Genomic DNA, 72,089 nt, shown 5'->3' with positions numbered 1-72,089 from the left:
TATAATCTAGAAGAAAATACTCTTAATCCTTGAGATTATATCATCTTCTGTGCAATTACTCTCGATCTAATCTCTTGTTGAGTTTTTTCTAAACGTCTTAAGGCATATCGGTGTCAAAACTAGAGATCTGTTCAACACTTAAATGTGCAAATTTTTGTGTTGAAAATCGGATTGAGAGTTCATTGTATCCTGAAGACAATTTGCAGATTTCCTTCGTTTGCACTTGCTGAAATTTTCAGAAAATGGGCAGCAAATTTGTCTTGAGAAATTGACTATTCAAGTTGAGCCTTAAACCTGATAGATCTGATCGTTTCGTTATCGTTTTCTTCTATCCTCCGTTGTGTACAAGAATCTCTTACATTTCTAACATTCAAGACAAATTTTTTATCTTTTCACAATAGAGGCAAATCATTCCATTCAAGTTATGAACCAAGACTTTGTACGACTGGATCGTTTTGACGGTCAATTCTTCTCAAGATGGCAGCAGAAGATGCTTTTCTTTCTGACTACTCTCAAGTTATTATACATTATAGATGATGAACTGTCTTCTTTACCTGAGCTAAAAGAAAACGACTCAGATCAAGTGAAGGAAGAACAGAAGAAAAGGAAGGAGGATGATTTTCTATGCAAAGGTCATATCCTAAATGCCCTCTCTAATTCTATCTATAATTCGTACCGTAACGTATCCTCTGCTAAAGATCTGTGGACAAAATTGGATCAAAAATATAAAACTGAAGAGATCAGTACTCAGAAATTTCTGATCGACAATTATGTCCACTTCAAGTTTAAAAATGATCGGTCAATTCTCTCCTAAGTAACCGAACTATAGAACTTAGTTGATGAATTGAAGATTTGTGGGATAGATCTTCCTGACGAATTCCTGGTCGATGTAGTAATTGCAAAATTACTCTCATCATGGTTTGATTATAAAAAAAAACTGAAACATGATGAAAGAAAGTACACTCTTGAAGGGCTTCAACGACATTTTCGTATAGAAGAAGAGTCCAGAAACCGAGACAAGAAAGAAAGTGCTTCGGAAAATCATTTCAAAGCAAATATTGTAGAAGATAACAAGCCAAAACCTCAGAACTCTAAATCTTTTCTCCTAAAGAAAGATACAGAGTTTAAGAAAAAGAGCAAGTGTCACTTCTGCAATAAGCCTGGACACTACATAAAGGAATGTCGACACAGGAAAAAATAACTGAAAGCTAAGGCTAACATGGTAGAAGACCAACTTGTAGCAATGGTTACTGAAGCTAACACAGTAACATCCGTTGGTGGATGGTGGCTAGATACTGGTGCAACCATTCATATATCGAAGGATCGAAACATCTTCAAGACCTATGAAAGTATAACAACTGGACAAGAAGTGAAGATGGGTAATAACGTTCGTGCGAACGTTGTTGGAAAAGGAACAGTAGAGCTTCAGTTTACATCAGGCAAAAGATTAATACTAACAAATATATTGCATATACTTGCCATGTCTAAAAATCTAGTGTCAGGTGATCTTCTCAATAAGAGAGGATTCAAAATAATGATTGAGTTTGATAAGTTGATTATCACCAAGAATGGTATGTTTGTAGGCAAATGATATTCATATAATTGTATGATTAAACTGAATATTAATAATAATAATGATGTTTCCGTTTATATAGTGGATTCTATATCTTTATGGCATGCTAGGCTAGGTCATGTTAACTATCATTCAATGAAAAGAATGATGATCCTAAGTCTTATTCCAAAATATGAAATTCAACAAGAACGGAAATGTGATGTGTGTGCCCATTCTAAAATAACCAAAAAACCATTTGAGACCGGCATGAGAAAATCACAACCCTTGGAGTTAATTCATTCCGATATCTATGATTTAAATAATACCTTAACTCGTAAAGGAAAAATGTATTTTATCACATTTATCGATGACTTCACTAGATTTTCTTATGTATACTTGATAAAATATAAAGATAAAGCCTTTAAAAAGTTTAAGCTTTATAAGGCCAAAGTGGAAAATCAGTTGAATATAAATATTAAAGCCCTCAGAAGTGATAAAGGGGGTGAGTACTCTTCTAATGAATTAAACGACTTCTGTGAATCAAATAGTATAATCCATGAATTTACGGCGCCTTTCACACCTCAGCAAAATGGTCTAGCGGAACGCAAAAATTGGACATTAGTTGAGATGATCAACTGTATGGTATTAAATTCTGGATTACCATTGAATTTGTGGGGGGAAGCATTGTTAACAGCAAACTATATTCTAAATGTTATCCCACACAAAAAATTGGATATCTCCCCATATGAATTATGAAAAAAGAAGAAATTATATCTTCATTACTTCAAAGTATGGGGAAGTATAACAGAAGTCAGGATTATTGATTTTAAGAGAGTAAAGTTAGATCCTAGAGGAATCAGGTGTGCTTTTGTGGGTTATGCGATTCATAGTCCCGTATATAGATTCCTGGTTCTAGAACAAACTTCTTTTGCTGACAAAAACATGATTATAGAGTGTAGGGATGCTATATTTTTTGAAAATACAGTATACAAAGACTATATAAATAATCATACAAAAAGGCAAATTGAGGAAAATATAATAGAACCAATGAATGAAGAACCTAACAACTTTCATGATAAATCTAACACTCATCCAGAAGGAAATGAACCAAGAAGATCGAAAAGGGTAAGAAAAGAAACATCGTTTGACCCAGATTTCTATATGTTCCTTATAAAATGCGATAGAAATGAAATACAAAAGGAGATTACTCTACCACTAAGTATTGAAAGTGATTCATTAACACTTAGTGAAGCTCTCTCATCTCCTGATGCACAGTTTTGAAAATACAATATACAAAAACTATATAAATAATCATATAAAAAGGCAAGTTGATGAAAATATAATAGAATCAATGAATGAAGAACCTAACAACTTTCATGATAAATCTAACACTCATCTAGGAGAAAATGAACCAAGAAGATCGAAAAGGGCAAGAAAAAAAATATCGTTTGGCCCAGATTTGTATATATTCCTTATAGAAGGCGATAGAAATGAAATACGAAAGGAGATTACTCTACCACTAAGTATTGAAAGTGATCTATTAACACTTAGTGAAACTCTCTCGTCTCCTAATGCACAGTTTTGGAGAGAAGCCATAAACGATGAAATGGATTCCATAGTTTTAAATAACACTTGGTGTTTGACCGATCTTCCACCAGGTTCAAAGCTTATAGGATGTAAGTGAATTTTTAAAAGAAAGTTCAATCCTGATGGAATCATAAATAAGTTTAAAACTCGATTGGTAGCCAAAGGATTTAGACAAAAGGAAGGTATCGATTTTTTCGATACATATGCTCCTGTTGCTCGTATATCTACTATTAGGACTTTAATTGCTCTTGCAGCAATTCATCATCTAGTAATCCATCAAATGAATGTCAAAATGGCATTTTTAAATGGTGATCTAGATGAAGAAGTTTATATGAAACAACCTGAAGGGTTTGTTCAACCCGGGCAAAAGAAGAAAGTGTGTAAACTGGTCAAATGTCTTTATGGGCTCAAGCAAACTCCTAAGTTATGACATGAGAAGTTTGATCAAGTAACACAATTTAATGGTTTTAGAGTAAACCAAGCAGATAAGTGCATATATATCAAAGGTCAAATTATTATCTGCCTATACGTAAATAATATGCTAATATTTGGATAAAATGAGGACCGTGTGAAAGAAACTAAAAAGTTTCTAAGTACCAACTTCGACATGAAGGATATGGGTAAAGCCAATGTAATATTAGGTATTAAGATTTATAATCTTAATGATGGAGTAGCGTTAACACAATCTCATTACCTAGAGAAAGTGTTAAAGAAATTTAATCATTATGATGGTAAACCGGTTTCAACCCCATTTGATCCAAGTATTAAATTGGTTAAAAATACTGGTAAATTTAAAACACAATAAGAATATGCGAGTGTTATTGGGAGTTTAATGTATGCAATGAATTGTACTAGACCTGATATAGCGTTCATAGTAGGAATGCTATGCAGGTATACCAGTAATCCATGATAAGTACACTGGAATGCGATTTCGAGAGTTTTAAAGTATCTAAGAGGAATCATAGACTATGGACTGCATTATAAATCATATCCCGTTATATTTGAAGGGTACAGCGATGCAAGCTGGAATGCAGATAGCATAAAATTTAAATCTACAAGTGGCTGAATATTCACTTTTGGAGGAGGAGTAATATCATGGGCATCTAAGAAACAAACGTGAATATCTTACTCTACAATGGAAAATGAGTTTATTGCACTTGGTGCTGCTTGTAAAGAAGGTGAATGGCTAAGATACTTACTGTTAAAAATCCCGTATTTGCCAAAACCTACTCCTGCCATATCTATCTTTTGTGATAGTCAGGTTACTCTTTGGCGTACTATGAGTAAGATTTATAATGGTAAGTGTAGAAATGTAGGTCTAAGGCATAACTTTGTTAAAGGATTGTTCAGACATGGAGTAATCACAGTGGAATATGTTAAATTCATCATGAACTTAGCAGATCCTTTGACAAAAGGTTTATCAAGAGATCAAATAAGAAGAACCACTAAAGCAATGTGACTAAGATCCATAAAGATTTAACTTTCACTATTTATGGCAACCCTATCTATGTTTTGAAATATAAACTAGGTTCAAAGGGACAAACAAGTCAAGTATATGACTGAAACATACGCTAGAAAAAGAAATTTTGAGTCTCATTCCTAAATGTCTAGTGTTTGGTTTCTGCATTTTATAAGAGGCTGAGTACTAACTCTTAATAGATTTATAAGCTGACTTTGCTGAGATGAAGTAGATTTATCTTTAATAGATCTACCTATATAAGTAGAGAAGTGAGACCGCTTTTGAAGAGATTAGAATCGTCTCTAGAATACTCATGAAATAAGGATATGCACAAGGCCAGAAATGTGCGAACTTTAAGATCTTCAGTTATATATGAATAGATGTGTGTTATGTGTCCAGTGAGTCATATAAGGTCCTTAGTTCAAGACCAATGGGTCACTAAGTACTTGGCATAACTTTGATACGTATACACTAAAGTAGAAGTTCAAATCTAAAAGATACTTTTACTTATGCACCTGTTTATACCGATATGTCATTCGTTCCAGAATCTGATTTTATTTTTAAAATTGTGGGGGATTGTTTTGTTTTTTTTATAAATTTTAAAAATAAAAGTTATTTTTATAAAGTAAATAAATATATTAATTATTTAAACTTTTCATAAATAATGTGTATAGCCAGTTGGTAAGATAATGGGTTTTTGCTTATGCAATAAGGGTTCAAATCTCTTCGCACCGTACGGGTATGCGCGCAGCGTGGGCTATAGGGCTGCTTGGGCGCTTTTTGGCACTTTATTAGGCGCACTTAGCACTTAGCATATGCGCATCGTCGCAAGGAGCTAAGAGAGCCTTAGTCTTTTTGTCACCCGGTTCATATTTTTTGGATCATGGTACCATAATGTTTTATTACCTTTTTTGTTGATTGAGAGTAATTGTGACATGATTGTACATGTGGCCACCTATGCCATGTGTCGCTTATGTGGATACAATTTTTCCTGTTGAATAACTGCTCCTGTCTGAATGGGTACAGATATAACTGTTATAGGACAAAGAGTCATGTCTTTTCATGAAAAGACAATTATTTGCTGTGAATGAGTATGAATTTTTTGAAAAGGCGCTTTAGCACCTCTTTAGAAAGAAATCCATAACATTTCAATTGATATAAATCCTTGATATTATAATATAGAAGAAAATACTCTTAATTCTTGAGATTATATTATCTTCTGTGCAATTACTCTCGATCTAATCTCTTGCTGAGTTTTTTTTGAACGTCATAAGACATATCGGTATCAAAACTAGAGATCTATTCAACAATTAAATGTGTAAATTTTCGTGTTAAAAATTGGATTGAGAGTTCGTTGTATCCTAAAAACAATTTGTAGATTTTCTTCATTTGCACTTGCTGGAATTTTAAGAAAAAGGTCAGTAAATTTATCTTGAGAAATTAATTAGTAAGTCGAGCTTTGAACCTAATAGACCTAATTGTTTCGTTATCATTTTCTTCGATCCTCCAAGAATCTCTTAGATTTCTAACACCCCGAAGTAAGCTGACAAAACGGATGTACGGCGTGACCGTACTCGGTGCCACCCCGGCCTTACCGAATCCGCTCCTGTGTTTGATGGACTAGCAAATCTCGAGTATTATCTTTGCGACCACTGACCAGACATCTCCACGTGAGACACGGATCAGGTCGTGTGGTCATGTGTTGAGCGCTGCAGGGCCCACCATGATGCATATGTTTTATATCCAAGCCGTCCATCCGTTTTTCCAGCTCATGGTATGAAATAGCCTTAAAATAAAGTAGATCCGAATCAGAGGAAACAGTGGTGGTTGACCGCCCACCATTGGAGACTTCTTGGGACCACGAAAGTTTCGGATCAAGCTGATATTTTTGTTCTCCTTTCATCCAGGTCCCTTTGACCCTATTAACAGGTTGGATGAAAAATGAACATTACGGTGGGCCCTGGAAGGTTTCAACGGTGGGTGTCATTATCCCTACTGTTTCCTGTGGTGTGATCCACTTGAGCTTTGGGTCTGCTTCAATTTTGAATGTAGGCCTAAAATGAGCTTTCAAAACGGATGGACGGAGTGGATATAACATAAATACATCAATGCGGGCCCCACAGTGCCCAACACACCAACCCCTAGCGGTGGTGTGGGCATTGATCACCTCCAGGCTCCAGCCAGCTGCATGCCAACTTGCCTTTTTCTCCAGCGACCCAATGAAAATCTGATCCATTCAAATGGTTGGATCTACCATGAAGATTGCCTATTCGGAAAACAAGCCAGATCTGCTCATAGGTACGCCACATCCATCCACTGAGTCATACATATCGTTGGAAGTCCGTGGATTTTGATAGTGGCATACTCGATAATCAGAACGGCTTGGATTTTGTGAAAGGTCATATCCATGATGGGCCCAACGTTTTTCACCGTCCAGATTTCCTTAAAAACCAACACGTTGACAGAGAAATAGGGCTGCATTCTAACTTACTATACATCTGACTGTATAGAAGCCAAACGCATTTTGTCCATCCAAAAATCCGTAGGACGTCATTTTGTCAACTACTGCGAGCTCTCACATTCACACATAAATAATCATACAAACCAATCCCAAATGACCATAATACCCTCGGCTCATCAACAATTCCACAACTATGCCAATCAGGGCATTTTGGTAATTTACATCAATACCGGCAACTTCCATGAACGTGCCTGAAACAACCACAACCAAAATACATACCTAAGAAAAGACGGCCAAAACCCGCCGGAAACCATCTACTCGCCGGAATCATCGTCCCCGGATCCGAAAAGCGATACCCGACTGTAGAGTAGAAAGAGCAAGACGAGGAGGAAGAGCGCGACGCCGACCGGGAACCCACCGACGCGGTGTATAGAATCGGGCTCGCCCGTGTAGAAAATCTGTGAAAGGGCGGTGCCACGACCGGACGAGAGGAACTGAATAAAGAGGAGGAGAGCTACTGGGAGGAGAAGAAGGCCGGCGGGGCCCAGAAGACCCGAGACAGCCTCTGATATGATCTCAGCTGGGTCACTCAGTAGGATGGGGCCCGCAACCATCAGGCCCACCACCACTGCTAGTAAGACGCCGTACGGTGCGTCCTGCGCTTGTGCTACCATGATTTTTGTTTTTTCTTCTGGTTTTCTTTTCTGGGCCTTTTCTTTATAGAAAACAAGCCATGTGATGAGATTCAGGGGTAGTTTGGTAATTTTGGTGGACGCGGGTTTCACGGGACGGGAAGCTAGGTGGGGCCTACCATGATGTTTGTGAGAAATCCACTCCGTCCATCTATTTTTTTAGATCATGTTAGGATATGATCCCAAAAACGACGAAAATCCAAAGCTCACGTGGGCCGCACGACATAGGATTGAACTTCCACCGTTGAAACATTCGTGGGGTCACATAAGTTTTGGATCAAGCTAAATTTTTGTGTTTTAAGTTTATCCCAGTAGGAATGACCTTATGAACGGTATATAAAAATCAGTGGACCCAAGAAGGTTTCAATGGTAGGCATTTACCTACCCACGTTTTCCTGTCGTACAAAACACTCGAGTTTTGGATTTACATCAAATTTCAGATCATGACCTGAAATTATCTGGAAAAACGAATGGACGGTGTGGATTGCCAGAAAAAAAAAAAATAACGGTTGGCCCCACATAGCTTTCAGTTTCAGGAAGTTTCTGCGGAAGTCTGCGATTTCGTGCGACCCTCGACGAAGCTAGGTGGGGCCCAGTCTGGAGCCAGGACTTAAGTGAGAAACAGGACATGAGATAATGAGGATTGAATGCCCATCGTTGAAATATTTGTGGGGCCGTAGGAGGCTTTTGTCTGGCTAATGTTTTTGTGGTTTCAGTTTAGCCCAGTGGGAATGACTTATGAACGGTTTGGATGAGACGTAAACATCAACGTGGATCTAGGATCGTTTCAACGGTAGGTATTTCCTTTCTTACCTTTTCGTTTCGTGTGGACCACTTTATTATTGGATCCACCTCATTTTTGGGTTCGTGTCCTATTTTGAGCAGGAAAAACGGATGGACGGTGTGGATTTTCATAAACCTCACTGTGGGCCTCACATAGCTTCCGACCTCAGCAACTTCATGGGTTCGGGGGTCCAAGCGCGCCTGGTGGTCAAGATCTAAGTTCGAGATGATTTTTTTTTTATTTTTTTTAAAATTTTCCTGGAACGTGCATGCATGTAAAAATTAATGTATTTTGCAGACCACTACAACGGCTACTCGCCAGCCGGGCAAGTGTGCGAGATCTGGGATGTTCATCAAGTGGGCCCCGCTAGGTATGTTTTGTGGCATTAAAGTGAGGCCGGTCCGGTTAACACGTGGATGAATGAGCCTTGGATCTATCTATTCTTTTGGCTTCTATTCTAAAATGATATGGTAAAAATGGATGGACGGTGCGGATCAAACACAAATCACACTGGCCTCTCGGAGCCCCTGTATGTTCCTAGCTGGCGGGGTAGTATCCAATCCGTGTACACCATGTGGGAGTGAATACACTGAATCTACACGCAAAATCATTTTACCTCATGCGAATACTTTTCCATTGGGCCTTTGGCTGCCTCATGAGAGTACCTTTTGTTTTTTTACATGCACACGTACCACCACACACTCACACCGTTGTGGGATTTCAACGGACGCGATTTCTTGCAGCAAAGCCTTTTGGCAGGGAGTTTCTGCGATGGGATGCTAGGTGCGGCACACCGTAATGTTTGTGAGAAATCCACACCGTCCATCTATTTTTTTAAGATTATTTTAAGACATGGGACCAAAAATCAGATGGATCCAAAACTAAAGTACAGCAAACAGATGGATCCAAAACTAAAGTCGGCTACACGAGAGAGAGAAATTTGGGGAAAGAGATGTCTACCGTTGAAATCTTCCTGGGATCCACGTTGATATTTATATGACATCCAAACCGTTTATAAGGCTATTCCTGAGAAACACCAAAACTTAGCCGGATATAAAACTTTATGGCCGTACGAATGTTTCAAACGGTGGTCATTGAATCCCAACTGTTTCCTCTCGTGCGAACCACTTAAGTTTTGGATGCACCTCATTTTTGGTCGCATGACCTAAAATGATATCTTAAAACGGATTGACGGTTTGGATTTCTCAATAACATCACCACATATGGTTGTACGTTGACCTTATAAGAGTTATTTGGTAGTCTGGAAGAGTGGCACGCCTGATATGCAGGCACTAAAAAATTGAGACGTGGAAAACATAGACTCCATTAAAGTTGATCAATCGTACGAACACTTGTTCGTTGAAATAGGACCATTGGATAGCTTTCATTTTCAACCCTCCAATATATGTCCACCAATCCATATTCACGTCATCAAATCAAGAAATTATTTATTCATGATGCACGGGTCCATGAATTGGAAACTTAATTCGAGTTACTTACATGCCACGTACGCAGTTTGTAATTAATTTCTAAGTGCCTGTGTATCAATCAACACAATCCGTCAGAGTATCAGAGGCTTTCTCTTTGACATTCGACGTTTCGGTTGCGCGTCACGTGACTCCGACGGCAAGAAAACAACGCACATGGGAGGGAGAGCGGATTAGCTGCGACCCTGGCCGCACCCAAGACGGTGCGGCACTTACCGTGGGCCCAACCTTGATGTATGTATTACGTATCCACACCGTCCATCCGTTTTTACAGATCATTTTACGATGTTATTACCAAAAAAAAAAAATCCAATTATCAGGTGGACTATACTATAAGAAACGGTGATGATTGACCATTAATGGGCCACAAAAGCTTTGGATCAAGTTGATATGTTTTACCCCTTAATCCAGGCTTATTTTACCTTATCAACAGTTTGGATGGTAAATAAATACTATGGAAACATTAAGGTACGCCTAAGTAGTGTTTAATGGTAGGACGGTCAATCACCACTGTTTCTTACGGTATGGTCCACCGGACATAAAGTGATCTGTAAAAACTGATGGACGGCATAGATACATAATACATACATCGAGGTGAGTCACACGGTAAGGACCACACGGTCTTGGTTGAGGCGTGGGTCTCACCGAATCCGCTCTCGCAACATGCCCCAGGACGCGGATTTGAAGTTCTATGCAAGGTGGGCCATCATGATGTTTCTGAAAAATCCAACCCGTCCATGTGTTTTTCAGGTCATTTTAGGATAGGAGATTAAAAATCAGGTGGATCCAAAAAACAAGTGGGCCGCACGAGAGGAAACAGTGTAGATTCAATGACTACTGTTTAACATTCTTATGGTCAGAAAAGTCTCGTATCAGTATATTTTATTTTTATTTTTATTTTTTTCCTTCATCCAATTGGGAATAACCTTATAAGTAATTTGGATGGCATATAAACATCAAGGTAGAGCCCATGGAAGTTTCAACGGTAGGAAACTCACTTGATGTATGTACTATGTATATACACCGCCATCAGTAGAGGTGTACACGAGTTGAGCGGAGCCAAGCTTTGCCTAGCTCGTGTTCAACTCGAACTACTCGAGTCTTAGCTTGTGCTCAGCTCGACTCGGCCTTCGAGCTCGAAACAACAACTTGTGCTCGGCTCCGCCGAATTCGAGCTGAGTTCGAGCCAGGCAACAATGGCAGACTTAGAGTTTAGGGAAATGGTCGGACGGCGTCCGTGCGGGTAAGGGAGGAGGGAAAGATTAGAGAGATCGGATGGCGGCTATGCGACGGTGTGGCTAAGGGAAAAGGAGGGAGAGAGACAAGTAGAGAGGGCCGTGTAGGTAAGGGAGGATGGAGAGAGTAGGGAGATTGGACGGCCATGCGCCGGTGCGGCCATGCAGGTAAGGGAGAATGAGAGAGAGAGAGAGAGAGAGAAAGAGAGAGAAGTTAACTTAGTCAACTGAGGGAGAGGGAGGAAGAGAGGGTTAGGGAGGAGAGTCTAGGATTCGGGCGGGCTGGGATGGTTTTTAAAAATGGGTAGAGTTTTTTTTTTTTTTTTAAGGGTATATATACCCTGTACCAAGTTGAACCGAGTCAAGCCAAGTTCGAACAGTATTCAAGTTGAGTTTGAGCAAGATCGGACTCGACTCAAACTCGTTTCGAGCTCCAAAAATCAACTCGACTCGGTTCGAACTCCGAGTCGAGTCAAGCTTTTTCAAGTCGAGTCGAGCAAGCTATCGAGGTAACTCTGCTCATGCACAACCCTATCCATCAGCTTTCCCCTTAATCCAAGCTTATTTGACCTTATTAACAGTTTGAATGATAAATAAACACTGGGAAACATAAGGTACGCCTGCTTAGGATGAGGATTTCTTGAGAAAGGCCTCCGCGGTAAGTTTTTGCGCTGGAAACCTATATGGAGCCATTATGATGGTTTCGCATGTCCCTCCACTTTTTGAGATCATTTTAGGATGAAAGATTAAAAATACGTTGGATCCAAGACCCAAGTGGGTTGAAAAGGTGAGAATTGAAAGTCCAGAGTTGAATTATTCGTGGGCCATAGAAGTTTTGAATCAGGCTTATATTTGTGTTTTCAATTCCTTCAAGCAGGAATGACGTTAAGAACTGTATAGATGTCATTTAAGCATCCCTGTCGACCCAGGGAGGTTTCAACGGTAGGAATTTCCCAACAAACTTTTTCCTTTACCGAGGCCCACTTGAGTCTTGGATCCGGCTTATTTTTGCCCTCCAGTATTAAAATGCGCTCAAAATACGGATGCACGTGGTAGATATATCAAAAACGTAACGGTGGCACACACAGGTTCCCAGCGCAGGAAACTCCCGCGGAAGCCTTTGGCAGGAAATCCGCGTCCGCCTGCGTAAGCCTTTCGCACTAACTTCCTGGTGACGGAAGCTGGGTGGGCCATCGTGATGTCGGTGGGAAATTCACTCCGCCCATCAGTTTTTCTAGAAGTTAGGACATCAGCTAAAAAATTATATAAATCCAAAATAATGGCGGGCGGCACACCTGAAAAATGCAGGAAAGTAAATGCTTACTATTCAAACCTCTATGAGTTGGAAGCGGTTTGCGTTCTGAGTATCTAGTACGCTAAGCGTACTGAGTAAACTCCGTGGGGCCCACTGTAATTCATGAATTGTATCAGCTCCGTCCATCCGTTTTATCATATAATTTTAATGATTTAAACCAAAAATTAATCATATCCAAAGATTAAGTGGATCACACCACCTGAAACAGTGTGAATTGAAGTCTACCGTTGAAAAGTTATTGGGGGCCTACAGAAGTTTTAGATCAAGATGATATTTGTGTTTTCCCTTCATCCATGTCTTTTTGATCTTATGAACGGTTTGAATGACAAATAAATATCACTGGGGGCGTTTAGAAACGTTTCAACGACTTCCACTGTTTCCTTTGGTACCGTCTACTTAGCTTTTGATATACTATAATTTTGGGCTCAACCCCTAAAATGATACGAAGAAATGGATGAACGGCGTGGATAAACCACATGAATTCACAATGGGCCGACAGAGTTTACTAAGTACAATGAGAGTGTACTGAGTAACTAAGTACGCAATCCTGATTCCCATGAGTTACACTAATATGTTAGTATGCCATTCATACCGTTTATAAGATCATTCCTACTTCGATGAATTGGAAACACGAAAATTAGACTGATTTAAAACTTATGTGGTCCAGTGAATGTTTCAATAATGGACGTTCGATCTTCTGCTGTGTGGCCCAGTTGAGTTTCGGATTTGTGCATAACTTTTGGACACGTGTTCTAACATAATCTGAAAAAATGAATGGAGAGGTGTATTTCTCACTAACATCACGGTTGGCCTCACTTACCTTTCCACACCGGGAAGTTACTGCCAGAGGCTTTTGCAGGTAATCCCTATTGGAGATATCGTCACTCAATTAAGTTGAAAGTTATTCGGTAGAGTGGAGGTAGTTGAGCGTGGCCCCACGGCTACTGAAATCTCTACGCGCTTGAAAGTACTGTGCTCGATGGCTACCTCTGCAGCCGACACGGTTATTTTTATTAATGATAGTAATAATAATAAAATATTTGAAAATTCAAAAATAAAATTTTAATTTTAATTTTCTTCTAAATTAAAAACAATTAAAAAAAAAACTTTGTTCTAATGCTCAGTAGAGCACTGGAATGCTTGTGCTGGGCGTAGCGGTGTGTTTTAGTAGATTTAGAGGTGTTAGTGGCATACTTTACATTTCTCACGTGCTCACGTCGTGTCCTAAGACCAGCTTATATAGTTTATGTCAACCGACAGACAAGGGACTAGAAACAGACGGTTGTTAATGCCAACGGTCCAAAAATGGCTAGCCATTTAGTGATCCAAATGGTCATATTAATAATCCAACGAATCCAAATGTTAAGATCATTGATCTAACGACATATGGATTAATGAGAAAACGGTCACAAACGTATTTTGCAACGTTATAGCCATTGATGGCCTCAGATCAACAGTCCACTCACCCCCTCTATATAAACAAGAGCTCTCTGGTTCAAGAGAATCAGAAAATCAGCAAACCATTCCTAGATTTATTTCTCTTCTTTTGACAAATTATTAAACAAGTTGAGTTTTAGAACAATTGAGTTACTGAATCCTAGAACTCACCGAGTCTACCAGAGACAGCTAATTGCATTAGCCGAGTTCCTATGATGGTCCCTTCATGATTGTTGCATGCAAGATCAATAGAAGACTTATCATATCATGCAAGCAATTTGCCAATAACTCGTCAACAATCTCTAATCTGGGAGGAGAGGGAGCAAATCACGTTTTAAGGACAACGTATATAATACGTGCTTCAGCTTGATTCAATTAATTTTTCTAATTTTATTTTCAGTATCCGAATTATGATTTCAAAATTTCTAACAATCTTAAAGCGTGATGTAGAACATAAATACTAAATCCGTTACATCAATCAAGCTAATGAACGATGGCCTAATACGACTCGACCGGTTTGATGGCACCAACTTCACTAGATGGTAAGACAAGTTGAAATTCATCATCATTGCCCTAAAGATATTTTACATCTTGGATCTGAATCTGACCATCACATTTAAAAACGTCCGACAAAGATTCCGTAGAACAGATCGCTACCATAAACAAGTGACTAGAAGACAAGTTGTTTTGTCGCAATCACTTCCATAATGCCCTGTGCGACTGCCTCTGTAACCTGTACATATGAACATCTTCGACCAAAGAAATCTGGAATGAGCTAGAAATCAAGTACAATGCTAAAGAAGAGGGAAAACAAAAATTCCTAATTGTCGGGTACTTTGATTTCATGATGGCAGATAATAAGCCTCTTCTGCATAGGTGCAAGAGTTGTAATTAATCGTAAGTAAGATAAAACTTTAAAAATTGACCAGTTCGAATCCTTCCAAGTTGGGATTATATGAACCAAATTCCATCTAAGTTTTAAAGCCTAGAGGAAGAAATTGTTGCACTATTCACCACCCCAAGTATAGGGTTGCGATGTAGTAATAATCTCGGTAAGACCGAGGTTGAATCCACAGGGACTGAACCTTGTACTTAATCTGAAAGTAACTAGAACTAGAACTACCAGAAGATGTAATCTAAACTAGGAAAATTAAGAGAATAATTATGAACTAATTAACTAAAACTTGTAAAATTTAAAGGTGGGAAACTAGGGTGCCAAGGATCCACTTGTAGCAATTGAGAAGTTACCTTGCATGATGTAATAACACAACTGGAATCAGAGTCCTATCCCATCCAATTGGTAAGAAGATTTGTCAGATCTCTGAACTTTTCATCGATCTAATCATTAATAGATAAGAATGGTGAAGATTTGGAAGTGATTCCGTCACCTAACCATACCCAGGAGACAAGGCAAACAACAACAATTTACCAAACTCACAACCAATCATAAGAGAATTGAGAAGATTAGGAGGGTTCCATCACCCAACCATGCCCATGAGACAATGGTGAACAACGGGATTGCCTAATTTCACAATCTTAATACATAAAAAGAAGATATTCAAAGCAATCGCAGATTCATTGTAATTTGAGTCACAACAAACCATTAAATACTAAAAACAACCATTCATAATCAAACTAGAATCCAAGAGAGTTCAATAAACATGAATCAAAGTAAATAAAACATCTCAATCATGCTACAAGCTTCACCTCTTAGCCCTAGCTAAGAGGCTTAGTCAATCATAAACATGGTCAAGCTAAGAACATTAAAACAAGAAGAAAATAAAGAAGAAAATGAGAAGGGAAACTCCTCTCGTGCCGGCCACTCCACATCTCTCTTTCTCTCTCTCTCTCCATGTCTCAAGATTAAAGAATGCTTTAAACTCTCTCACTTCTCTTCTTTTATAAGCAAGGTAGGGTGGTGGAGAAGCTGGAGTCGGTGCTGGAACGTAGCCTTTATGCAACAACGTGCGTGCGAAGCCGGAACACACAAAGATGGTTGCATTTGGGTGAAATTTTCAGCCAAAAGACGTCCACGAAACATGTTTTGACTCCATAGTTGGGGTAAAGACCCTCTGCCAGAGCTTTTAGATGGTTCAGATCAGAGATCCGAACACAAACGGTGGGCTATAACTCCCTGCAACGTCCGGGAAAACTGGACATGTGTTGAATGCGAAAAATCCTGCGTTGAGATGCTCGGTGGGCCCCATAGTGATGTTTTCGAAGAAATCCATCCTATCCATTGAATTACTAGCGAAAAATCAATCGAGAAGGGGTGGTTTTGGTCTAGTTTGGTGTGGCCCACTGTATCAAATCATCCCGTCGTCCATCCTGCGTTTGACAGTGATCTGCGTGTGTCCACGTACATGGATATAAAAGGTCAGCATAGCTAGGGTCGTGGCCACCCCCTGGAGTAAATGGACGATTCAGATCGTCCGAATGGATGATGATGGTGGCCTACTACATGTCTCAGCGTCCAATCGTGTGAACACTGGCGTTTTTTAGGAAAGAGACGAGTCAACCGTCTTTGACCAAGACCGGTGATCCGGTGCGGCGCTGGTGTGTCATTTGTGCACACGCACCCGTTCATGTGGGGTCCATTGTGATGTATATGATAAATCTACTCCGTTCATCCGCTCCTCCATCCAATTTAAGAGGTTGAGACCAAAATTCAAGCATATCCAAAGATCAGGTGGGCCCTAAATCAGTGATTTATGGATGATCTTGTCTGTTGGACCACTTCCACAATGATCTAAGGCTGAATTTTGACGTGTAAGGTTAATATAGGGTCTTCAGGCCTCTTATAAAGTTTCGAGCCAAACGGATGGTGGAAACCCTTAGATCTTGCATTTAGGATGATTTTCAGGCCTCTTTATCGTCAATCACTTGATTTTCTCGGATCTTTAGCATGTAAATTCTTCAATTCGGTCTCCTAGGATCCGTCACTTGCCTTGATGATTTTTTAGCATTAAATTCATGCTTTTAATACCCTTTTCAATCCAAGCTTCCTAAGTTCACCTTGCAACACAAATACGATTAAAATAGGACGTTAAGCATTATCATGTTCATAAAACCATGTGATAATTAGGGTCTAATATGCAATATTTGACCCTCAACACAATCCCCAACCAGCATTTTGCTAGTCCCGAGCAAAGTATGTGAAAAACAATTCGAGAACCACAGGATAATTTTTATAAACTCAAGTGATTTTTGAAACAACAATCCAGATACTAGAATTTTAAGATGCATTAATGTTGAGCATTACCTTCTCCTAAACTCAAGCGCACGGCAAACTTCATAGTTAAGTTCAAAGTATTAATCCATTAATTAGAACACTTCTAAACATTGAGTTCCATTGGTGTATAGTGCAATTCCGACTTATCACAATTAAGGGTCCAATTCTCAATTTTCATAATAACATTGATAAAAACGAGTATTCCAGATAACCAAACATAAACCGAAACTTGCCTTACAGTTCAACATTTTTATTCTTCCAGCTTTTGATTTTTTTATTAATGGCTTTCATGCTATGTTCAATCTTTTTAATGATCTTCCATAGGTAGCCCTTTTCGACGACAACTGTTTTTAGCTGGGTATTCTTCTTTTTTTCCTTATCATTGAACATGATGGACAAATTTCCCAGGTTGGTTCCTTCCATGCTTAATGATCACCAAGTTAACAATTCAATATCAAATTAAAACCTTAATGTGTAAGCGAGATGTGACATGTAAATTATGACTCAATCAATGTTTAAAATTTTGAATCATGAATAATTTGAACTTAATTGTGAAATCTAACAGGTAGCTAAATCCAAGAGTCGTAAATCATCAACATTACGTATCTTATACTTCTTAAATCAAGAATAGCTTTCAAAATCACTTGAATTCACAAGAGTTTCTAGAAAATTTTCGCTCAAGACTGAGAAAATACTGATTAAGTGACCTAATCTCCCATCCCCAACCTTAAATCTACATTGTCCTCAATGTAAAAGATATAAGCATGCAATGCACGTGAGACAACGAAATTGAAGGAGAAGTGATGGAAAGACAGTACCCGATGAAAGAGTTAAGAGGCTTTTTCCAAAGAGATCTCGGCGTGAAGGTGGCTCGGCACAAGGGTTAATCCAACCAAAGTAAACTATCCTAAAACAACTGGAAAGCAAACTATCTTAACAGCATAAACCCGACTATCCTAGAAATACAAAAAGCAAACTACCTTAGTCCTATGAAAGTAGTAAACCTACCCATACCTACATCAGACTAGGAGATCAAGGGAAAAGCTACTGAGTCATGCCGCAAGGTTCCTCCTCCAGCCAATATCTTGATAAATTTCTCAGAAGGTTTCTCAACAAGATCATCCAAAAGTCATTTTTGCAATAGGCTTAGATGCCCTGGAGCATAAATTTTCAGAGAAACTTATGGACCTCATCAAAAAATTATCGTGGAATTGCCTGAGGTATCCAAAAGATATATGATTCACCTATGACAGAAAAATTCAATGTTAGTACTCCATGGTGAATCAGAGACTATAAGTAAATAAAATTCAGAAAAATTCTCAGAAAACGATGTAGTCTCGACACATTCCGAAGTTTCAGACTCCGATTCAATTTTCAGCTCCTCCTCCTTTAATGGTAAACATTCAGGATCTGGGGAAGGAGAGGCTTCAAAATAAGGGTTCTCTCAGTTAGTGACAACTACCGAGGTATTGTCTTACAAGGCATACACTATTTCTTTTATCATAGGATCGTTTGAATCTACAAAGTGTGTCAAGCAATCGTCCAAAGAGTTGGGAAGTTCAGTTGAGAGTGACTCATTTTCCACATTGAAGCTTGTGATGATCTACCCAAGGATTTCATCGTCTCTGGAAGTGGATGGACGCATGCTCTCTTACACTTGCCCTACACAGACAGATTGAAAATCAATAGGGGAAGCAATGATGTGAATACTCTATTCATTGAAGCTAGTCAGTAGAGGCATTGAATCGTTAAAAGTGTGTAACTCAAATGGTGGCCTCAACTTGGTGATTTTAACTTCCAGAGTCATATCAAGTGGCTCGTCCATCTCTTGAATCATATCATCATTCAATTCAGGGGAGTGGTCTAAACATGCATCACAAAGTTTGGAAGGTTTAGGTGAAAGTGGTTCATCCTCCATGTTTAAATTAGCCATGTCAGATAGGTGGGGTAGATCACTATGATCGACAACTTCCTGAACCTCTGGATCATTGATATGGGCCAAACTTGAGATTGAATCCCAAAACGCATCATCTTCCAATTTAGTGCAGTACACACTTGGAATGGGATCGCTTTCCTTACTTTTGTTCTTAGATTGGGTTGAGGTTCGAATAAACTAACCTCTTCGTCATCATTGAAATCAGGTGTGTCATGTGAGTGAAGTGTGTCAATATCAATATATTTGAAAACCAACAATGTCTCTTAATTATTCCTTTGGACCGTCATCGAGATCGACTCATCGAGAAATTAAGCCAGATGCTCATTAATGGATTCCAACTCCTTATTCCAAACTCCAGAGTTCTCCATAGGCAAGTTAGGATCACTCTCCTCGTATTGTGTTTCTGGATGGAGTTGTGGCTGAGACAAACTAGCCTCCACTATCTCATCATAAGTAGAGAATCCAAAGGAGTAATCAACAAAATCAATTGGGGGTTCATCTCTCCAATGTGTCGAGTTGAAATCACTTTCCTTGCATTATTTTGTAATTTGGGTTACGGTTGGGAGGAATTAGTCACCATTAGCCTATCGAGCCATGGTTCAAGTACTTCTAATAATTTCCTCATGCTAGTAACATAGTCTGTGTAACTCTGAGGTGACTCCTCTTGCATCGTTTCTGGTGGATATTCAAAAGTCGCTAATCCAAGAAGGTTTTTATCATTATGTTTTACTGATTCAACTTCGAAATATTTCTGTTTCCACTGATCATAATCATACGGGTCATAGGTCGGGAGTTGATACGCGTCATCATTCCAATAATCACGTACTGTTTTCTTAACTCATGGAGTGCAATTATTTTTCCGCAGATAATCACTGAAGGACTTCTTAATTGGTGGAGCATCATATTTCGATTGGTTGAAGAATTTTTTAGAAAATATTTGAGGCATAAGCTGTTTCTCATTATAATTATCATACATCCTTTTCCAAGATTTCTTAGTTTTCTCAGCATACTGACGTTCCCACTCTTGCATGGTGAAGCCTTAACTTTAAATCTAATTAAAAAGAAAATAAAAGAAAAATCCTATAGCAATAAGAGATCTAGATAGAGGATAAGTTAGAAAGAAGTTACCAAATTGGAGGTTCCTACGTTAAGATCCTATAAAAGAAAACAAAAGAAGTCAGTTTCTAAAAACAAAAATTCTGAAATTAGAAAGTTTCTAAAAACAAAAATAGAAAGTTAGTTTTTAAAAAGGAAAGAAATCCTAGAATTACAAAGTTTCTAAAAATAGAAAATAAAACCCTAACCCTAAAAATACAAAAAGTAAAAAAATTAGAAAGAGATTACCAATTTAAAAAGCCTATATCAGGGTCTTACAAAACAAGAAAGTTAGGTTAGTTTTTAGAAATCAAATAGAAAAACCTAAACCTAGAATTAAAAACTAGAAAGCCCTAATCTTAACATAATTCTAAAACTAGTTAATCTCATAAAAACGTAACCGTCAATCCCCGACAACGGCGCCAAAAACTTGTTCACCACCCCAAGTATAGGGTTGCGATGTAGTAATAATCTCGGTAAGACCGAGGTCGAATCCACAGGAACTGAACCTTGTACGTAATCTGAAAGTAACTAGAACTGTAACTACGAGAAGATGCAATCTAAACCAGAAAAATTAAGAGAATAATTGTAAACTAATTAACTAAAACTTGTAAAATTTAAAGCTGGGAAATTAGGGTGCCAAGGATCCACTTGTAGCAATTGGGAAGCTACCTTGCATGATTCAAGGACACAACTGGAATCAGAGTCCTATCCTATCTAATTGGTAAGAAGAGATTTGTTAGATCTCTGAACTTTTCATGGATCTAATCATTAATAGATAAGAGTGATGAAGATTTGAAAGTGATTCCGTCACCTAACCATGCTTAGGAGACAAGGCAAACAACAACAATTTACCAATCCCACAATCGATTATAAGAGAATTGAGAAGATTAGGATGATTCCATCACCCAACCATGCCTATAAGACAATAGTGAACAACAGGATTGCTTAATTTCACAATCTCAATACATGAAAAGAAGATATTCAAAGTAATCGCAGATCCATTGTAATTTAAGTCACAACAAACCATTAAATATTAAAAATATTCCTTCATAATCAAACTAGAATCTAAGGGAGTTCAATAAACATAAATCAAAGCAAAGAAAATATCTCAATCATGGTAAAAGCTTCACCTCTTAGCCCTAACTAAGAGGCTTAGCCAATTATAGACATGATCAAGCTAAGAACATTAAAACAAGAAGAAAATAAAGAAGAAAAGGAGAAGGAAAACTCCTCTCGTGTCGGCCGCTCCACCTCTCTCTCTCTCTCCACGTCCCAAGATTAAAGAATGCTTTAAACTCTCTCTCTTCTCTCCTTTTATAAGCAAGGTAAGGTGGTGGAGAAGCTGGAGTCGGTGCTGGAACGTATCCTTTACGTAATAACATGCGTGCAAAGCCAGAACGCATAAAGATGGTTGCGTTTGGGTGAAATTCCCGGCCAAAAGAAGTCCAAGAAACTTGTTTTGACTCTATGGTTGGGGTAAAGACCCCCTGCCAGAGCTTTTAGACGGTTCAGATCAGAGATCCGAACAAAAACGGTGGGCCACAACTCCCTATAACGTCCGAAAAAACCGGACGGGTGCGATGAATGCGAAAAATCTAACGTTGAGATGCTCAGTGGGCCCCATAGTGATGTTTTCGGAGAAATCCATCCCGTCCATTGAATTTCTGGAGAAAAATCAGTCGAAAAGGGGTGGTTTTAGTCGAGTTTGGTGCGGCCCACTGTATCAAATCGTCCCGCCGTCCATCCTACGTTTGACAGTGATCTGCGTGTGTCCACGTGCATGGATGTAGAAGGTCAGCATGGCTAGGGCCGTGGCCACCCCTAGAGTAAATTGACGGTTCAGATCGTCCGAATGGATGATATGGTGGCCCACTACATGTCTCAGCGTCTGGTCGTGCGAACGCAGCGTTTTTTTATAGAAAGAGACGGGTCAACCGTCTTTGACCAAGACTGGTGTGGCGCCGGTGTGCATCGTCTGTGCACATGCACCCCTTCATGTAGGGTCCATTGTGATGTATATGATAAACTACTCCGTTCATCCGCTCCTCCATCCAATTTAAGGGGTTGAGACCAAAATTGAAGCATATCCAAAGATCAGGTGGGCCCCAAATAAGCGATTTATGGCTAATCTTGCCCGTTGGACCACTTCCACAATGATCGAAGGGCTGAATTTCTACATGTATGGTTAATCTAGGGTCTTCAGGCCTCTTATAAAGTTTCGAGCTAAACAGATGGTGGCAACCTTGTGATCTTGCATTCAGGACGATTTTCAGGCCTCTTTATTGTCAATTACTTGATTTTCTTGGATCTTTGGCGTGTAAATTCTTTGATCTCGGTCTCCTAGGATCCGTCCCTTGCCTTGGTGATTTTTTAGCATTAAATTCATGCTTTTAATACCCTTTTCAGTCCAAGCTTCCTAAATTCACCTTGCAACACAAACACGATTAAAATAGGACGTTAAGCATTATCATGTTCGTAAAACCATGTGATAACTGGGTTCTAATATGCAATATTTGACCCTCAACATGCACAAATATGAAGAATTCACATTTCAACAAATTTAAAAATATCTTCAATTTGAGGAAGAGTCTTGCAATCGAGACAATAAAGAAACACCAATAGCGCACCTCGTTCAAGGTGAATCCAGTAGAAAAACCATCCAAATTTAATAAGGATCAAGGAAAATTCAAAAAGACCCAAAAGAAAAAGAACAAAAAATCCGATGGTCCTTACTATGTCTGTGGGAAGATCGGACATTCCGACTGAGTCTGTAGGGACTGTAAGAAGCTTAAGAAAGAGGCTAATATAGTAGACAATGACATTGTGGTAATGGTCACAGACGTAAACATGATTTAAGGAAAAGTCCTTAGCTTGTGGTATGATACCGGTGCCACAGTCCATGTATGTTATGACAAATTTGTATTCAAAACCTATGAAGACATGACCAACGGTCAAGAGGTTCAAATAGGGACTAAATGCCGATCAAAGGTCGTCGACAAAGGAACCACGGAACTTATGTTTACCTCTGAAAAGAATGTAACCTTGACCAATGTGTTGCACATCCTAAACATGAGGAAAAAATTAGTTTGGGGGGACTTCTGGGTAAACCAGGGATCATGGTTGTATTTGAATATGGTAAGTTCATCTCGTCCAAGAATAAGACTTTTATTGGGAAATGATATGCTTGTAATAGGATGATTAAGTATTTTTTTAATAAAAATAATTCTTCTGCTTATATGATTGAGTCTTTATCCCTGTGGCATGACAGATTAACATATATAGGATATAGTACCATAAGACTTATGGCTAAAAATAGCTTAATCTCATATAATAAAAGTGAGAATGATAAATGTAAAGTGTGCATATGGTATAAGATGATTAAGAAATCATTTCAAAGTGTTGAGAGATCATCTTAAGTGTTTTAACTTAGTGCAAACTGACATATGCGAGTTGAATCACATTCTTATCTGAAGAGTCAAAAGGTACTTCATAATATTCATAGACAATTACTCTAGTTATGTTTATGTATACCCGTTGAAATTAGAAGATGAGGCATTGATGCATTTAAGATCTACACATCCAAAGTAGAAAACCATTCAGATATGAAGATAAAGATTCTTCGTAGTGATCGACGAGGAGAATACTTATCCAATGAATTTTCTATCTATTGTGAAGAACATGACATAGTTCACTAGTGCACAACTCCTTACACACCATAGTAAAATGGTGTGACTAAGAGGAAGAACAAAATCCTAGTTCAAATGGTCAACTCAATGTTAATACAAACAAAATTACCGTTTAGTTTATTCGGAAAATCGCTATTAATAGTGTGCCATGTCCTAAATAGAATTACGTCTAAATATACCAAGACATCTCCATATGAGATGTAGAAAGGAAGAAACCTAAACTTAAACTATCTTAGAGTATGTGGGTGTCTCGCGTAACGCAAAACACATGACCTTAGAAGAATAAAGTTCGGACTTAGAGCTGTTAAGTGCATCTTTATGGGTTATGCATAAAACAGTAAGGCCTATAAACTCTTAGGACATGTTTGGGCAAACGGCTTTGGGTGTAATGAGGTGTATGGAATTACCGTGTCAGGTGCATTTATTGGCGTCAGTGGATGGTCGGGTGGTTTGGGTGTAGACGCCAATCCCATACCCAACAAGTAGGCTATTTGGGTGTTGTGGTATTGCAACCATCCAGGTTTGGGAGAAGAATGCGAGAGACAGAGATGATGAGATCATGAAAAAAGATATAGCAGCTGTATCCTAACTTCAGAGAAAGGCACTGTTTTCCTCCAAGATATCGGACTTTCATAAGATCTAAACCGTCAAATTAGTGGTCCATACCATCAAAATCATTAAAGACGAAAATCAGACTTATCCACTGCCAATATGGACAAATTATTTAATCAATGGATGAAAAATTGTATAACTCACCATACTATTTTGGTCAACCTAATAAATAGATCAAAATAATTTTCCGCTAGAATAATTAATATAGTGATGTCCACATTTTTAACGGATTTGATATTCTATATATGTGATATATTATCTGAAAAGTATGACTGTATCATAACTTATGATACAACCGCTGTATCAGATCATATCCAGTTCATAATACAGGAGAAATTGTTAGATACTGGCGTCAGTACCCTAAGCATCTCGTGCTTCTCCTATTTCTCTTCCAACGTGTCGCATTTGTGGGAAATCTAAACCATTGAATAGTTTAATCCATAAATAAAATATTATATTATGAAATAATAAAATTTCATAATTAAAAAAGACCACAAATTTCTATTGGCTCGGATCAACGTCCTTAAATTCATATTAATTCTCTGGATCATCAGATAAGTCGAACGGCTTGATTTTTGGTCCAGATGATTTCCATGATGTTTCCAACCTTTTTAGACGGATAGGATGTCATGTAAATGTCATTTTCCAGAAAATGGAGCATTGTGGAAGATGGTGGTACTAACTACAGTACCTAAACATTTATTCCCTTTGCTTTGCAGTGCGAATCCAATGAGGGATTTCGCAATCCCTCCATATCTCCCGCGTATACAGCAAAGGACGGATGACTTCCTGCAGACGTCGTCGCCCAAACAGGAAGAGGGATAGGGTAGGAGGGATTTGACAATCCTATCCCACATAATCCCTTTTAATATGTTGTAAGCCGTTTGCCCAAACAGGCCCTTAGACTTAGAGTCTAATGTAATTATAGAATCTAGAGATGTAGAGTTCTTTGAAAACTAACTATATATGGAGACAAATGATACTAAGATCCAATCTCCTAATGATGATCCTAAAGAGAGAACTTGAAACTCCTAATGAACATTGTAGAAGTCAGCAAGATAGGATAAAGAAGTGTCTTGATCCTGATCAGATAGACTCCCGACGCATCTTTTTTTATCTTGTTAAAAGTGTTAGGGAAAATGTTATTAGGAAGATACCTATAGTATTAACTATAAATGATGACCTTAAAACCTTTAGTGAGACAATATTTTTAAGAGACTCTGCTTTTTGAAAATCTATCTCCAGGTTTTAAACCTATAGGGTGCAAGTGAGTATTCAGGAGAGAATTAAAATTACGTGGAATAGGATACTATGACACACGAAAACTTGACAGATCTAAGGAATGAAAGTTATCCTATAGGGGGTGATTAGGACAAAATAAAATTTTATATATTAACACACAATTGCATACTTAAATTAATATGTCAATTTAAACTTTTTTTTTTCTGTTAGCATGTTAGTACACCCATTGTTAGTTCACACTTCACTCTTAGCCACCCCCACTAGGGAATCGATGTCATGACCTCAGTGTTGAAACGAGGTATCTTTCACTCAATGTACCACTTGAGATATGCCAATTTAAACTAAGTAAGGTAATTAACACTAAGGCTTATAATAGATGGTTAAATCACGTAGCCTACAATAGATATTTCATTTAAGCAACTAGTCTATAAATGATCATGTATATGTGTGCAGGATGAGCCAATTATTTAAATCATATCATTAATCTAATCATGCATACATATAATTCTCTTATCAATCACATAAGCATAATAAGAAAAGTGCTCACATACCATACCAAACACAAGCACATATAGTGGTTTGGGTTTCCCACTCCACTCCCAGCAGGTGCACTCTCCTTGAGTGTACCGGTATTTACTATCAAATGTTTGAAATTAGGTTCACCTCTAACCTTTATAACATACACAAGGTCTACATGTATACTCCTATCGGAGGGTCCTGTAAGAGACTTTAGTTGGTTTTCTATCGACTAACCAACAACATCTGTTCTAGTCAAAGGACATACATTTACACCCGCCAGAGGCTCCTAAAGAGACTAATACGTACACAACTGGATTCGGTGAATTTGACCTTATACAAGAGTCTAAATCATACACAAGAACTCATCAAGTTTAGGTCACAAACTCTTACCCTCAATCCTACACAGAGAAAGAGAGTATGGACTCGCTAATTGATACTTTTCGAATTGAGCCCCTTTGATGCGCCTTCTTGGGTTGCTTGATTAATGTTCTCTCGTACTTCAATTAGCTCCTATTTTGCTCCCCCGATTGTTGATCTTAATGCATTGTCAATGCTTCAGCTCCAAGATCAAACATCCTGCATGCAATGATCTATTGAGGTGACCAATGTGATGGAGGTTGGGTGAATCTCTTACAATACATGGGAATAATGTAGTTCTTAGAGGATTCATATATATGGGTGTCATAGAGGATTTAGATAAGAGATTTACTATGGGTTTAAGTCTAATCTCTAGCACAATGTGGAGATCAAGTTCATATTCTTAAATAGGGTTAGAATCATCTTTTCAAGTGATGGATCATAAGAAATATGATTTAGATCTCATCGACTTATAAGCTAGGAATGTGAGATATGAGTGGAGAATCTCTTAAGCTTCTATTGCAAAAAAAAAAAAAAAAAGGGTGCTTATGACTAAGAACCGAATACCTTTTTTTATAAAGTTTAAGCTCCAACGGTAAAAATAAATAAAAATGGATAGAAATCGATCGGTTCGATGGCATCAAGCTGGTTTTTTATGACATCAAGTTGGCCTTTGATGATATCTAAAAATTTAGATTTCCAACTAAAATATTGGTAGAAAGTTTACACACTACTGCAAGATACCATCAAAAGGTCTTTGATCCAAATTTAAGGTGGACCACTTCATAGAAAACAGTTATGATTGAATTCCCATCATTAAAAACTTCTTAAGGGCCAAAAGTTTTGATCAAGTTGATATTTGTATTTTGCCCAACACCCAGGTCCTTGTGACCTAATCAACCGGTTGGAAGGCAAATAAATCTTACAGTATGACCTAGGAAGTTTTTAATGGTGGGCGTTCAATCACCACATATTCCTGTGGTGTGGTCCACTTGAGATTTGGATTTGCCTCATTTTTATGTTCAAGCCCTAAAATTAGCTCGCAAGATGGACGGTGCAGAGGTCACCAGCTTTTTGAGCCCACAGCATGGGTAGAACACCTACATCATGGTAGGGCCCACAGCTTTTCCACTCTGATGTAGAGGTCATCAGGCAATCCGCATGCTCCGACCATCAGTTGCGCCAGGGCCATTCGTTCGACCGAGCGATTCGGTGTGTAGTGACACGTGTTTCCTTACTCCCATGTAACACGCATAAAGAGGAAATATCTGTGGGACCACCGTGATGTTTGCGCGAAATCCACTCCAACCATCAGTTTTGCCAGATTATTTTAGTACGTTAATCCAAAAGTCAGGTTTCTATAAACACACGGCCCCACCATTGAAACTTTCAGTAGGCCCACCCTCATACTTACATGACATCCAAGCCGTTGATAAGGTGAGTGCATCTAGGATGAAGGGATGATTCAAAACTTAGGTGGCCCCAGGAAGGTTTCAACGGTGTGCGTTTCCGTTCCCATTGTTCCCTTGGTGTGGCCCACTTGAGCAGATGTCCGTGGATCCCTGACTGTGGGGCCTACTTTGATGTATGTGTTGTATATACACGTGGTCTATCTGTTTTTTCGATCATTTTAGAGATGGACCCAAAAATGAAGCAGATCTAAATCTCAGGTGGACCATACCACAGAAGTCATTTGACAATCAAGTTTACAAAATATAATTTATTTAAATATATAAATATTTACAAAATATTTATATTAAGTAAACTTGATCCAAGTCAAGCCGTTTCGAATCCAAAGTTTGAGTCAGCTGTTAAACTGAGTCGGGTCGAGTTCGGTCTAATTCCGACTTGGCCCAATAAATTTTCAAGTTCAACAAATCAAATTGACCCAGACCGAATTCAGTTCTGAACTGGGTCGAGTTAGTTAACCAAACTAACCCAATTCATGTATAGATCTAATGACAATTGCCTTCAATTTTAATGCAGAAACAGTAGAATCCACTATAGACATTGTAGAGCTGGGACAACCGATTTTTGTCAAGCCATAATAAGGCACGTTTCATTGGCCCACCAGACAGACAAAATAGAGTTCTATGTCAGGAGCACGGATTAGGTGAGGTAGGGTTACCAGCTTACTGGTCAGACCCTGACTGCAGGACCCACCTTGATGTATGGGTTGTATATCCAACGCTGTCTATTCCTTTTGCCAGCTCATTTTCCAGCGTGATGCAGAAAATGAGGCAGATCTAAATCTCAAGTGGACCATACAATGGGATTGAATTCCCATTTCCCACCATTAAAACTTCTCAGGGCCATGAAAGTTTTGAATCAAGCGGCTATTTGTGTTTTCTTACTTCATCCATTCTGGTTTGTGTGGCCTTATGAGCTGATTGCATAGCAAATAAGCATTACAGTGGGACCTAGAAAGTTTTCTATGGTGGGTGTTCAATCACCACTGTTTTCATGTGGTGTGGTCCACTTGAGAGTTGGATTTGTGTATTTTTTTTATACCATGCCCTAAAATGAGTTGGAAAATGATGGAGGGTGTGGATATAGAACAGATACTTTGAGGTGGGCCCCATGGTCAGGGCCACACCGGCTAAGTGGTTATCCCAGTCTCACCTAATCGGCCGTCCCTGGTCAGAGTAATCTTTTGAAAGTTGGTGAGCCAGTGAAATAATGATAGGTCACAATCTGAGAGTGTCCTGGCCTGACCGAATCAGCTCTCATTAGAGCATCATCCTGTCTGTTGGTAATCGACGGTGACAATGAAAAGAGAAAAACCCTTCAAATTCAACAAACCAATGTCCATCAATCAGAGGTCACTACGGTCTAAATCAAATCTGATTTTGGGTATACGATCATTCGATGGTGGCCTCTTTATTTGAACGGCTCAGATTGCATGTGCATGCCACGTGTTCAGTAGGAACACCGTCTGATTTCTGGTTTATGTAAGTGGAGCCCGTAGTTGATGTGATTGGCCCATGCAACCCATAATTCCTCGGCTAGGAAAAAAAAAAAAAACCTACCTTTTAAATAGAAAATACAGCAACGGTAAACATTCAACCACATAAGATTAAAGATTCAATGGCTGGGATTCAATATGGGAAGTTTGGTGAAAGAAGCGACCTACCTAGATCCATATGAACGGTTTAGATCACTGAATCATGTACCCCACTTGTCAAAATTACAAAGCAACTGCTCATGTGAGCATTGCATCATACCTTTGAAAACAAACAAAAGAAGTTGAAAAAACATAAAATCCAAATTCGCTGATCGAAGAAAAGATGGGCCCCACATGAAAATGGTCCCACGCCACTTCAATAATTCTAATTTGTCTTCGAGGAATTAAATTCTTTAATAGATTGAGCTTTGCTAAACCCACACGCGTGTACAATGAAGATCATGCACACGCCTCCGCAAGTGCCACTGTGGCAGCCCGGTGCGATATCCAAGCCATTCATCAGGTGGGTCTCATAATGAAAATATTTTTTCCCTAATGACCCACTCATCAGGTGGGCCACAATATAAGAAACGGGTGGATAAGAAAACTTTAGCTAAGTTTTTGGCAGATGATTTTTTTTTATAAATTGTGGCCCACCTGATAAGTAGAACGATCTGTTTCTTTAATTAGATCATCTATGTAGTAGAAACTCTCTGATGGATGGATTGGATCTCACACATCTCTGACATGAGAGCACGTTTGCATCATGTACATGAGCTGCCCTGTACACGCGTGTGGGCTGAGCAAAGCTCAGTTTGTGACGTGAAGGCATCTTTGCAGAGAGAGAGAGAGAGAGAGAGAGAGGACATATGAACATCATCTACGACTTTTTCCACATCAGAAAAAGGATGAAATGCTAAAATGTGGGACCCATTTTGGATGATCATAGCCAATATTTACTGTCGTTGATCAACCCTAACCATTCGATTTAGTTAATTTAATTTGGATGAATGACCATTTCTTCCAACCATCCATTCAATACACCGATCAGATTTTAAGATCGCTTGATTAGTGTTGATTTTTGAGGTATGGCCCACATATAGTGGAATTCGAATGGTCTGGATTGATGTAAATACATACACCGGGCACGGTGCATGCGTGTGCATGACTAGCACCACAGCTTACCGGAGTACCATGGAACTCTTCATGTCCCTTGGCCATCCACAAAAAGGAGCACCTTCCAGTGGTACCGGTACCACCGTAAGGTACCGGGCAGATGTGGGGCCCACGTGATGCATACATAAAATACGAAGCCATAGTATGATTCGGAGCACCTGAACCCCAGGTCCGTAAATCGGGCTGAACCGTGTATCAAGTGGGGCACAACACGAGGAACAAGGTGGGAGGGAATGCCAACCGTTGATTTGAGTAAGGGCCCACTGTGTTGTGTGTATTTAATCCAGGCCATTCAGACCATTCACCTGGTCTGGATGAAGGGTCAGGATGAAAATACTTGAAATTCATTTGAATCCCATTATACATCAAGGGTGGGCATCTCCTCTCTCATTATTCTCACGTTATGGCCCACTTGGAGTGTTAGAGCAGACTGAGGGGTAATATGAGGTGATGCATCTGATGGACGAGTTGGATGGACTTCATACATCACGTGGGCCCCACATCTGCTTGGTACCAGCAAAATGCTACCAACCCTATTGTCACTTATATTCATTTGGTGGGCCACCAACAAAAATCACATCAATTGGAAATTCACTATATGTATGGTTAGGAAAAGTTTAGAGCACTGTTCCCAAAAAATTTTTAAAAAAAGGCTATAGATTGAATGGTTATAAACAGTCAACGATGGTTGAGATTTAACGATTGGATACCAATCAGTTGGTTTGGATTGATGGACATAATTCTCCAAGCTTATCACTTCAAAGCAGGGCTGCAAATGGGCCAAACGGCTAATTGAACCAACTAGACCATAAGTGGATTGGGGTCCAAGGTCTTCGTTGAAAAGTACAACACGAATGACTATATAGGTCGGACCCGGACCTCTACAAATCAACTCGACGTGATCAGACCGAGACCTGGTTTTAGATGGGTCCAATTGAGCCATTCTAAAGTGGACCCGTCCCAGACCCCACATAAGCCCTGACCCAAACCCACAATGAATATTGCACCTGCACTCATAACGAATCCATTACAGTGACGTGTATCGTTTTATAATTTAGTATTTTCAAGGAGGGAGGAAAAACGTCACCCGCACTAAAACGACCACCACCTTGATGACGGGATGCCCAAAAATATCGGATAATCAGGTGGGCCACACCATAGAAAACAATGACCACCACTCACATGCTGGCTCACATAATTGTTGGACCACCCTGAGCTTTGAGGTGTCCCAATTTTATGATAGGTTGACCCAATAAGGATGGGTTGGATGGCATGCACACATCATGGTGGGCCACACAGGTAAGGTGACGTGGAATAAGCTTATTCTACAGCATTATGGAAGATTCGACCTTTTTTTATAGTTTTCTAAATTAAAGTGTAAACTATTGTTGCTAATTAGTAATTACTAATTACAAATTAAGCCAAGGCTTGAAAATATATAAAAATATGTATTAAATGATAACTGAGTTCGGGCGGGTTTGGATTGGGTATGGTTATACCCACACCCAGCCCAATTAATTGGGCTCAAACTAATACCCAACCCACACGCATTTAACCATAGCCATATCTGGTCCATGTCGAGCTGGCCTTAGTTACTCATTGCACCCCTACTCTTAACCCTTTGCTAATTAACTAATACTAGAGAGGGCAAGTGGAAGATCAAGAACCCTTGAATGAGATCCAAGGGTCAGTACTAAATCCATCATGAGTTGGAAATTCAAATAGGTGTTTTGGGTTTTAGAATAAATTAGTTTGGAATATTATTTATGTGAAATTAAGTTTTTACTCCCAATCCAAACACAATAATGAGATGAATGGGTACCTAGACAGGCCTCAATAGATGAATGTTGGGGGGGGGGGGGGGGGGTGTTCTACTTTTTTTCTTTTTTTAAAATTTTTTGGTTTTCAATTGGATCCTACACCCTATTTTTAATGATATATTTCTTGCCTTGTTCACAACTCTATCCTTCGGTACATCTCTTCGACGCCTGATCAATCCGTCGAAGAACAGATAGAGATGGGATGGGCGAAGATGGTAATCATGAAGAGGGTTTTGCAGGACTGGCTGGCATTGGCAACTATAGTGAGACAGAGAGCTTTGTGGCTTCGAGTTTAAACCAATGTTACATAAAACAGGAAAGCTTGGGACCATTCTAGATTGAGCAATCTAGATTATGGGTCGTTTGCGATCCAGATTGATATTTTTAGCAACCCAAAAATTATAGATCTATATTCTTATTATTGATTAAGTTAATGTATATTTATATTTACAATGTAGAGATTTATACTTACCCATTATATAACAAAAAGCATATGGGGTACGTAATAATAACATTCATCATATCATATATAAATTGCAATATGAGTTCATATATTGGAGGAAATAGCACTGCATGCCCATTCCCGTACCACACATACCAAAGAGACCTGCGATCTAGGTAACCTTGGTTTCAACAAATGGCCCATCTTTCCTTCACAACCATCATGCTTGGGAGGGGGCCTTGCTTCAACTTGGGGAAGCTGCAAGAGGAGTTTTTCTTGTGGAGGTTTGCAGATTGGATCAATGAGGTTCACGAGGTTTATACTACCGATAGGTGGCGACTAGCGGGAGGGGGTTTTCAATCTTTGGGTTCTGGGAATGGCTTCCCCTTAATGCAATTGTATATTTTTTCTCCTTCTCTACACGAAATTTTGTCACCATGGTAATCCATCACTGCCATCACCTTATCCAAGCTCATTGGTTTATGAATCCTGTTTCACCAATCACTTTTATCCAAGGCCCTATCCTGGGTGAGTGAAAAGGCTTCCACATCCCTTTCACCACCACAATCCAAGTCATCTTCAGTTTGCCCCTTCAGCCCTGATTGAAGTTCCCCTCCTCATCAAGGAAGTTTCCAGTATTTGCGGCGCATGTCCCAGACATCTAAATCGTCTCTCCATCACCAATTAAAGAAGGAAAAATAAAATAAAATCAATGCAATAGAAAAATCAAAATGATGGAGAACATGACAGTTCATGCATTTTCAATCTGTGAGCAATAAAGGTCTCATCAATAACACAAATCAACGGTGTCTCCATGCAAGTCTATTGTTGTTTTGGCATTCACAGACCATAGAAAACCACATTTACTCTGAGACCAACAAATTTAGCCAAAAAAAAGAGAGAGAGCGAAAAGGAGAGCAGGAAACCATGGCTCTAGCATTCCTCATCAAAATGCATTTGGATTACAGTAACTTTTATTCCTCAGTTCAAAAGCCAAGTACTTACGAATGGGATGCTAGTGATGATGGCCTTCACCACCTCCACCAGCTCCCTCTTTGGCCTTCCGTGCTGCTGCTCTTATCTGGCGCTGCTCCTCTTTGTAAATTCTGTTTCTCCGCTGGAACTGAAACAATATTCCAAACCAGCCTGGTTAATCGCTACAGGAATTAAAATGGCCAAAAACAGATAATTTCCCACAAGCGTGTGTGTGTGTGTGTGTGTGATAATCTTCATTTACTTCATCACTTCCCAATGTTTATCAAAAAGCTAGTGACTGTCAGACATTTTCTGATTGACCCAACTCATGCACCTATGTGTGCATACAGGCATGCTGATATGTGAGCATAGTTCCTTTTCCATAGTTTAAAAACTCAAAAGATCAATATGACAATATCCATTCGAGTCGGGTTGACTTGATTCAACTCTTCTCGGTATTTAATAACTTAAATACAAACAAGATTTTACTAATAATAGGGAGTAAGAATAGTATGAGTATAAAAATAGGCAAGAAAAATCACCAATGCTGGCAGACATTGTTGCCTTTACCGCTTGGGGTCGTGAGTTTGCATCCCACCTACTGCCTAACATCTTTTTATTTAGAAACGCATCAACTCAGCAAGTGACTCGGTTTGAATCGTGCAGAGCCTGTCAAGTCAACCAAGTAAGCAAGCCAACTCGATGAGTCATGCCAAGTCTGAACTGAGTCAAGCTCGCTGCTCGCCATCAAGTTTTGTAGTCAAGTTGATGCCCATGCTTCAGCTATGGTTTCTTTTCCTGGTCCTATTCTGCAGGCCCCTCTTTCTGGCACTAGTAAAGGTCCCTGCATTAATGCAATCCTAGGCAATCATGTGGCATTTTCCCTTGACGACTGATGCGGATGTCGGCATCCCCGTGGTGGCACTGCTGTTTTCTTGTGAGGCTGGGGCCATCATTATTTTGCAACAGATGCAGACAGGAGAGTATGTCAAATCGGGACAACGTTGTTTAGTTTTGAAAACTACTCAGATGCTGAGATACCACCCTATTGTTGAGTCTTCTTCTTCTATGGAGGAGGAGTTTCTGTTGACTTCCCCTCTTCAGATGTTGGAGGGAGATTCAGTGCCCATTATTCGCAAACCAATTGGGAAAACTCCAATCTGCTAGTTGGGGTATTTGGAGCAAAGGTTATTGTGAGGCATGGGTGTGTGTAGGCGTGTGTGAGGTGTGAGTGTGTGGGTGTGTGTGGGGCATGAGTGTGTTGGTTTTTTTTTTTTTTTTTCAAAAAGTTACTGTGAAGCGCAGCATCCAATGGATCAATGATGCAATGAGAAGTGGGGAAACTAGTTGTGAGGACTTTGTGGAAAGGAGAGATGACAAACCAGCTGTACTTTCTGTTAGGCAGTTAAGAAACCCTGAGAGACAAAGGGAGACAAAAGGGGAGGGGAAGATTCTCTCTTGGATCTAAGGGGTTGGGCTGTCCGCAAAAATAAGCCCAAATCAAACAACTCTAGAAAGCTCAGAAGGTCAAGGTTCTTCCATTTCAGGAAAAAGAGACGCCAGCTTTGGATGACAGCATTATTGATTCATTCTAGGGTGGAACGGAGAATGGGCGTCTCTAGATGCACCAGAGTTGCAGGTGGTATCATGTGTCATTTGACATTCCGTGCTACAATGAGAGGAGGATTAGTAAGCAGGCTCCTATGGCCCGATTGATCTGGGTCAGCATGACACTTTCCGGATGGAATTGGACTGTGGGAGATGCAGGTGGAAGGAGCACATTCTCATTTGGAAAACTTTATGGGAGTCGTACCACTAAAAGTGCAGGGACTCCTTTGATTGGGTTGACAGGAAAGAGTTTATTGAGTTGCCTATGGAAGGTGTAAAGCTCATTTGGTCCAACAACCAAGAGCGCCTGCCTATGTCACAACTGATGCATTTTTTGTTTTTTGCTTACTAGGAGTTCCCGTTCATTGAGCAGTGTGGCCCACATAAGCAGGTGTCAGATGATTGCCCTGTCATCTTGTCAGAGAAGATTAATGGAATGTGCTGACTGACTATCAATCTTCTCTGAGCTTGCCTTGTCTTCTCCTTGCCTGACACTTGCTTTTTAGTATTATAGATGAGTGTTGCATTGGTCTCATTTGCTGGGCTCCTTACAATTCAATTCAATTCAATTCAATGGGACATCAAGAGCATCGCCTTGCCTTTGATGACTGCATAGAGATTATCGCTCATGGCCTATTTTGTCTTCATCATCATGGCCTTACAAAAATGAGGCTTAAAGTGCAGAATGCTTCCATTGAAAAAGCCATTCAAGACCCTTATGTTCAAGCTAGAAAAAGCAAATAACCTATGAAAGGCATTTTGTTCCATTGTTGTCTATGGCGTGGCCCACCTGACTTATGGATCAGGCTGATCTTTGGTACCACTGCCCAACATTAAGGGGCACACCTGATAGACAGAGTGGATCTTACACACAAAAACAGTGGGTGCCACGTGGTGCTCAACAAAAGTTACCATGTCACCTCTTACAAAAATCTTCTTGAAAGAGGGAGCTATTTGATAGCCTGGCAAATGTATGAATAGCAGGCTCTTGAAAATAGTATATTTGGCATATATTAACAAAAATTAAACCAACTAAATTGTGAGACCCACTGTCACTAAGCTACAGTCCAACCAAGGTTGACTGCGGGTTTGTAAAGTTTCATTCAGTTAAAACCAATCCAATTAGTGCACACCACAAAAATTTCATCCTCAAGCTTAAAAGCACTGCCCAACCATCTATTGCATTTTTTTACCAGCCCTCATAATATGCAACATCAACTAGTTTATTGGCTGGTGTAGTTTTTCTTCTAGTGCTTTTGGGGATTTCCCCTCCCCTTCCGCTTTTTTCAGGCTGTGGGGGGCCTTGGCCCATCTTTGAAGATTGTATTTGAGCTTTGGCCCTCTAGGTTGGTAAAAAAGCTAACTTACCTTCCAAAAGAATTTTTTCAAAAAAAGGAAAAAGAAAAAAGAAAAGAAGTCCTGTCAACAGTTGACAAGAATTTGCCATCTCATCTAAAATCGGAATATTCATAGAAGGTAAAGAAGAGATCGAGGATGCAGAATTGGTCAATCACCTTTTCCTTCACTATCAGTCTGTGCAAGCCTTATGGGGGAGAGTTTTGTCCCTTATCTGATGAGGACATCGCCCGACCGCACCACCCCCGCCGCCCCCCCCCACCCACATACGTACGAAGGAGGGCCCCACCGTCGATCTGGTTCGATGACGACGTCCAGGGAGGGCCTCCTACTTAGAAGACGAAGTTTTGATTCAAAAGAGTGGGCCCGATAGTCAAGAAAAGCCCATCATGGGATCTCATGATCATGGCCTACTAGTCAGATTGATTTCATATTTTAGGTTTTGCTTATTTATGTTATTTAGAACATCATGAACGCTTTAGATTTCTTTGATTGGTTTTTATTTTAGTTTACTTCATCGCTAAGTAATAGGTTGCGCACATAGTGCGAGTTTTGGGGTATAGGGTTTTCCCTATAAATAGGCACCCCTTGTAGTTCTTTTGATTCATTAAAGTTGAATAAAATTCCTGCGTGGTTTTTCTGCTCTCTGAGTTTCTGAGTTGTGGAAAAATTAAAGTGGGTGCGAAGCCCTCCCTTTTCGAAGGGCTAACTACCGTGGTGCGAAGCCACACCTATCCCGATTCGCCCCTACCTTTTTTCATCCATATCTCTCTTCCTACAAGCATTCCATCTACAAATCCATCAATAGTTGTAGCCGTTTCTCTCTACAACATTTTTCCGAAATCTGGCCCTGCAGGAGGGCTGAAACTTCAGCGAAGCACCACGCACAAACCGTGAATTAGATCGAGCTGAGATTTCGGGGTTTTGGAGTCCATCCCTGGCCGACCAGGGCCAAGGTGGCCTTTTTCTGAATAGTGGGCCCCACACACGTGCGGTCGTGATCACACGCACGTGCGTCTGGGCCATTGTTGCTGTCCGCGCATGGGAACTGCCTTCCGGTTCAGGTTTTCTTCTTATTTTACCCTCTCATACCAGTTTTTCATAAACCCTAACCCTAGATTGCATTATCCTTAATTTATTTGCCCATTTTCTCACCTTAAGGTTCCTTCAATTGAAACTGGTGAATCCTTTGGATTAGGGACTGGTTACTGTGCATGTGTGGATGATTTCGATTTCCCTTTGAGCATCGTTTGGTCCATAATTTTACTAATCGAAGTCCTAGCCTGTGTAGGCCTGGACCCGCACTGATTCCCCTAACCTGAATGTTTGAACTTTTGTATGGGACGTGAAATTTTTATGTTATTGTTTCTGAATTAGTATGATCTACGCTTGAAATCTTGCATATCATACTTAAATTTCATGTCCTGCATCAAATTTGGTATCAAAGCCTAGGGTTCTTATAGGGGAATACATCACATATTTAGGGTTTAGTTTGTTTGAGTCCTTCATGCATCCAGTTCATCACATATAGCTGCGAGAAGACCGTAGCCCCTGATATATGTTGCTGAATTTTAGTAACAGTGTGTAGTCTCCTTCATATAGGGTCTCATAGGGTCATTTAGTTCTTTTAGACACAAATAGTCGCCGTAGAAGGTCTTTAGGTTTAGCGAGTCAGTGTATGCCCACACGTACGGGTCGTCGTTTCGGTTTGCACCCCACACTAAACATGGAGCAACTGCAAGAAGCAGTGGCCAAGTTAACCCAACAGGTTGATTCCTTAAGTAAGCACTTGGAACAACACATAGATAAACGCCTTAACCAAATAGAGGCCTCCTTCGGGGCAAACCCCACCACTGGGGAAGATGCCCAATCTCAAGCAGTTGGTCGGGAGGTTAGGCCAAGGAATGGCGACGGCCAAGGAGTTGGTCATAGGCGCGCACCTGTGCACCCACCCCGAGAGGGACATCATAATCAATATGACCCAGATGCGCAACTCCTCAAGGGAGTCAAAGTGGATGCCTCTATATTTGATGGTCACTTGGACCCTAAAGCCTTTTTAGATTAGTTGGCGGATATGGACCACTATTTTGAGTGGTATGACATGTCGGATGCTCGACGAGTCCGATTCGCCAAGATGAAGCTTGTGGGCCAAGCAAAGAGATTTTGGACGACGGTTGAGCGAAAGAACGAAAGAGCAAGAGAACTCTCAATAGTCCATTGGGAAGAAATGAAAGAAACACTTAAAGAGAAGTACCTCTTTTTCTCTTATCGCCTACGGTTGATTGAGGAATGACAATCTCTTCGACAGGGTTCCATGTGCGTGGCAGACTATATCGAGAAGTTCGAAGAGTACTCAACCCGTTGTAAGGTTAATGAGGACCCAGTACTTACCCTTGCTCATTTTAAAACGGGCCTCCGTCCTAACATCAGGAGAGAATTGGTCGCCAAAGACATAGACACAATTGAACAGTTGTACCAAGTAGTGTTAGACGTCGAGCAATACCTTAAAGCATCTGTGGGAAAGCGGTTTGACTTTCGTGAGTCAGGTGCTAAGGCCAACCCCTCTGAGATTAGACCTAACACGAAATTCCAAAACAAACCTTTCAATAATGCTCAGTCCAGGCCAAGGATGATAAGGGTAAAGAGATTGTCGGGACTAGTTCACGTGGAAGTGGGGCCACTAGGTGTTTTAGGTGTTAGGGGTTTGGTCATTTTGCTCACAAGTGCAGCACAAGAGAGAGCACCAAAGTATTCTTCATTGATGGGCAAGTAGAAGTAGTGGCCCCAAAGAGTGATGGTGAAGAAGAAGAATATGAGCCCGTAGAGACCCCTAGTGATGAGGAAAAGGGAGCGCAAGAGTCTGTGACCCTCGCAATTATGCGTTGCGCTTTAACTCAAGCCAAGAGCACTGATGACTGGCACCGCAACACGATATTCTAATCCTAATTCAGTTTGGATCATATAAAGATACAATTTGATGTGTTGATGTGGGCCATATCATTCTAGGTAGGCCGTGGCTTTATGACAGGGATGTTGCCATATTTGGTCGTTCAAATGTGTGTACGTTTTGGTTTGAGGGCAAGAAGGTCAAGCTAAATCCTTTGCCACTCAAGAATACGACTGGAAAGGAGTCCACCACACAGAGTGGTGTGAGCGGTTCAAAAGAAGTGAAGGAGTCGAAGTCCAAGTCCAAACCGCTCCATATTTTGAATGTCAAAGACTTTGAGCAAGAAACGGAGGCAAACGCGATGGTATACGCCCTTGTGGCTAGAGAGAGTGTATCAGAGACTAACTTAGAGTTAGCCACTGAGGCCATTCAAGTAGTACATGAGTTTCATGATGTCTTTCCTGATGATCTACCGAATGAGCTTCCCCTTATGAGGGATATACAGCATGCCATTGATTTAATCCCTGGGGCAACTTTACCAAACCTCCCGCATTACAAAATGAACTCAAAGGAGCACACTGAGTTGAAGAAGCAGATTGATGAACTCCTAGAGAAGGGTTTCATTCGAGAGAGCATGAGTTCGTGTGTTGTGCCTGCCCTTCTTACACCTAAGAAGGATGGCACATGAAGGATGTGTGTAGATAGTAGAGTCGTCAACAAAATCACAGTCAAGTACCGGTTTTCCATACCGCGTCTTGATGACATGTTGGATATGATGGCCAATGCTACTATCTTCTAAAAAATTGACATCAAGAGTGGTTATCACAAAATCCGTATACGCCCTGGTGATGAGTGAAAGACAGCCTTCGAGACAAACGATGAGCTATACGAATGGCTAGTTATGCCCTTTGGGTTAACTAATGCCCCAAGCACTGTCATGCGTGTGATGACCCAAGTGTTGAGGCCCTTCATGGGGAAGTTCCTGGTCGTATATTTTGATGATATCTTGATTTATAGCATGACCAAGGAGCAACACCTCAACCACTTTAGGCAGGTTTGTGGGATCCTTGGAGCCGAAAAGTTATACACCAACCTAAAGAAGTGTGCGTTTTTGTCTAATAGTGTGATCTTCTTAGGTTTTATTGTGTCAACTGAAGGCGTATCGGCGGATCCCGAGAAGGTCAAAGCCATCGTCAATTGGCCTAAACCCCGCAATATTCATGAGGTGCACCGACTTAGCCACCTTCTATAAGCGGTTCATTCGAGGCTTCAGTTCCATTATGGCTCCCATCACGGATTGCATAAAAAAGGAGAGTTCCAATGGACAAATGCAGCTTCAAAGGCCTTCAAGGAGAAAAAAGTCAAGACGACCGAAGCTCCAGTCATGCGACTTCCAGATTTTTTAAAAGCTTTTGAAGTCGCATGTGACGCGTCAGGTGTCAACATAAGAGTACTTAGTCAAGAAGGGCACCCTGTCGCATTTTTTATTGAGAAATTGAATGAGGCGAAACAAAGATATTCCATCAATGACAAGAAGTTCCATGCGGTAGTGCAATCACTACGCCATTGGTGTCATTACCTATTACCGCAAGAATTCGTCTTGTTCTCAGATCACGAGGCCTTGAGATACGTGAACTCTTAGAAGAAATTAAGCCCCAGGCATGCCAAGTGGGTTCAATTCCTTCAAGAGTACACTTTTGTACTTAAACACAAGGCCAGTGTAGAGAATAAGTCTGCCGACGCATTGAGTCGTCGAGTCGCACTACTCAACTCCATGAGCGTTGAAGTCACGGGCCTTGGGCGCATCAAAGAAGAGTATTCTGAGTGTCCAGATTTCGGAGTTGTGTACGCTGCGTTGTTAAAGTCCGTCAGGAGCTAACATTGAATATTTGACTTTAGACAGAAATTTGTTTAGGAGTGACCGCTTGTGCATACCACGCACCTCCCTCCGGGATTTTCTTGTCTAAGAGTTACAATCAGGAGGGGTCGCGGGTCATTTCGGTCGAGATAAGACCATTGCCCTAGTGGAGGATAGATTTCGTTGGCCAAGCCTCAAGCGAGACGTGGCCAAAATTATAGGGCAATGTCGTACTTGTCAACTGGCAAAGCAAAGGAAACAAAATACAGGATTATACACACCTTCGTCAGTCTCATTCATCCCTTGGTAGGACATCAGTATGAACTTCGTGCTTGGACTTCCCAAAACTATTCGGAAGCACGATTCCATATTTGTTGTCGTGGACCGTTTCTCTAAAATGGCCCACTTCATTCCTTGTTCTAAGACCTCCGATGCATCTCATATTACCAAGTTGTTCTTTAGTGAAGTTGTCAAACTGCATGGATTACCAAAAACCATAGTGTCTGACCGTGACGTGCGATTTATGAGTTACTTTTGGAAGACACTATGGCACATGATGAATATTAGGCTCCAATTTTCTTCTGCCTACTACCCTCAGACCGATGGCCAGACTGAGGTGGTTAATAGGAGCCTAAGGAGTTTACTTCGATGTTTAGTGGGGGAGCATACCAGGACATGGGACACCGTACTACCCATAGCCGAGTTTGCATTCAATAGTTCAGTTAATAGGTCCACGGGTCTAAGTCCTTTTGAAGTCGTTACTGGTTATAAGCCTAGGAAGCCTATTGATCTAGTCCCTATGTCATTGTCCCATAGGCCGTCAGAGTCTGCAGAATCTTTTGCGCATCACATCCATTCATTGCATCAAGAAATCAGGCGAAAGATCACAACTAGTAATGAACATTACAAATTTTCTGCAGACCAGCATAAACATTTCAAAGAATTCAATATTGGGGACTCTGTGATGGTCCGCATCAGGCCCGAGCAGTATCCTCCGGGGGTCGTTCGTAAGTTACACGCGCGTAGCGCTGGACTCTTCAAAATTATAAAACGAAACGTCTCAATGCGTATGAGGTAGATCTTCCACCTTCCATGGGAATTAGTTCAACATTCAATGTGGAGGATCTAGTTGCTTTTCAGGGACCCACTGATACTTTGTCCGGCCCTTCGCCCACCCATCCTGATTCCCCAGATTTACCCCTTGATCCATGGCCTCTTCCTGACCTTTCTTCCCAGCCTCTACCTCCCATACCTAGCCTTCACACACCCAGAGAAGAAATAGAGGATATCCTGGACCATGAGATAGTTTCAACATCGGATGGCGGGTTTCAGAAGTACCTTGTTAAATGGAAGTCAAGCCCAACTTCAGACAGCACATGGCTCACTGAGGAGGGGCTTTAGAGACTTGATCCTGACATCCTGGAGCGGTTCAGGAATTTTATTTCGCCAGTGGCGAAATCTTCACAGCCGGGGAGAGTTTATGAGGACATCGTGCGCACACGCGCACACACACCACCCCCCTTACGCACGTACATACGAAGGAGGGCCCCACCGTCGATCTGGTTCGATGACGACGTTCAGGAAGGGCCTCCTAGTTAAAAGACGAAGTTTTGATTCAAAAGAGTGGGTCCGATAGTCAAGAAAAGCCCATCATAGGATCTCATTATCGTAGCCCACTAGTCGGATTGATTTCATATTTTAGGTTTTGCTTATTTATGTTATTTAGAACATCATGAACGCTTTAGATTTTTTAATTAGTTTTTATTTTAGTTTACTTCATCGCCAAATAATAGATTGCGCACATGACATGAGTTTTTGGGTATAGGGTTTTCCCTATAAATAGGCACCCCTTGTAGTTCTTTTGATTCATTGAAGTTGAATAAAATTCATGCGTGGTTTTTTCTGCTCTCTGAGTTTCTGAGTTGTGGAAAAATTAAAGTGGGTGCGAAGCCCTCCCTTTTCGAATGGCTAACTACCGTGGTGCGAAGCCACACCTATCCCGATTCGCCCCCACCTTCTTCCATCTATATTTCTCTCCTCCTACAAGCATTCCATCTGCAAATCCATCAATAGTTGCAGCCGTTTTTCTCTCTACAGCAGATTTCCAGAATCTAGCCCTGCAGGAGGGCTGAAACTTCGGCGGAGCACCACGCACAAACCGTGCATCGGATTGAGCTGATATTTGGGGGTTTTGAAGTCCATCCCTGGCGGACTAGGGCCAAGATGGCCTTTTTCTGAATAGTGAGCCCCACACATGTGCGACTGTGATCACACGCACGTGCATCTGGGCCATTGTTGCTGTCCGCACATGGGAACTGCCTTCCGGTTTAGGTTTTCTTCTTATTTTACCCTCTCATACCAGTTTTTCATAAACCCTAACCTTAGATTGCATTATCCTTAATTTATTTGCCCATTTTCTCACCCTAAGGTTCCTTCAATTGAAATTGGTGAATCCCTTGGATTAGGGACTGGTTACTATGCATGTGTGGATGATTTCTATTTCCCTTTGAGCATCATTTGGTCTATAATTTTACGGATCCAATCTTAGCCATTGTAGGCCTAGACCCGCACTGATTCCCCTAGCTTGAATATTTGAACTTTTATGTAGGATGTGGAATTTTTATGTTATTGTTTCTGCATTAGTATGATCTAAGCCTGAAATCTTGCATATCATATTTCAATTTCATGTCCAGCATCATTATCAAGGTGGTTTGGGTAATGTTGATGACTATATGGGAGGTTTGGGATGAAGGCGTGAAAGGACAAAAGAGTAGACTAGAGCGTGGAGGCATTTTCTGCTTGCATCTCTATGGGTGTTATGAGGTGAATGTAATAGCAGAATATTCAGTAACAGTTCCTGCCCTATGGATGTAATTTTCCATAAAGTGAAGCATCTTGTTCTAGATTGGACCTCCTCTGTTTTAAGACGTGGTTTGGGGAATCATCTGTGGGGTGTTTTGAGCTCTTTTTGTAGCCGGATGACTTCTTGTGGTCCTGTTCTCTTTTTCGAATAAAAGTTGTCTTAATCCTAAAAAGTAAAGAAGAGACCATGTGGCAGCAATGCTCATGGGCAGTTTGGCTTAATGAGGGACAGAAGTACAAAGTTCTTTTACGGGTTTGTGAATTCTAGGTGCAGGCATAAATGTATCCAAATTCCCAAGTCCTTTTTTTATGAGAAATGAATCGAAGATAAGCGAGCATCATGTGACTCCATTGTTAATTTCTATTATGATCACCTTCACGAGGGCCAGGTCAATCCTTTTGTCGACAATCTAGAGTTTGATCAATTATCTGATATGGAGTTGAGGGCTAGGAAAAGCCATTCAAGGAGGAAAATGTTGAAAAGCTACGATTTTGGCTCTGCGAGGAGGTGAAAAGCCCTTGGTCCAGATGGGTTTTCCAAGGCCTACTTTCAAATAGATCACCTAGCTAATTTCCATTATGATCACCTTCAGGATGGCTGGATCAATCTTGACATTCTAGAGTTTGATCAATTATCTGCTATAGAGTTGAGAGCTCGGAAAAGCTATTTGGGGAGGAAGAAGTTGAAAAGCTAATGATTTCATCTCTGGGAGGATGTGAAAAACCCTTTGTCCAGATGGGTTTCCCATTGCCTTCTTTCAAATATTTTGCGAGGAGGTGAAAAGAGGATTGATAGACTTCCATCTCTGAATTCCACAAGAGGCCGTCTTTCAAAAGAGGTGGAAGCATCTTTCACTGCCCTGATCCCTAAAGGGCAAGTGTTTGAAGAAACTTTAGACCTGTTAGCCTGATTGGGGGCCTTATATATATTTGCTAAAATTCTCGCTTTCAGATTTCGTAAGGCGTTGGGGATCATCATCTCTAAATTTGAAGGAGATTTCATCTTCCCCAAGTAGATTCTAGACAGCGCTTTAATTAGTCATGATGTATTGATCTGAGGTACATGTGAAAGGGAAGTCAAGTGTTATCTGTAAGCTTCATGTTAAGTTGTCAACAGGCCAGGCCTGCAGTTCTCCTAGACCCAGATTTTGAATTGTTCAGGCCAGGCAAGACCTATTTAAAATTTCACATTTGCAAGGCCCAAGCCCGGCCCATTGACAGCTCTACTCTATATGGAGAGGACTTACGATCACATTGACTGGAAGTTTCTTGATCATATGCTGGAGAAATTGAGTTGTGGAGTCATGCGGAGAAACTAGGTTCAAGAGTGTTAGTTCGGTTCGATCACTGTGTTAGTCAATAGCAAACCCAAGTGATTCTTCAAGGGCTTAAGAGGGATACGTCAAGGTGACCCACTTTCTTGGTCTCTTTATCATTGTAGCTAATGCTCTGAGCAAAATGTTGGATAGAATTAGATCAGTGGGCTTGGTAAGCAGCTTTTAGGTGGAAATTGCTAAATTTCAGGGTTCTCATCTCCAGTTTGCCAATTATTCTCTTCTTTTTCTGTGATATTGAGGTATCGCAAGTTGACAGCTTAAGTTATCCGGTGCTTTGAAGTTGTTTCAGGTCAGAAGGTCAATATTCACAAAACTGAGATTCTGCGAGTCGGATTGGATTCCAAGGAAGTTGCTACTCTAGCTTGGTTTTTTATGTTGGTCTTGTAGCCTTTCTTATTTTCATTTGGGTCTCCCTCGGTGCATGGAAAGCCTACTAAACACCTGTGGGACAAGGTGGTTGGGAGGATGAAAAGAATCCTTCTAGCAAGAAGAATGCACATGTCTCTTGGTGGAAGAATTGCTTTGATCAACGCGGCAATGTCTAATATGCCAGCACATTTCATGTCCTTTTTTCAATGCCCCACTACTGTAGTTTGAAAAGATCCAAAGGGGACTCTTGTGGAGGGGCTAGGAATATAAACATAAATTCCACCTCATGAAATGGAGGTATGCAAACCCATTGGCGAAGGTAGAGCAGGAATTGGAGATTTGAAAACTATGAATGTTGCACTCTTGGGAAAGTGGCTATGGATGTATAAGGCGGCAGAGGACAGCTCATGGAAGAGGGTTCTCTCTAGTAAATATGGAGCGAGGAAGGGCGGTTCACTACAAGGCCTCAGGTGCTTGGCGGCGATCTTTAGAATTGAAGAACTATTCAAGAAAGGGCTAGTGTTTAGTGTGGGAATGGTACTTGCAGATGCATCTGGGAGGATGTTTGCTGCTTGAACCAATCCCTTTGCTTGGCCTACCTTAGGCTTGCTCGCATTGCCTCAGTGAAAGAGGCATTTATATCCAATGATTCTCCAATCACGTGGTGCTGGCTCCCATTGCTGGAAGAATTTATACGGGATGAAAGATTCGGTGGGTCTACTGGATCTCCCAAAGGGTTCCATTGCCAGCTGATAAGGATAGTCAGGTGAGGAAATTGGAAAGTTCAGGAAGACTTTATCAAATCTTCTTCACAGCTCCATGAAATACTCTTCATCGGGGGTCTTGTAAGCCAACGAACCATATTTAGTATTACTGGTTGCCACCCAGGACTATCGCATTTGCTTGGTCAAAGGGCAAGAACAAAGCGCTTACTGTGGATATTCTGCGGATGAGACATCAAGTATATCCAATGAATCTCCAATCATGTGGTACAGGACCCCCTTGCTGGAAGAATTTATACGGGATGAAAGATTCGGTGGGTCTACAGGATCTCCCAAAGGGTTCCATTGCCGGCTGATAAGGATAGTCGGGTGTGGAAATTGGAAAGTTCAGGAAGATTTTATCAAATCTTCTTCATAGCTCCACGAAATCCTCTTCATCGGGGGTCTTGTAATCCAACGAACCTCATTTGGTCTTACGGATTGCCACCCAGGACTATCGCATTTGCTTGGTCAAAGGGCAAGAACAAAGTGCTTACAGTGGATATTCTGTGGATAAGACCTCAAGTATATTGCCAAGGCATGTATGATGTGCCTTAGGAATGAAGAGGTAGTGGACCACTTATTTTAGCATTGTGGTTTTGCTGGAGCCATATTGCATAGTTTCTTTGACTTGTTTCAATGTTTCCAGGGGATGCATTATTTGACTGATTCCTTTTTATGAACTGGAATGTGAGCAACAAAGGGTCTAAAGGAAGACTTCTATGGAGAACTCTCTCTTCTTGTGGGTTAATCAAACGAAAAGGAAAAAGTTGCATTGGGAAACAGAACTGAGAAAAAGGGAGCGAGAAGGGGTAGTTTCTTGGCTAGAGAGGGAGCTGGGTGTATTGGTGGGGCTTGGAAGACGTCCTCTTTTTTTTTTAAAGAGAATGATTAAGAGGGACAATTAATCATTCTCTGAAAAGAAGAAGAAGAAGAAGAAAGTAGGAAAGGAAAGGTAGATTGTTGTGAAGACATTAGTTCTCCTCCAACCTTCCTTTTCTTTCAACAAATTTGGAGATAACAGAACCTACTGCACATAAATGTTTGGAGGTTCATCCCTTGTACAGCCTCATCCATAATTGTTTATCCACCACTAACTCCATCAAACTCTTCAAGTGCATCATTGTTATTAGTCTCTGCCTGTTGATGCTTCTCCAACTCTTGAACTCCTTTCCAATACATCCACCGGTCTTCTGAAGTTGCATCCACTACAAAAGCATTTGATCATGTAATCTGGTTGCCAAGGGTTTTGCTTTTTTCTTATTCAGCATCTCTTTCCAATCGAAAAATTGATGCCAGCAATAAGTCAAGGAAGTTTTGCAAAGCAGATCTCTGCGCTCAATCACCTCAACTTTTACATATAGGTGCAAAATACAATCTTCCCATCAATCACCTTTTGTGCCACAGGGATGTTAAAATGGGAAACTCTCAGAAACACTGCTGTTAGATTCCATGATGTGGTCACCTTTTTTGCACCATGGAAGCTTCCCTTGATGTCTAGCGATGATATCAACTTACCAACCTATTCAAGATCTATTGAATAGCCCCTTCCAGTCAATCCCGCCTTGTATATGTTGTTGTTCAATCCGGATGTGTGGCCACACATGTTACGAAGAGCCCAAATTTGGTCAAACATGTGTGATTAGGGATAGTGTCAAGCTTGTCAGATTCGTACTTGACTCGAATCGATTGAACGCTTGTGACCCCAAGTGCCAAACTCATCGGATTATGATCAAAAGTATGAAGGTTGATCTGATTGTTCAGCTACCAGAGGTTGTGCACGACGACCGAGCGCGAACCCCATGCCGCCACATGTCGCTCGTCAAACAACAGCCAGAACCAAAACGTCACAACATCTCTTCACATTCTTCGAATTTAAAGTGGCGTAAGGGCACTGTTTACACCTGTCCTGTCACAGTTCACGTTACCCAATAAGAAGCCGCCACGCGTCGGCACTCATATACAAATGACAGCGAAAATTGTACTCACATCAAAGAAAAGCCGCAAGCACTTAGTGATTAGCAACACGTAGCCCGCCAAAAGCAAGTTGGCTCAGAGTCGTACACACGTCTATGACAAAATATACGGATATCATTCGTAGGACACATAACCGACACGTGTAACTTTAGCATGCGCAAGAAGTTTCCAATGATTTGTCGAATGTGGATTCTTTGCAATCCAATTCACACATAGCATGGCCGTCCCAAATCAAAAATATATTCGCAGAAAGGAAAAAATTTCATGGGACAACCCATCGAAGTGAATCTCCGGAAGAATTCGTTTAAATTTAGCAGACGGTATTCTCTCAACATCTCCAAGGCCGATGAAATCTTCGACCTTCTCTTGGAGGTCAAGTTCATTAAATTACCTGAGTATCACAAGGTTTCATCGGCCGAACAGCTAAAGAAAGGGGAGTATTGTGAATGGCACGGCTCTGAAACTCATTCCACAAAATATTGTGTCATTTTCAGGAGCGTTATTCAAGAAAACATCGACAAGGGCCTTCTCAACCATCCATGTGCACGATGATGTATAAGGGCTTATACAAGGGCTTTGTGATGACAACTTTCTCAACCTTTTCCCCTTCCTCGATGGCGATTGGCGGCCTAATACCATTGATGTGGCCATAATATCTCAGCCATAGACGAAGATATCTCAGCCTGCATTGGAATCTCATCTTTCTCTTCCACATTGTCTACCATACAGCTTGGTTGGTCAGGCTTTGCTTGAAACACCTTAGGAAGGATGAAGACCATGTTGCAGCTAAGGGTGAGAGGTAATAAGGTTCCGAATTTGATTGTTACGCCTCTCCCTTTTTCTTATGATACAGGCATTATATGCCTTCCAACGTCTTCTAAAAGATCCTCAACACGAGGAGATCCTTAAAAGGACTTTTCAATCGTGTAGTATTCCTCAAAGGTGAAGTGGTTGTGCCCGAGGTCCTCATTCATAGGCATATCATTAGGGGGAGCACACGCTTCTCGATGCAATTGATCTTCATTATGAGACCCGAGTTGTTCAACAGTCAGTCATGGCCTTTTCCCAATCACATGTTCGACTATTGCGAATGCTTGCAGCTCTCTGCCTCTGGATCTTCCATTTTTGCGTCCTAGTTAGCCCTCGAGGGATCTGAGGAAATTTTTGATGGACTACATAGTGAATCTAAATTGAGGATTCTGAACTTGTTGCAAGGTAGCTGAACAGAAGTGGAATATCAAAACTAAAGAGAGACAATGTTGCACAGTAGAGAGATTGATTGTGTGGCGAGGCGCCAAAACTCTTCTTCGAATGCTGCTTTTATAAGCTTCTAAGATGCGGTGGTCATGTTGTAATTTCCATGTGAATCTTTGGTTGCGCATTTGATCATGTGTCCTAGAGCTCGGAACTCTTCTTTTAGTGTTGCTTTTATAGGCTTCTAAATGGCGGTGGTTGTGTTGTAACTTTTGTGTGAATTTTCGATTGCACATTCGGTAGTATCCTAGCAGGATTTTGATTCTTTGTTGTATGTTGCCATCATGATTCAATTTGCTTCTAATTTCGAATAATCTTTCCGTTAGTTGGTCTAATCCTTTTGGATGGTCTTTCCGTTATTTGCTCTAATCCTTAGCTGCCTCCGAAAAAATATCGATCATCCCAAAAAAAATTTCCTTTTCCGTGGATCTATTTCTGATTTCAGGCAATCATGTCATACGTAAATTGGATTGCGAGGAATCCACCTTCAACATGTCTTTGGAAACTTCTTGCGCACACTAAAGTTACACATGTCGTTCACGTATCCTACATATAATATCTGTCTTTTTTTTCGTAAACGTGTGTATGACTCTAAGCTAATTTACTTTTGGCAGGCTACGTGTCGCTAACCGCTAAGTGCTTGCAACTATTCTCTGGTGCAAGTACGATTTCTTATGTCATTCATATATGAGTACCGACACATGGCGGCTTCTCACTGGGCAACGTAAATTGTGACAGGGTAGGTGTAAACAGCATTCACTTCCTTTAAAAGGTTCTTCCCGCCATTAGCCATTGACCACAAAACTAGCCCACGGATGAGTTTGATATGATACGAATTTGACATAGATTGGTATGAATTTTTGTGGAGAGAGGAAGCAGAAAACACATAAAGAGATGGGATCACACAACACATTTTAAGACATTTCTAAAGTTTTCACCCTTTGCAGGAGTAACAATCTCCCTTCTAGAAACTAAACATTTTAATTGGATCATAAAAGCCCAACTTCCACTCACTATTTCAAGCCCCGCATCATGTGTGTGCTACCCAAAATCTCAACCTTTAGTATTGGCTAATCTCTACTAATGATTTAGCCCTTAAAACAAAAGTTACTACATCTTCATTATAGCATTTATAGCAATTACTATAGCCAACAGATTGGCACGTATTGTAGAACACGCCCTTTTAAAAAGGAAAAAACAAAAATAAACAAGGACCATATAACGACCAAGCAAGTGTCCATAGGACCTACAACTTGGGACTTTGGGATCAACATCTTCATCATGTGACTCAAGCAAGTGCCTAGGATTGCATTATTAGTGTACTTGTGATCCACTTAAATCTAAAGAGCCAAGACTTCGACAAAGTCCACTTGCTTCCCATGAGATGAGACTATTAAGATGAATTGTGCATATCTTAGAGACATCTAAAAATCAAGAAGACAATAGGTGCTTTCAGTGATTGCAATATCAAACAAGTGTCCATAGGACCCACGACTTGGGATTTTGGGATCAACATCTTCATCATGTGCCTCAAGCAAGTGTCCAGGATTGCATTATTAGTGTACTTGTGATCCACTTAAATCTAAAGGGCCAAGACTTTGACCAAATCCACTTGCTTCCCATGAGATGAGACTATTAAGATGAATTGTGCATATCTTAGCGACATCCAAAAACCAAGAGGACAGTAGATACCTTTAGTGATTGCAATATTGATAGTAGGTGATTGCAATATCAATAGTATCGGATACCATCAATATTGTACAATGCCGATACAAATCCGGTATCAATCGATATATCGTGATATATCACAATGTATCAACAACATATTGATACGTTGCGATATTCTAAAAATATTGCTGTTATAAGTTACGTATCGCATGTATCAACGATATAGCACTTGCATGTCCTCTTCCTAAAAATTTAGGAAATTTGCCAAAAATCCATACAAAACCGATTTTCTCTGAATTTTTTTGCTAGAATTGCACTGTTAAAGGGATATCGACCAATATTTTTCATTTGTTTAGAGAGAAGTGGATTTGGGTGCAGAAATCAAAACAAAAAACAAAATGTCATATGAGAAACCCAATCAGTGAATTTTTGTTAATTTAAGCTATTTTCTCTAAATTGCTTGGAATATGTGGAATGAACTATGAAGTTAGTAATCCATGATTTTGCATGTTTTACATGCTCAATCATTGACGTTGACCTCCAATTTGTGAATTTGGGGAATTTGCAGGAATTTGGGAAATTTTCAAATTTTCTCTTATTTCTCACCCATTTAACTTGCAATTAAATTAAGAAAAATCTAATAAGAATGCTTGGAGGTTGATTTATAAATTGACAGGACTTGTTGGAATTTTTGAAAAAAAAAAAATCATATTGACCGAATGCTATGTATGCCTTATATTTATGTATTTGTGAGTGTGTGTTAATCTTAAAATCAGCCACACTCATTTATTTATTTTCAAAAATAAATTTACTTTTTATCATAAAAAAATTTTAAATTAAATAAAAATGTTTTTTTAAATAAATGCGTTGTACATTGTAGGAGAAATTTAGCTTCTGAATATATTGGTTGTGTTTTCATACATGCCTTCCATGATTTAAATCATATGAATTGATTTTGAATATAGTTGCATCACTTATGTCAGACAACGCATAGTTTAGGGCCCTATACAAAGAAAACTTATCATGTATTCATGTGTACTTGTTTTTATGTGATCTTTTGAGTTATAAGTGTGTATTAATGTCTTTTTTAACATCTCTTGAAATTTCATTGAAAATTTTGACCAATTTCCCAATGTTTCCCAAAAACATCGATACATTACGGGATATGCAATGCCAAGTATGTTTCTATATCCAAACGGTGCGATACATGCGCCGATACCCACACTAAAAACATTGGATGCCCTATGACCACTAAGTTACTTGTGCATTAAGTGCATAAACACAACTTCAAATTCCAATACTTTCATGAACAAAGGTGAGAAAGCAATGGGTTTCACCTCCTCTCAAGTGGGCACCTCTCGACATTGTATTTTTGTAATGAACCCACGAAACAAACTACCAATAAAGTATAAATTCTATGCAATGCCCTTGGAAAGTAGCGGAGATGATAAGATTGGGGATCTTTACAGAGAAAAACCAGTGTCATTTAGGCATATCAGTAGAGAATCCAGTGAGATTGCAGATGCTTTCGCAAAGGCAGGTGCCTCAGGCCATGTCCTGAGGTTGACGGACTTCCGGCCTTCGTAAGTTTTCCTTGACTACTCCTCATTGAAATCATGGGTTCTACTTGTTGGCACAGCCTTGCTGCTGCCCCTGTTGTATTGTAGTTCTGTTTCTGTTTTCTTTAATAACAATCTGATTCTCAACCTTCAAACAAGTACACATCAAGTACGCTTTAAGTGTTACACATCAAGTTAAAGTTTAAGTATGCATTTACAATGGAATCAAACTACTTTGAGCATCCAAGTAAAATAGCTTCTATGGCTCCCTTAAGAAAGCAGCTGACACACAAGAAATGGTGTATCATGTTGAATCTCAACTTTGATGAGAGACTCAACAAGCCAGGAAGAAGAAGAAGAAGAAGATCATCTTCTCTTGGGTATAGAGACACACACAAATCTCTCTTCACTCCTGTTTTACCAGTCCTAAACCTCATCTAACCAATAACCTGATTGGACTAACCGCTTTATCTATCCAACAAGAATTTGGCCTACTCCACTTTCTCTATGAGACATAGAATGAAATGCACATACCTTAGCAACATTGAAAAAATCAAGTAGACGGTGAAGACTAATAATCACAAACTAGCATGTGTGTTAACTCTTAACTGCAGAAACATGTCTTCCAAATTCCAGTACTTCCTAGGGCTCATGAAAGAAGGCAAGAAAACAATGGATCTTCTCTAAAATAGGCACCTCTCGACCAGGCTGTATTTTTGTAATCAACCCACAAGACAAACTACCAACAATATAAAGCTTCTAGACAATATTAACCATGTAAAACATCGGGTATGGCTTAGTGTGGCATTTACACTTGAAGTGTCATGGCATTTTTTTTGTGTACGAGGGAAAGATAAAAAAGCTTCTATAGTTATCTAAAGAGATCCAACTCCTTAACGGGTGAAACTTAATAGGTTCCGTCCTTGCATAGTGTAATTTTGAGGGGATCACCTCCTACGTAAGACTACTTCGAGGGAGCTACCTCCTTTGCAACAAGAAGTTATACGTTTCTTGCTCGTCCTTCCTAAGGCATGACAGCATACATCAGTAGGTTCTCCTGGCATTTCAATGCACAGTCAGCTTGAATTCCCGTCACCCATCTAGTAATGTGGAAGAACCAAATTGAAATTCCTTGCCTTACTATTCATACAATGGCCTGGTCTTCAAATTGCAATTACCTTACTTTCAATTTGGACTTGGAAAGGAATGTAGCTGCAGTTTACGAGCTAATTCCCTTAATTAAACTGGACATTTGCAATCCGATTCACATGCATCGAGAATCAGACTTTGGGTGCGTTTGGATGCACTACCAAATCAAATTACAATCACTAGCCTAATAAAGTGGAAAACAACCAAATTGTAATCACCTTCACAAGCATCCTTATCGGGGGATTCGACTCTGAATCAAAATTACAGTGCTCTCGAGTCAGACTCAGGAGGAACCTAACTGCAATTTAATAGCTCTCCCTAGCTGTAAGCACTAGAAAACATAGCTAAAATTGAAGTCATTTCCTCTCGTTTGAATCGCCCATTTGCAATTCGATTCACTCGTGCATCCAAACTCGGCCATACTCTCCAGATGCGTAGCGGAACATGTGGTGATCCATTACGACTGAAAAATCTGTCTCGGTCACGATCTAGCGGATGCCTAAATAACCAGAACAGAAAAAGGAGTTGGATGAATGTAATCTGAGCGAGCAAGCAGTGCTAGGGTTTTCGAGACAGTTTGAAAGCAGGATCTGTGGAATTTAAAAAGGAAGGATAGAAGAAAGAGAGAAAAAACCTCTTTGGAGTGGTGGAGGCATTCGAGGTAATCTTCACGAAGGAGAGCACAGTCCTTGGGCTCTCTGCAGCGGGACATGCACTCGCTGAAATCCGTCCAGAAATCGTAGCACCTCCCTTTGTTGCCTGTGATTCCCCACCCTGACGCCATCTCTCTCTCTCTCTCTCTCTCTCTCTCTCTAGGTGGGGTTTTGGGGGTGGCGATTCCTAATCAGGGGTGCTGCAAACGGGTCGGGTCGGGTCGGCTCGAGTATCAGCCTAGCCCAGTTCTGCCCATTAGATCCGCATCGGGTCCAAGGGTGTGGATTAGGTACTACCCGGAGGCTTCGAGGGCCACTGAGGGGCCAACATGATTTATAAATTTTATCCACACCGTCCATAAAATTTTACATATTATTTTAGATCATAAACCCAAAGATAAAGAAGATCCAAGCTCAAATGGACCACAAAGTTGGGATTAAATTCCCACCGTTGAAAATTTCTGAGGAGCCAAGGGAGTTTTGGATCAAGATGACATTTGTTTTTTCACTTCATCCAGTTTTATATGACCATATCAACAGGTTGGATGGAAAATAAACAACACGGTGGACCCTAAAAAAGCTTCACCGGTGGCCATCATTATCACCGCTGCTTCATGTGGTGTAGTCCACTTGAGACTTGGATCTTTTTATTTTTCATTTTGTTATCTAAAATGATATGAAAAACTGGATGGACGGTGTGGATAGAATTCATACATTATGGTGGCCCATCAGTAGCCTGTCCGGAGCTCCGAACAGATGGGGTAGTACCTAATCCAAGACATAATAAGGTCCGGTGATGTGTGTTACAGACGTGGACCTATAATAAAAATCATAAAATTGTCTATCATAATAAGAAATTTCTTGCACAGTTTATATAGTCCGATGTCTTCCCTGCAGAGTGACGCCTTTTTATTCGCAACATGTTATTGTCGTCCGGGTTGGGTTTGTCCAGCACACTGCTATACGCAATCTGCATACTAAAATAAGCTGTCTGAATCCAAACCCAACCTATTCGTCTCTTTGATGGAGTCCAATATAAATTTGCATATAATATTTAGTATAAATAAATAAATAAAGACATGGTGGCATTTTTTTGCACGGTGTCTACACATAGGCTCACTTGCCGGATTGGCCATTAAAACCAAGTTGTCCCTAGCCTAATCCGGTGAGTTGTAATTGGGTCAAGCTTGACCAGACCGCATGATCACACTAGGGTTTTGTTGGTCTCGAATTCGGCCATACGAAACACATTTGTGGATTGTAGGTGTGCCATAATCCATTGGGTTTGATTCAAACTATGACCACTGACTCCTAATGTTGGGATAAATTAAGGTTTGATTGTGGGCTCAATCGTTCGTCTATTCAGCCAACCGTCGTGCACTCATTACTGAGGTAACTGGTGGAGGTGGCTCTTCCTCCAATGAGCTCTTTTCCTGCCTTGAAATTTAAAGGACTTTTGAATGTGTAATAATTGTGTGGTTGAAATGAAAAGGATTGGAGAGAGATAAATGTGGAAAAAGACGTGTGACTTACCACTACAACGGAATCACCAGCCTGACTGAGAGCAGCATAGTGCTTCCGAGAGCAGCGTGCCGATAAGTAAGGTAAAGGCAATGTCGATGATTACAACTAAGGTCGACCCAGCGTATGAGCGTAGGCAAATGGATTCCTATGCGAAGGTATTCATTCAAATCTAGCACGCTGGTGCATATGGAAGGAAATTACAGCCAATGACTAAGAGTCAATCCAACATATGTGCAAGGACGGACTAAGACTAGCTCTACACTAAAGGTCCGCTTCCACTGAGCATGGGAGAAGTAAACCTAAATACATATCATTGTGTTAGATTTGTAGTTGGGTTTTGGATTCAAAGAGGGGTCATTTGCTTTGGATCTGTTTTTACTATTTATAGATTTTTGCGGGAGACAGAAGAACAACCACTAATCCACGTGGCACCTTCGTGTGCAACCAACTGAGAAAAGAGCAGTTACATTTCATTGATCATGATCTTATCTTCATTGTATGCTTAGAACATGCTTTAGGGTTGATGTAGCTAGAACAATTGCTCACCTTTTTTCGGATAACCAAAATGCTGAAAACACCTTCGGAAAAAGTGAGTTGATCCTCGAATCCCTTAGGGCCTGTTTGGGCGGTGGGATTAGAAGCGATTAGGTGGGATGGGATTCAAAAACCATAATTATTACCCATGGCATGGATTGTCCCCTATTGCCATAGGATAAGATTAATGCCATGCTTTGTTGATAATACGGTGGTACATTGAATGGATATACCCACCATCATTTGAAATTACTGAGATAACACACGTGTTATATCTAAACCATTCATCTGTTTTGTAACCTCAATTTATGGCATGGGCCTAAAAATGAGGTAGATCCAAAACTTATGTGGCCCCAAAGAAGTTTTCAATGGTAAGTATTCAATCCCCATTGCTTTCTATGGTGGGGTCCACTTGGGCTTTAGATTTACCTATTTTTTGGCCCATGCTCTAAAATAATCTCAATAAATGGGTGGACGGTGTGGATATAACCCACACATCATGGTGGGACCTACACAACTTGCTAACATTGAGTGAAATTGGCACGGGACCCAATGCAATTCCATTTAATGTAATTCCAAGCTTTTCCATTCTTCCCAAACATGGAGTGGAATTGGCACAGAACCAGATGAATCCCATCCCACCTAATCCCTTCTAATCCCACCGCCTAAACAGGCCCTTACGCATGTTGTTGGGGGAGCGCAGAAGCACACGGAGTATAATAAAAAGAAGTAGCCCAATCGCACCAAGCAAACACAGTGCACACGGTGATTTTAATGTGAAAAACCCTTTTAAAAAAAAAAAAAAAAAACCGCGACACAAAATGACAGATGATCACTATGAAAGCAAAAAATTACAAAGGAGGAGAGCTTACCCGATTCGAATAACCTCGAATCAACCCTTGCTACACCCTTAAAACCCTTTGGACGAATTGGAAACCCTTGAATTATCTCCCAATCCCATTTACACCCATATATAAGCTATAGAATAATCACAAACGAAATCAGAAACAAATCATGCAAAATTGCGACTCTGTGAAAATCTGCGCAGATCCGTTCGATGTCATTGAAACTTATCATTCAATGACATCGAAGCCATGTCGATGATATTGAACTAACACCTAAATAATCCAGACACAAAACATGATTTCTTGGAAATTCTCGATTTCATCATGCTATGTTCGATGGCATTGAAATTACACCCTGATCGTCCAGTGACCAGCCAGAGAAAATCAGAAAAATCTCGATGGGATCAAGCATTGTTCGATGCCATCGAAAATGGCATCGAACAGTCTGTCGATGGCATCGACAAGCCCTATTTCTGACTCGATTTAAGACATAAAAAATAACAATCACCACCATGTCTTCGATCTTTAAACATGTAGCTTCTTGTCATCTTCTCTCATCTCTGCCTTGCACCATAGCTCCATCAACGCTTCTCGTGCAGACTCTGTCCCCATTTTATGTCATCGCCAATCTCAGAGTAGTTGCACAAAACTTAAACTTCTTTGCAGGAACCATCTGAGTGAGCATGTCCATTGAATTCAAGCTGGTGTGAATCTTTTCTAGAGTCACGCCTTTTTTTCAAGCACCTATTAAATAAAGTAGTGACAAACATCAATGTATTTAGTATGGGAGTGATAAACATAATTTTTAGCAAAGTTGATAGTGCTCTCGCTATCACAGTTAATCGGCACAACCTCCTGCTAAAGTCCCAACTGATTTATCATGACTCTCAACCAAACACCCTCCTTAAACGCCTTTGTCACTGCCATATACGTTACTTCGATCGTGGAAAGAGCCACCATGAACTGAAGCTTTGATGTCCAACCAATTACTTCTCCCGGTAATATATATACAATACTAGGATAATGAAATTATCATCGCTCAATGTATTGTAATAAACATAGTGATCGTATTCACTCATAGCAAATTTTCTGACTAAATATGAAAGAATCAAATTTTTTATATAACTGTCTACGCGACTATTTTAAGATATACAACGACCTCATTAACCTGCAAACTTTGTTCTCTGCCCATTTAACTTCGTAGCCTTTTGATTGCTTCATGTAGATTTGTTCTTCCAATTCTTCATACATGAATGTAGTCTTCACGTCCATTTGTTCCAGCTCGAGATCGTGTTGGGCAACCAACACCGATATGAATATGATAGACACTTGCTTAAACACTGGCGCAAATATATCTATGAAGTCGATTCCTTCTCTCTGAGTGTAACCGTTCACTACCAACCTCGTTTTGTATCTATCATGCTTCCTTTTAATAACCACTTGCATCTGATAGCTTTTCGACCCACTGAAAGCTCCATCAACTCTCATGTCTTATTCTTGTACAAAGAGTCTATCTCATCGTCTATTGCCACCTTCCACTTTTATGCATCAGGCTGGTCAAGAGGCTCCTGAATGGTAGACGAGTCCCCCTAATCTATAATGAGGCTATATGCAATATTAGGATCATTCATATGTCTTGCCGGTAACACACGATCTCAAGGTGGATTTCTTCTCATAGGTGGTTGCTCCACCTACTCCTGCACCTTTGTCTGCATATTTGTCTCTACCTGAGTATCACCCATGTCAATCTAGACGTCTACGACCAACCTCTCTGGTTCCTTTTGGTCCTCCTAATCATTCTTATGGAATAGAGAGCTTCTGTCAAACCTGACGTCACGGCTAATGAAGATTTTTCATGTGACATTGTCATATAACATGTAACCTTTCACACCAATACCATAGTTAACAAAAATGTACTTTTTTGCTATATGGTCTAGCTTATCTTTATTGACTGACGGTATATGAGAGTAAGCCTCACAATTAAATATACACAAATCTGAGTAGTCAATCTTGTGACCACTTCATACTTCCCTTGGAATCTTATAGTTAATTGCCATAGAAGAAAACATATTCACCAAATAGCAGGCCGTGTTAACAGCCTCAGTCCATATTTTCTTGTCCAACCCGACATTACTAATCATGCATTGGGCCCTCACTAAGAGAGTCTGATTCATCCGCTCATCCACACCGTTTTGCTCGGATGTGTGGCACACCGTGTTGTGCCTAATTATCCCTTTATCGTTACAATATTCATTAAATTTATTGGAAGTAAATTCACCACCATTATCAGTCCTTAAAACCTTTATTTTTCACCATGTCTGTTTTTCCACCATGGTCATCCATTGTTTGAATTTGGTGAAAGCTTCGAATTTATGTTTCATGAAATAAATCCAAATTTTTTCAGGAGCAGTGGTCAATGAATGTGATAAACCATGATGACCCTTCGGCGAAAACCACAAGCTACGGCCCTCATACGTCAAAGTGCATACAATCAAACACTTTCTTATATACATGTTTATCAGTTTTAAATGATAACTTAAATTGTTTACCATATATACAATGCTCGCATATATTTAAATTACAATTCTTAAAACCTATAATTAAACAACAATTGAAAATTACCTTCATGCTCAACTCGCTTATATGGCCCGGACGAGCATGCCGCATACGTGCAGACGTGAAATTTGATACAGTCGTTGCAGCTCCACTTATTGAAGTACTCCCGATCAACTTGTAAAGGTTACCGTACCTCTACGCTCTCATAACCACGAGTGCCCATTTTGAAACTTAAGGATACCATTAAAACTTGTGAACTTGCAACCTATTGCCTCAAGTGTGAAAGAAATCAAACTCTTTTTCATATTAGGAATGTGCTTGACCTCAGTCAAGGTACGTTTCATCCTATTAGACATCTTGATACGCACCGTACCAATAGCCAAAATATTACATGCATTATCATTGCTCATAAATACATATCCACCATCTCACTCACTGTAACTGATGAATCAACTCCGATAAGGAGTTATGTGATATGAAGTTCTTGTGTCAAGGATCCACTCGTCTCTATGATTATCGTACAAGTGTCTAGTCATAGATACTGATAACACATCACATCCGCTTGTCTTTTCATCAGACGTGGTAATGTTGGCCTCCCTAAAAAAAGCCTCTGAGTTTTCTTTCTTGGACTTAGGATTTGTATAACCAATCTTCATGTATCCAGCCATCCCGCAATTCTAGCGCTTTAATTTGTTATTGCCCTTGGATTTGGATCTTGATTGAGAAGATTATGTATCACACTCAGTATTCCTGTCCCTTGTAAGCAGTGCATCAGTAGAAGCCCCCATGCTACCATTTTTCTTTCTCATGGCCTTTCCCCGAAGGGTTGGGATAACGATGTCCACACTCAGGGACGTACTACCAGTGCACAACGAGTCCCTGAAAGACTCATACGATGCTGGAAGTGAATTCAACAAAATATATGCCTAATATTCATCTTTGACCACTTCCTCCGTGTCTAGCGACTTGTAAATCAACTTGTTGAAATTACTGACACGAGCCTCTACATCTCTACCTCTGTCATCCTGAAGTTGAACAACTACAACTTCTCAGCAGTCTCGATCATTTGAGAATGATGACTAACACTCTGAGGACAGCATGATTATACGTGCTTCAGCTTATCCTTAATATTATATTTTTCGATTTCTTATTCCCTTCTATTTATAGTAATTATATCATGTTCCACTGGGCATGATTATGGAGCCCAGCATACCCCAAAAATTCCCCCATCATGAAAGGTGGATGCTACAAAAATTAGGTTGATCCCACCACTATACACACCACCACATGAATTTGGACTCTTTATTTATTTATTTATTTATAAATGATTGCCCATTGTTTTCTACGGCATGTTGCATCTAACGGTTTTATAGGCTTGATTTTTTAAGTCATTCCATAACCGTGGTGGGACATATAATACTCAGGTTGGATGGCATATACACACATAATGGGCCACCATATAAAATAAGAGACAACCATAAAATAGCTTAATATTCATGCAATGGCTCGTGGTTGGGTTGGTCTGATTTTTGGAGTGTTCAAACTTCATAGTGGGGCAACCTTGATGGAAAAGGTTGGCTCTTATTAACTTACACTTATGTGCCCCCCACACGCAATACATGTACAATAAGATTAGTTTATGATGACCAGAAGACCAAGACTTGTAGAAGGTAGGAATAAATAAAAATATTAATACCCCTTTTCAAGGAGCCTGAGTGGATGTGATTAATTGGTAAAATTAAAGTAGAGTTGGAATGAAAATAAGAAAAGAAATCAAGAAGTCATGAAACAATATTAAGAAAGTGCCGGGTCTTTATATTAAAAAAGTTATTTTTTATTTTTTATTTTTATATAAACATACATCCTTGAATTGATTTCCTACTGATGGTATACTTTAGAAGTTATTCAAAATAAGTCTTAAACTTTTAGGCACATGGTTGAAAAACCCGACATCTTTCACTTTAGCTGATGTAGAGTTAACTAAATGGGTATTAGCATTTGACGTGATGCTTTTGCTCCTAGTTTTGACATAAAAGGACCATTTTAACTTTATGCTTGGTTTTGTGGTTGGACATTGGGATATTGTGGTCCATCGTGATATGAAATTCACGGTGTCCATTTGTTTAGGCCACACATTTGAGGACACAATCCTAAATACGAGGCAAATTCAAAACTTACGTGAGTCGTTGAAGAAGAGATAGTGGAGATTGGACGCCCACCGTTGAAATATTCTTGAGTGTAGAGAAGTTTTAAATATGAATGATCTGTATCCTCCCTTGTATTACTGTGAATAAGCAAATGAATGGGTTTTTGTCAGTACTATGTCTTTAATCTGACATTTTTTGGGAAACTCGACTGGTCAAGAGCATGGCTCGACCGGTCGAGGGTCCACTCGACCCATTGAAACTCGCTCGACTCAAAGTCCAGCGAGCTCGGTATTTTGGGTGTCCGTGATGTTCGACCAGTCGAGCGGGTTGCTCGACCAGTCAAGACCCTCCTTCGACTAGTCGAGGTTATGCAGATCCTACGTGGACTGCATAAATTTGAGGCGGTTTCCGGACTTTTCCAAAGGAGGTGCGTAAGTAGAGTTTCCTAGACTATAAATAGTGGTCCCTATGGCTTTTCTAAGATATTCTAAGGCTTTCTAAAAGTTTTCCAAGGGTTTCTAAAAGGGTTTTAAGATTACCAAAGGGTGTAACAAGGGTGTGATTCGAGGTTGTTTGAATCGGGTAAGTCCTCTCTCTTGTAATTTATATTTCATAGTGGATTTCTGTCGCTTTGTGTCGTGGTTTTTTCCCCGCAAGGGTTTTCCACGTTAAATCTTTGTGTTCTCTTGTGATTGCTTGACGTTATTGGATTACTATCCTAGATCTAGATCTGTGTGATTCTGCAGCACAAATCCTGAACAAGTGGTATTAGAGTAATCGTTGGGGCACAGATCTGAACCTGCAGGATTAGTAGTAATGGGAAACGACAAGTTTGATATTGAGAAGTACTCAAGAAAAAATAATTTTGAGTTATGGAAGGTTAAGATGATTAGCTCGTTAACCAAGCAAGGCAAGATTAAGGCTCTTGAGGAGCGGAAATCGATGAATAGGAAAATCTTGATAGTAATGCTTTAGCTTTTATTTGTTTATGTTTCATGGATGAGGTTCTCTATAATGTTTGAGAGAGAAAGTTACGGCTAGTTTGTGAGCGAAGTTAGAGAACATCTATGCAAAGAAGTCCTTTGAAAATCGTTTACATTTGAAGCTACAGTGTTATGCCTTCAAGATGGCAGAGGGTGGAGATCTAGAAGCCCATATCATAAACTTTAATAATTTGATGTGCAAATTGCTGGATTTGAGGAAGTGATCAAAGATGAGGAATATGCATGTATATTGTTGATTTCTCTTCCTGCATCATATGAGTCTTTCAGGGACACGATGTGCACTACAAATAAAACCCTAAGTGTTGACGTCGTTATCTTAACCCTTTAAGGGAAGGCTATGAGAAAGCTAAACGGCGACATGGGGGCATCTTCCAATGCACTGATTACGAGGGGCAGAGATTCTGAGCGAGGTACAGGATCTTCAAGACCTAGATCCAAATCCAAGGGCAAGTGCAAAGAGAAATTAAAGTGTGGAAATTGTGAGTTGTCTGGACACATGAAGAAGGATTGTAGAAATCCTAAAACGAAAAAAGAAAATTCAGCGGCTTCTTCCAAGGAGGCCAATGTGGTCACATCTAATGAAGAATCAAGTGGTGGTGATGTTCTATCTGTTTCCATGATTGATCACTTACACAGCAATCATAAAGATGAGTAGATACTTGACACAATAGCATCTTATCACATGACTCCCCATCGGAGTTAGTTTACCAGTTACAAGGAATGCGATGGTGGACATGTTTTTATGGACAATGACAATGCCTGTAATGTTGTGGCTATTGGTACGGTGAGAATCAAGATGTTTGATGGGATTGAGCGTACCTTGATTGACGTCGGACATGTTCCTGATATGAAAAAAAGTCTGATTTCTCTCAGTGCACTCGAGGCTATAGGGTGCAAGTTCACCGGTATTGATGGTGTCCTTAAAGTTTCAAAAGGGGCACTCATGGTTATGAGAGCGCAGAGGCACGGAAACCTTTACAGGTTGATTGGGAGCACTTCAGCAAGTGGAGCGGCAGCAACTATTGCACACTCCATATCTCTACATATGTGGCATGCTCGTCTAGGCCACATGAGTGAGCGAGGCATGAAGATACTTTCTAATCGATGTTTGATTCCAACTTTTAAAAATTTTGATTTAGATATATGCGAGCATTATATATATCGTAAACAATCTAGATTATCTTTTGAATATGGAAAACATGTTTGTAAGGGAGTGCTTGATTATGTGCACTCTGACATATGAGGGCCATCGCCAGAAGTTTCCATTAGGGGGTCGTCATGGTTTATTTTATTTATTGACGACTACTCCAAGAAAGTTTGGGTTTACTTCATGAAATATAAATCTGAAGTTTTCACCATATTCAAATAATGGAAGATAATGGTGGAAAAACAGTCAGGGCGAAAAATAAAGGTTTTAAGGACTGACAATGGCGGTGAATTTACTTCTACTGAGTTTAATGAGTATTTTAAGGATGAAGGGATCATTAGGCACAACACAGTGCGCCACACGCCCGAACAAAGCGGTGTGGCTGAGCAAATGAATCGGACTCTCCTGGAGAGGGCCAAATGTATGTTAAGTAATGCTGTGTTGTAAGGACCTATGGACAGAAGTCATTAATATGACTTATTATTTTGTGAACCGATCTCCTTTAACAACAATTGAATATAAAATCCCACAGGAAGTATGGAGTAGTCAGAAAATCGACTACTAGGATCTACGCATATTTGATTGTGAAGCTTACTCTCATGTACCGTCAGTTGAGAGAGATAAGCTAGACCATAGAGCCAAAAGGTATATCTTTGTTAGCTATGACATTGGTGTGAAAGGTTACAGGTTATTCGACAAGATCACATGCAAGGTCATCACTAGCCATGACGTCAGATTCGATGAAAGCTCTCTATTCCGCAATAATGATCAAGAGGAGCAAAAGGAACCAGAAAGGTTGATCATAAACGTCCAGATTGACTCAGATGATACTCAGGCGAGTCAGATGCGCAGATAGAGGTACAGTATTAGGTGGAGCAACCACCTGTGAGAAAGAACCCACCGCATGACGCAGGTTACCGACAAGATATAAGGAAGATTCTAATATTGTATATGCCCTCATTACAGATGAGGGGGACCCGTCTACTATTCAGGAGGCTCTTGATAAGCCTGATGTAAAAAAGTAGAAGGCAGCTATAGACGATGAGATAAACTCGTTGCACAAAAATCACACATGGGAGCTGGTTGAGCTTCCTGTGGGCCGAAAAGCGATCGGATGCAAGTGGTTATTCAAAAGGAAACAAGATATATATAAAGCAAGGTTGGTAGCGAAGGGTTATGCTCAGAGAGAAGGAATCGACTTTACAGAGATATTCACGCCGGTGGTTAAGCGGGTATCTATCAGATTTATGTTGGCACTGGTTGCCCAATACGATCTTGAGCTGGAACAGATGGATGTGAAGACTGCATTCCTCCACGGGGAATCGGAAGAGCAGATCTACATGAAGCAACCAGAGGGCTACGAAGTTAAAGGGGTAAAGAAAAAGGTTTTCAAGTTAATGAGGTCGTTGTATGGCCTGAAACAGTCGCCTAAGCAGTGGTATAAAAAATTTGATTCTTTCATGGTGAGTTAGAAATTTACTCGGAGTGAATACGATCACTGTGTCTATTACAAGACACTGAGTGATGAAAAATTTATCATCCTATCACTGTATGTTGATGATATGTTAATCGCTTGTCATGACTCATGATATGTCTGAAATCAATGTACTGAAGGCTTATTTATCAGGGACATTCGAGATGAAAGATCTGGGGGTTACAAAGAGGGTTCTCAGCATAGATATTCATAAAGACAGGAATAAGAGCAGGCTTTGGTTATCACAAACAGATTACTTTGAAAAGGTGCCGATCAAGTATGAGATGGACCAAGCAAAGCCGGTGAGCATTCTCTACGCGGCTCACTTTAAGCTTTCCTCAGAACAATGTCCTAAATCAGATGAGGAAAAGCAGGTTATGTCTCATGTACCTTATTCGAATATGATTGGTGGTTTAATGTATGCCATGGTCTGTACAAGACCAGATATTTCACAGGCAGTCGGTGTTGTGAGCAGATACATGTCAAACCCCGGCAAACAACATTGGAAAATGGTGAAATGACTACTTCGATACATTCGAGGTATGAAAGACCGTGTCTTAACTTTTAAGAAAACAGGAACAAAGTTGGTAGGGTATGTGGATTCCAATTACGCAGGTAGTGTGGATTCTAGAAAGTCTACTTCAGGATACTCGTTTGCACTAGCAGGTGGAGCAATCAGTTGGATGTCGAAGCTTCAGTCCGTAGTGGCTCTTTCCACCACCGAAGCAGAATATATGGCAGCGACGGAAGCGTTTAAAGAAGGTGTTTGGCTCAGGGGCATGATAAATCAGTTGAGACTTCAGCAGGAGGCCGTGCCGGTTAACTGTGATAGCGAGAGCACTATCAATTTGGCTAAAAATTCTGTTTATCACTCATGTACTAAACACATTGATGTTCGTCACCACTTTATCCGACAAGTGCTTGAGGAAGGAGGCTTAACTCTGGAGAAGATTCACACCAGCATAAATCCAATAGACATGCTCACCAAGGTTATTCCTACAGAGAAGTTTAAATTCTGTGCAACTTCTTTGAGCTTGGCGATGACGTAAAAGAAGGACGGAGTGTGCACAAGAAGCATTGATTGAAGCTATAATGTGATGCAGAGATAAGAAAAGAGGTCAAACAACTGCACGGTTGAAGATTGAAGACATGGTGGAGATTGTTGTCAGAACTATGTCTTTAATCTGACTTTTTTGGGATGCTCGACTGGTCAAGAGCATGGCTCGACCAGTCAAGGGTCCACTCAACCCGTCGAGACTCGCTTGACTCAAAGTCCAGCGAGCTCGGTATTTTGGGTGTTCGTGATGCTCGACCAGTCGAGGATCAGGCTCGACCGGTCGAGCAGGTTGCTCGACCAGTTGAGGCCCTCCTTCGACTAGTTGAGGTTACACAGATCCTGCGTGGACTGCGTAAATTTGAGGCAGTTTCCGGACTTTTCTAAAAGAGGTGCATAAGTAGAGTTTCCTAAACTATAAATAGGGGTCCCTAGGGCTATTCTAAGGTATTCTAAGACTTTCTAAAAGTTTTCCAAGGGTTTCTAAAGGGGTTTTAGGGTTATCAAAGGGTGTAGCAAGGGTGTGATTCGAGGTTGTTCGAATCGGGTAAGTCATCTCTCTTGTAATTTCTATTTCATGGTGGATTTCTATCGCTTTGTGCCATGATTTTTTCTCGCAAGGATTTTCCACGTTAAATCTTTGTATTCTCTTGTGATTGCTTGACATTATTAGATTGTTATCCTAGATCTAGATCTGTGTGATTCCGCAGCACAAATCCCCAACATGGGTTACACCCTGATCCATAGCTGAAGTGGTAGACTGAGTGAAAGATACCTCATTTCAAGATGCTAAGGTCTTGGTATTGATCCCCAGTGGGGTGGCTAACAGTGAAGTGTCAACTGACAGTGGAGTGTACTAACAAGCTGACAAAAAAAAGATGTAAATGAATGGGTTGGATCACATGGTAGATGACTAGGTTAACTACGCCAGATAACTTATCATTTATGAGCTATCTGATTATCCACAAAATTCAGTATATTGCATGTACTCATTATGCTTTATTTAATGAATATTTGATCTGCTTTATCACATGCAAATTCATATTTCACATTTTGGCTTTTAGTATGTATTAATGTGGTAGAATTTGATTAGACAACAGACTGCTGTGTAGATGGTCCCACAAATCGTATTCCAAAGTTGGTTAAGGACAACCATCCAATGAAAGTCCATTGTTCAATCAAATTCTTTCACATCAGGTCCCTTGCTTTTGCCTTTGGTGCGTACTATTCGCTGTCGCCAATTTGGCACTTGTTGTGCTTGCAATGAAAAGCTATGCGGGGCATGGCACAGTGATTTATGTGTAACATCCACGTCATCCATTAGCTTGCCACGGTCACCTTCGGTGTGAGTAGAAAAAATCATTCAGGTCAAAGATAGACACGCACCTTTGAAACTTTCTTAGGCTGCAAGTAAATTTATAAACCTGACAATGAGCTTTTTACCTAAACGTTGCATGGACCCTGAACAGTATGAAAGCTGACAAAATACTGAAAGGGTAGTCGGATGTATTTCTAAAGCACACACGTCCTTTTTATATTTTATTTTTATGGTAATCCCTCACTTCATGTTGTTGAAAGCTAGGTAAGAGCAACCGAGATGTTGTTGAACGCTGGGCATTACATCATTTACTAGGCATAAAAGTTTTGGATTAAGCTGATATTTATATTTTCAAGCTAATATTTGTATTTTTGATTCATCCTAATGAGAATGACCTTATGACCAGTTTGGCCCGTGAAATTGAATGATATTGAATTGTATTAGATGATATTAACATCATCATTGCACAATGATTGCTTGTTTAGAAATATCATGGTATTATAGCCATCAAATCTCATGTTTGGGATAAAAATTTTGCTAGGATTAAGCAAAATCATATTTGGCGGACCATAAATTTGTAATCAACGGACGAAATTCACAACAGATTTCATTCACTTTTGCATATATATAATCAGAATGTCATGTGTAAACGGTGTATATGAATGGACGACATGGATAAACGCATGCATCAATGTGGGGCCCACATGTGTAGTGGATTTCAAAATCTACAGAATTCCTACATGGGACCAAATGCAATTCGACGGGACTAAATACAGTTACATCCCACCTAATCCCAATCTTTTCCATCCTCTCCAAATGATAGATGAAATTACACCGACCAAATGCAATTCTATCCCACCTAATCCAATCTAATACCCTACGCCAAACGCCCCCTTAGGACCATATAAATATCATGGTAGCCTTGAGATGGCTTCAATAGTGGGTACTTTCATTCAAGTTATTTCGCGTCATGTGGTCCACTTAATTTTAATATCTAACTCAATTTTGCAACTATGTCCTGACATGATTTAGAGAAATTGATGTACAGGCTGAATTTCTCACAAAATTCTAAGTGGGACTCACGTAGCTTCTGTTGGTGTGGGCAGGTGGCGTACAACTCATCCCTCTCCATAGGGACCCACGCACAATATCTTCCATAGGACGAGACAATAGGTTACATGGCAAATAATCATATGGGTGGGCCATAAGAAAGTTTCAAGGGTGAATGTCGTTGTCCTTAATGTTTTATGTAGCGTGGTCCTTGTGCTGTGATCGGCTGGATAAAACACACATGAGTGTAGGCACCACGCAAGTAGAGTAGTTTAAAACCAGACTCACTCAAGATGGTGCAACCATTGCTGTGGGAGCACGTCGGTGTATATATTTTATATCCATGTTGCTCATCCTCTCTTCTTTTTTTTTTTTTTCTTTTTTGAGATTATTTCAAAGCATGGCTCTAAAAATAAAGAAGATCTAGCATTTTTTATTTTATTTTTTTATTAGCTTGTTAGTACACCTACTGACATTTCACACTTCATTGTTAGCCACCCCCTTTGGGGAATCAATACCAAGGCCTCAGTGTTGAAACAAGGTATCTTTCACTCAGACTACCACTTAAGCTATGGATTTGAGTGTAAGATCTCTCTGGTGGACCATAACTTTGGAAAACATGGTGATTGTATATTAATGAGCCACAAAAAATTTGGACCAAGCTGATGTTTGGCTTTCAGTCATCCATTCTCATGTGACCTTATTGACAGGTTGGATGACAAATAAACATTACAGAAACATTAATTCGGCCATAGGAATATTTTAATGGTATGGACTTCAATCACCGGTGTTTCTTATGTTATGGTTCACCTGAATTTTGGATCTACTTCATTTTTGGAATCATGCACTAAATTGGTCTATAAAAATGGATGGACGGCTTGGATGTATAATACACACATCAAGGTAGACCCCACGGTAAGGGCCACACCTTCTTGGGTGAGATGGGGTCGCACCTAATCTGCCCTTCCACCAAAGAGATATTCGCGGAGACAGATGTTGGAGGTAATCCGCACCTAATGAGACATATGTACGTGGGACGCGGGTTTCTGCAAAAGCCTCTTGCAGGAAGTTCCTGCGCTGAGATGCTATGCCGGCCAACTGTCATGTTTGTAAGAAATCCACCTCGTACATCCGTTTTACGAGATTATCTTAGGTGATATGCCAAAAAAGGATAAAAAATGACATGGATCTAAAACTCAAGTAAGCCATACAAGAGGAAAAATTAGGAAAACAGTTTCCTACCATTGAAACCTTTCTGGATCCACCTTGATGTTTATATCCCATGCAAACCGTTTATAAGATAATTTCCACTTAGATGAAGTGAAATCACAAAGAATTAGCTTGATAAGAAGTTTCTTTAACCGCATGAATGTTTCAACGGTAGTCATTAAATGCCCACGGTTTCCTCTCGTGTGGTAAATTAAATATTTTAAACCACCTAAATTTTGATCTGATATCTTAAAATGACCTCATAAAACGAATGGACAGGGTGGATTTCTCACAAACATCACGGTGGCCCCACCTAGCATCCATGCGGGAACTTGCTCTCGCAGGAAACCCGCGTGCGCTTTTTTCAACATGCTTCGAAAACGGACAGAAGGGTTGGATTTCCAACCAACATCTAAGTGGGACCTACACAGAATCTCGCGCAGGGACTTCCTGCGAAAGTCCGCATCCGCGTCCCATCAACTAGGTTAATGGTGTGCAATGTAAAAAGATGCCGATTCAGAACAAGGTACCTTCCCAGGACGGACGGGATCGCCAACAGCGTCCTCCCACGAAAGGGAGTGGATGAGGTGCGGCCCTAGCTTCACCCAACAGCGTGCAGCTCTAACTGTGCGGCCCACCTTGATAAATGAGTAGCATGTCCATGCCGTCCTTCATAATTTTATTTTAGAGCATGGGTTGAAAATTTAATCATATAAAAATATGACATAGACCATAATAGAGGGAAATAAGGGAAATAGTGGTGATTAAATGTACACCATTAAAAGCTTTATATGGCTCTTCTTGATGTTTATTTTCCATCAACCTATTTGTAAGGTCAAACAGAACTGAAAGAAGGGAAGAAAACATCCAATTGATTCAAG

At 40.2% G+C, this 72,089-nt stretch overlaps 2 protein-coding genes across 2 annotated transcripts; both read right to left on the bottom strand.

The window, feature by feature from the left end:
* Positions 1–7,199: 7,199 nt before the first annotated feature.
* On the bottom strand, positions 7,200–7,773 carry LOC131225653 (uncharacterized). Its single transcript, XM_058221219.1, has one exon. The coding sequence runs from the start codon at positions 7,731–7,733 to the stop codon at positions 7,374–7,376; it is 360 nt and encodes a 119-aa protein (XP_058077202.1). The 5' UTR covers positions 7,734–7,773; the 3' UTR covers positions 7,200–7,373.
* A 26,194-nt stretch (positions 7,774–33,967) lies between these two features.
* Positions 33,968–55,549, bottom strand: LOC131225192 (NADH dehydrogenase [ubiquinone] iron-sulfur protein 5-B-like). The gene is made up of 2 exons (XM_058220664.1): positions 55,328–55,549; positions 33,968–34,196 (listed from the first exon to the last, which is right to left on the bottom strand). The coding sequence occupies exons 1-2, from the start codon at positions 55,475–55,477 to the stop codon at positions 34,089–34,091; spliced, it is 258 nt and encodes an 85-aa protein (XP_058076647.1). The 5' UTR covers positions 55,478–55,549; the 3' UTR covers positions 33,968–34,088.
* Positions 55,550–72,089: the final 16,540 nt, after the last annotated feature.

The sequence above is a fragment of the Magnolia sinica genome, chromosome 14 (genome assembly GCF_029962835.1).
Source record: "Magnolia sinica isolate HGM2019 chromosome 14, MsV1, whole genome shotgun sequence".
NCBI lineage: Eukaryota > Viridiplantae > Streptophyta > Magnoliopsida > Magnoliales > Magnoliaceae > Magnolia > Magnolia sinica.
This window is presented reverse-complemented; position numbering and strand designations above follow the sequence as displayed.

Excerpts from the sequence above, each read along its gene's own strand:
- LOC131225653 (XM_058221219.1), bottom strand. The coding sequence starts at position 7,733 with ATGGTAGCACAAGCGCAGGACGCACCGTACGGCGTCTTACTAGCAGTG.
- LOC131225192 (XM_058220664.1), bottom strand. The coding sequence starts at position 55,477 with ATGGCGTCAGGGTGGGGAATCACAGGCAACAAAGGGAGGTGCTACGAT. Across the intron at positions 34,197-55,327 it reads GCCTCCACCACTCCAAAGAG|TTCCAGCGGAGAAACAGAAT; the intron begins GTTTTTTCTCTC and ends ATATTGTTTCAG.